The sequence below is a fragment of the Bos mutus genome, chromosome X (assembly GCF_027580195.1).
Source record: "Bos mutus isolate GX-2022 chromosome X, NWIPB_WYAK_1.1, whole genome shotgun sequence".
NCBI lineage: Eukaryota > Metazoa > Chordata > Mammalia > Artiodactyla > Bovidae > Bos > Bos mutus.
This window is the reverse complement of record NC_091646.1, coordinates 86,857,168-86,929,256: the sequence shown is the minus strand read 5'-3', so window position 1 is coordinate 86,929,256 and position 72,089 is coordinate 86,857,168. Positions and strand designations below refer to the sequence as shown.

Below are 72,089 nucleotides of genomic sequence, written 5' to 3'. Positions count from 1 at the left end.
ATATTAACCTTATGTCCTGCAACCTTACTTAGCTCATTTATTAGTTCTAGTAGCTTTTCTGTAGATTCTTGAGGGTTTTCTACATAAGGAATTATACCACCTGTGAATAAAGTTAGTTTAACTGCTTCCTTCCCAACCTGGGTACCTTTTATTTCTTTTTCTTGCTTTTTTGCACCGGCTTGAACCTCCAGTACAACGTTGAAGTGGTCAGAGCAGACATCCTTGCTTATTCCCAGTTCTGGTTAATTGAAGGTTTTTCATAGATTCCCCTTGAAGATTGAGGACATCCTCTTCTATTGCTGGTTTGCTGAGATTTTAAAAAATCAGAAATATATGTTGAATTTAAATAAAGTGATTTTTGTGCATTGATTGAGATGATTATATGTTTTTTCTTTTTTAGTTTGCTAATATGGTGAATTTCATTGATTTTTATTAATAAAAGTTAAACTAATATTAAACTCTTGGGATAAAGCCCACTTGTTCAGCTGTTTTATTTTATATATTGGTGGATTATATATTGCCAATTTTTTTGTTGAGATTTTTATATCTGTGTGCATGAGGGATATTGGTCAACATTTGTATTTTCTGATAATGTTTTTGTCTGGTTTTTTTTATCAGGGTAATTTGGCCTCAGAGAATGAGTGGGAAAGTATTTTCTCTCCTCAGTTTTCTTGAGTTTGTATAAAACTAGTGTTATTTCTTCCTAAAATGTCTGATAGAATATTGTAATTACCAGATTATTTTCTTTAACATATGTATTTCTTCTGGAGTGAGCTTTGGTAGTTTGTGGCTTTCAAGTAATTTATCATTTTAATATCTGTGGAATCTACAGTTTTTGTCATTCCTGATATTAGTGAAATTGTCTTTTTTCCTCCCCATCAGTCAGGCTAGAGGTTTACAAAATTTTCTTGATCTTCTCAAAAAATCAATTTTTTATTTCACTGTTTTTTCCCTATTGTATTTCTAGTTTTTTGTCCTCAATTTTCCCTCTCTTTATTATTTTCCTTCCTTCTGTTTACTTCAGGTTTCTTTAGCTGGTTTTATTTTAGTTTCTTTAGGTGGAAACTGAGATCATTGATTTGAGACATTTTTTAGTACAGTAAGTCCCCAACATATAAACAAGTTCTGTTCCAAGAGCACATTAGTAAGTCCAATTTGTTCACCAAGACCAACAAAGTTAGCCTAGGCACCCAACTAACACAATTGGCTCTATAATACTGTACTGTTATAGGTTTATAATACTTTTCACCAAATAAAACATAAAAACAAACACAAAAAATAGAACATTTTTTGATCTTATAGTACAGTACCTTGAAAAGTACTGTAGTATGTTATAACAGCTGGCATACAGGGGCTGGCATCAAGTGAACAGGCAAGAAGAGTTACTGACTGGAGGAGGAAGTGGAGGTGGGAGATGGTAGAGCTGAAGGATTGTCAGCAACAGAGATGGAGGGCAAGCTGCAATTTCACTCATAACTGACACTGATTGGACTGGTTCCTTGCTGGATTCAATTCTATCTACCCTCTTGAAAAAATGATCCAGTGGTGTCTGGGTAGTAGCTCTTTTTTTTCTCACTGTAGATTGCATTCTGAACAGCTGCTGCAACCTCTGTGTACCATTCTATGTTCTGTCTGGATCCTATGCCTCAAAAACGAACAGTGTCTCCTCACGTAAAGAAAATCCCCTTGCTATTTCCTATCTCCTAGAAGAAAACATAGGTAAAACATTCTCTGATATAACTTCCACCAATGTTTTCTTTGCTCAGTCTCCCAAGGAAATGGAAATAAAAATGAAAGTAAACAGTGAGATCTAATCAAACGTACAAGCTTTTGCACAGCAAAGGAAACCATAAACAGAAGACAACCTACAGAATAGGAGAAAATATTTGCAAATGATGTGACTGATGAGGGCTTAATTTTGAAAATATACAAATAGCTCATACAACTCGACAACAAAAAAGCAAACAACCCAATTTAAAAATGAGCAGAAGACCTAAAGAGACATTTCTCCAACATGAAAAGATGCTCAATATCACTAGTTATTCAGATCAGATCAGATCAGGTCAGTCGCTCAGTCGTGTCTGACTCTTTGCGACCCCATGAATCGCAGCACACCAGGCCTCCCTGTCCATCACCAACTCCCACAGAAATGCAAATCAAAGCTACAATGAGGTACTACCTCATGCTGGTCAAATGGCCATCATTAAAAAGTCTACAAAATCAAATTCTGGAGAAGGTGTAGAGAAAAGGGAACTGTCCTGCACTGTTGGTGGGAATGTAAGTTGGTGCAGCCACCGTGGAAAACAGTATGGGTTTCTCAGAAAAGTAAAAATAGAATTGATCCAGCAATCCCACTCCTGGGCACATATCAAGACAAAACCATAATTCAAAAAGATACATATACCCCTATGTTCATAGCAGCACTATTCACAATAGCCAAGACATGGAAACAATAAATGCCCATCGACATATGAATGGATAAAGATGTGGTATATATACACAATGGAATAGTACTCAGCCATAAAAAGGAATGAAATAATATTTACAATAACACAGATGCAACTAGAGATTATAATATTAAGTGGAGTCAGTCAGAAAGAAAAAGACAAATACCGTATGGTATCACATATATGGAATCTGAACTATGACACAAATGAACTTATCTATTGAAACAGAAGCAGAATCAGAGACATGGAGAATAGAAGGGTGGTTACCAAGGGGGAGGGCAGTGGGAGAGGCTTGAATTGGGAGTTTGAGATTAGCAGATGCAAACTGATATATATAGAATGGATAAAGAACAAGGTCCTACTAGGTAGCACAGGGAACTATATTCAATATCCTGTGATAAAACATAGTGGGAAAGAATATGAAAAAGAATGTATATGTGTGTGTGTGTGTGTGTAACTGAGTCACTTTGCTGTAGAGCAGTAATTAACATTGTAATTCAACTATACTTCAATAAAATATAAATCAATGAAAAGAATGAGGTGGCTACTGGAAAAAGCTCAGGTCACCAAGACATGGATCTCAAGGTGGGAGGAGGGGGACTGTCATTGGATTCCCTCAGGTGGGTTTGATTATATGGACTTCTAAGAGACCATGATAGGCCATGGTGTCCTTTCTATGAGTGTAAAGAGGTGTGAAGTGACCTTGTAGAAGGAACATTTTCTTCTAGGGCTTCAGCAGGGAACTGGAAGCCTACCTGTTTCTATGGGGAGCCCCTGAGAGATGAGACCACTTTGTCTTCTACCACTTTGGGGTCTACTGCCTCTGTATTTTAATAACTGGACTTCAGCCCCAAGTAAAACTAACTCAGAAGTCCCAGAAACTAGAGAAAAGATAATTCAGATAAGGATTGTCCAGCACAACTTGTTCAAGATAACCATTTGAATCAAAAAATATGAACATGGGAGGAGTCATTTTCAGTGCAAAATATTTTCTGAGTCAGAATTACTTCCCAAGTGCTCAATTCAGGAGCTGATTAGAAGAAAAGGATGGTTGTTGTTAAGACACAACATGGTGGCTTGCAAACTCAAGTTGAAGAAATACTTCAGTGCATAGCACAAAAACACAAAGATGGAAAATGAGGGACTTGTCATAAATTGACGTGAATGTATGCATGAATTTCTTTAGTATATACCTGAGTAGAACTGCTAGGTCATAGGATATGTGTATCTTCACCTTTGTCAGAATATGCTAAAGCATTTTCTAATGAGATGGTACCAATTTGCAGCTCATCAGCCATTTTGAGTTACTTTGCTGCACATCCTCCCCAACATTTGGGGTTATCAGACTTTTAAATGTTTGCCAATATGATATGTGTATAGTGTTATATCATCATGGTATTAATTTGTATTCCTTCTTTAACATGAAGTCAAATAGTTTTTCATATGCTTATTGGCTACTTATATTTACTTGTTCGAAATGGCTATTTCAGTGTTTTCCCCATTCTTATACTGAGTTGCCTTTTCCCCCTTCATTTGTATGTATGTATTCTTTATATATTCTGAATGAGTCCTTTTTTTCTTTAAAAAAAAAATTGTTTTTGGCAGCGACACTGGTCTTGTGGGATCTTAATTCCCTGAAAGTGAAAGTCATTCAATCATGTCTGACTCTTTGCGACAGTCCATGGAATTCTATACAGTCCATGGAATTCTCCAGGCCAGAATACTGGAGTGGGTAGCCTTTCCCTTCTCCAGGGGATCTTCCCAACCCAGGGATTGAACCCAGGTCTCCTGCATTGCAGGTAGATTCTTTACCAACTGAGCTATCAGCAAAGCCTTCCCCGACCAGGGATCAAACCTGGGCCTGGCAGTGAAAGCGACAAGTCCTAACCACTGGACTGCCAGGGAACTAACTCCCCATGAGTCCTTTGTTAATGACTGATTTGTAAACATCTTCTCTCATTTTGTGCCTTCTTTATGTAGTCGTCTAATGAATTAAAATTTTCAAAATTTTAGTGTAGTCAAATGTATCAATCTTTTACTTTGTGATTATTGCTTTTTGTATCTTGTTTAAGAAAATGTTCCTTCGTCTCATGTCATGAAGATATTCTTCCATATTCTATTCAGAAGTCTCAAAGTTTTGCCCATATTTAGTTTTATAATCCACCAGAATGCTTATGTGAGGTATAAGGTAGGGATGAAGGTTGTTAGCCTCTTCCAATCTGCCAAATATCCTCACATAAGTAGTAATCTTTTATTATCTCCCCCTTGTTCTAATCAAGGACCTCAACTGAACACTCTCTGGCACTTCTCTCCCCTCCTGAATTTTCATTAGACCAACATAGTTCAGACCTTCTCTTTCTCTCCTACAGAAAAATGTCTCATAGAGACAGTGAACAAGATAGTGAACATGAGGCTGATTGTATAATTGATCATGAAGACAAGAAGTGCTTGATAAGAGGGAGACTACTGAAGGGCAGTATCAACAGGAAAGACCCCTCCAGGAGCAGGTAAGCTTCAGCTGGGTTTTGAAGGATGGTTAGTCCTAAGAAATCCCAAGCAGAAAAAAGAGCAAATGCAGAGGTGGGCTTGGACTCGGAGTCTGGTGGTACATTTGGGTTGGTAGTCCTTGCCACTGTGCTCTGACCTTGTGGCCTGACACTCAGGATCTACCTGGCTGTATGCCATTCCAATGGTTGGTGGTAGAACATGAATGTGAGCAGAGGTCTTGATACCATCAAAGCATTGTATTATAGCATGGTGGTTAAGTACGTGGACTCTAGAGTCAGACCTAGGCTCAAACCCCAGGTCCACTGCTTACTAGTGTGTGCCATGGACAATTGACTGCTATGCACTGAATTGTGCCCTCCTCCCCAATTCATATGTTGAAGCCCTAACCCCCAGTGTGATGTATTTGGAGATGGGGCCTTTAGGAAACAAGTAGGTTTATATGAAGTCATAAGACTGGGGCCTTCCATGATGGAATTAGTATCCTTATAAGCAAAGGCACCAGAGAACTTGCTCCCCCTCCCTGCTGTGTGGGGACATGGCAAAAAGGCTCTGTCTACATGACTGAAGCAACTTAGCACACTACAAGCTAGGAAGAGAGTTCTCACCAGACCCTGACCATGCCAGCACTCTGATCTTGAGCTTCCAGCCCCTAGAACTGTGAGACCATAAATGTCTGTTGTTTAAGCCACCCAATCTGTAGTATTTTGTTAAAGCAGCCCTAACCTAAAATGTTTATTTTCTCTAAGCCATGGCTTCCTCACCTGTGAAAAGAGTAACATAATATTTACCTCTCAGGGTCTATAGAAGAAGTAAATGCATGCAAGAAGCGAACAAGCACACAACAAAATGAAATCATTTGCTTCTGGCACACAGTAAACACTCAGTAAATCTGTGAAGTTACCTTGAGGAGTGGAAATGGGAGGAGGGCATCATTGTGACTGTGGGAAACCTTCTTCAGCAACATGGATTCTGCAAAGGAGACTAGATCAGTTTCCTTGGTCTCCATGGCATGGGGTGGAATCCGTAGTCCTTTTTCTGGACCCATGGCTAATACCCTCTCTTGAGTGAAGGGATAGGGCAGGGTCATCTATGAAGAGGTGGGTTCAAACCCCATAGATGAAGTCATTTATGTTAGACTTGCCAGAGTCTGAAGAAATCAGCCAAGCACAAAATTTTAATCAAAAATAAAAACTTGAGCTCAATCACAACTCCCATTCATTGCCATCAGACACAGCTGCCTTTGAACTGTTAGGAGCATTGGACAGCCTCCTTGAGTGGGAATACCTGGGGCACTTCTTTGATGCTCTAAATCTATTTGTGAGCCGGGCCTCTGGCCATCCTGCCAATGTCCTGTTGCTCTCAATGAAGATTTTGGACCCAGACCTAACTGCCTTGGTCTTCACTAGGAGAAATGGATTCTTCTGTACAACAAGAGTGTACGTAAGTCACATGAAGACATGTACAAGAACATTGACAACAGCTTTATTTCTAATAACCCCAAACTGGCAGCAACTCAAATGTCCCTCAATGGATGAATGGATCAAGGATAGATGATATCTCCACTCAACAATAAAAAGGCACAAAGAACAGATACACACAACATGGGTACACCTCAAAAATATGTTTAGTGAAAGAAATCGGATACAAAAGAGTACACAGTGTGCAAATGAGGTGCACTTCAAGAACAGATGAAACAGATCTACGGTGGAACCGTTTGGAATTATGATGACCTTCAATGTAGGTGAGAGGGGAACAGTAGTGAATAGGAAGTTACATGGAGGACATTTCTTGGGAAATGATGGTGCTCACGTGGGTGTAGAAATCTGAAAATTCATCAAAGAGTACGCTGAAGATGTGTGCCTTTTAGGTGTCTAAGTTATACTTCAATTAAAGTAATAAGAAAGAAAGGATGGGAAGTGAGAAATGGAATCATCAATTAAACCAGTAGAGCACAAAAGAAGGCTAGATGGAAGAGTCACATCAGCATGTCCTCTGTGGAGGAGGGTAGCCAGCTGCAGTGTGGTCCCGTAAATGGAGCCAGTGTTCCCAGCCACTCTGGGGGGTAGGGGAGCTGTGCAGAGTCACCCCAAGAGGGGAGGCCTGCCTTTATCTGGGTGCAAGGATTGGGGCTACTCAGCCAGAGACTCCTCAGCCTCCGGGAACAAGTTACCACATAGTCTTTCTGAGAAGACAGACAATTTGCTAAAAATTACATAAGCTTTTGCCAGCCCTATTCAGTCTCTTAACCTCTTGGCAGCTGCTTCAGGCATGTCACAGAGCCAGTTGAGAGAGTTTCCAGAGTGGAACACATTGGGCGTTAATCCCACAGATTTGCTGCCAAATGGGAAGAAAAATGGCAACTTAAAAAAAAAAAAACGAAAACCAAAGTAATAGTATTTACAAGCCAAGACTGCTTTACTGAAGGGCCCAAGTGTCTCCCAGAGCTTCCGCCCAATTCTGGGTTGGATGGAGTTTCCTCCTGTTCTCAGGGGGCCACTCCCACCAACACTGTGGCCTCACTTGCTTGTTCCGTCAACACTGAGCCACTTTCTTCACGAGCAGAGGTCGCTTGTCCCCTTTCACTCAGCCTAGAGTGGCCCCTGCTTCCCTTTCTTTCCTCCCAGAGGTCCTGAGAGTGGCAGGGCAAATTGGATTTCTCTCTCTCTCTTCTTCCATCTCCAACATATAGTTTTCATGCATCTCTCCACAAAAACCTCTATTATGGACACTGCAATGGACGATTACTCTTTGATATGAGTAGCCCAAAATTATGTATGTGCAACCTTACCAAAACTTTTTTAATGTATAAATATTATCCCCCTTTTCTATGAGTATACCAAGGCAATATAAACTGACTCCCACATGACTCATGACTCTAAGGAGCAGCACAAAACTCAAATGGAAACTGAGAGACAGCAGGCTGGGGGTTTAGCACTGAACCACATAAAATAAAAGAAACGGTCAGTGTGAAAATTATTTGCTCCAACTTTCACAGTCAGTCACCCAGTTTCTGAAATTCTTCGGAAACTGCGTGGGTGACTTTTTAGTTTCTAGGACTTAACTGGAAACTCAACATTAAAACTGGTTCAGTTTTTTTTTTTCCAATAAGATTTTATCTCAATTTTTTTTTAAAGCAATCTTGGCACTGAAGATTAAGTCTGTCTCAAAGTCAAGGCCAAGTCTTGGAAGCCTTGGTCAAGTCCCAGTTGGCCAGACCATCTTGGACATGGCTGCTCCCAGGCCACTGAGCATACATGAGGGAGAAATCTCTGCTCTTTAATATGTCTGCATTTTTTCATAGTAAAAAAATAACTCTCCATGCTTTTTCTTTTATTCTAGGTTCATGTTAATGCTTTTTATTTTCAATAGGGACCACATATTTAATATTGTTATTAAAATAGTTTTAAAGCTCCAAAAGAATATTTATTAAATTAAAAATAGAACTGGTTTTGTAAAGAATCCAAAGCCCCATTATCTAAATCCAACCACTGTTAATATTTTGTTGTCTTTACTTCTAGTCTTATTTCTATGCAAAACTTTTTATTGAAAAAGAAGCAAGAGAAACAAAAACCAAAAACAGAAAAAGAAAAAGCTCAACACATATAGAGCAGTTTGGTGACCTGTTAGTTTCACTTAGCACTGAAGTCAGAGGCATTTTCTTAGGCATTTTCTTCAGCCATTATAACTTCTCTGTAAATGGTATTTTAATTTACTTACATATATAATTGTGTGGGTGCAACCCTAAATACAGGCTTCTCTGGTAGCTCAGCTGGTAAGGAATCTGCCTGCAATGCAGGAGACCCTGGTTTGATTCCTGGGTCGGGAAGATCTCCTGGAGAATGGATAGGCTACCCACTCCAGTATTCTTGGGCTTCCCTGGTGGCTCACATGGTAAAGAATCTGCCTGCAATGCAGGAGACCTGAGTTCAATCCCTGGGTTAGGAGGAAGGCATGGCAACCCACTCCAGTATTCTTGCCTTGAGAATCCCATGAACAGAGGTGCCTGGCAGGCTGCAGTCCATGGAGTCACAAAGAGTTCCTCACCACTGAGCAACTAAGCACAGGACAGCACAACCCTAAATACACAGGCATTTCTCTACTCTTGGGAATTTAAATTACATACAACTTTGCTATTTAAAATAATGGTGTGATTATATAATTTCAATGCATACATCTTCTCTTTCTTATCTTTAAAATCTTTTAGTGTTGCTTTAGAAAAAAATTTTGGCAAAGTTATAGATGTATATACTTTGGAGAGTCATATAGTGATGCAGGGACTGTTGAAAAAACAACAGCTGCCCCTCACCTCTTCCTTTCCATTTGCCTTGTCACATGGTGGCAAAAAAATATCTTTCAGCTAATTCTTTGGTCTACTTACTCAGTTCAGTTCAGTTCAGTCACTCAGTCATGTCCGACTCTTTGCGACCCCATGAATCACAGCACGCCAGGCCTCCCTGTCCATCACCAACTTCCGGAGTTCACTCAGACTCACGTCCATTGAGTCGGTGATGCCATCCAGCCATCTCATCACCTGTCATCCCCTTCTCCTCCCGCCCCCAATCCCTCCCAGCATCAGAGTCTTTTCCAATGAGTCAGCTCTTCGCATGAGGTGGCCAAAGTACTGGAGTTTCAGCTTTAGCATCATTCCTTCCAAAGAACACCCAGGACTGATCTCCTTTAGAACGGACTGGTTGGATCTCCTTGCAGTCCAAGGGACTCTCAAGACTCTTCTCCAACACCACAGTTCAAAAGCATCAATTCTTCAGCGCTCAGCTTTCTTCACAGTCCAACTCGCACATCCATACATGACTACTGGAAAAACCATAGCCTTGACTAGACGGATCTTTGTTGGCAAAGTAATGTCTCTGCTTTTGAATATGCCATCTAGGTTGGTCATAACTTTCCTTCCAAGGAGTAAGCGTCTTTTAATTTCATGGCTGCAGTCACCATCTGCAATGATTTTGGAGCCCAGAAAAATAAAGTCTGACACTGTTTCCACTGTTTCCCCATCTATTTCCCATGAAGTGATAGGACCAGATGCCATGATGGTCTACTTACTACCACTTCTCTAAATACCAGGTTTGAATGAAGACGTCTTATTTTTTCCTATTGTCTGCATTATCTATTGAATCTCCGTTATGGAAGATAAAGATGTTTTGCTTTATTTTTTTCTTCCTAGCCCTCCCTTCCTATACACACTCTTCCCATTCTCCAAAAATGAATATATCACCATTCTGGCTAAGTCAATATGTAGTGTTATGAAAAGAAAAATTTCCACAGACAATGTGCTGTTCCAGTAGGTTTTTATTCAGTGATTCATGAATTAGGCATCATCCAATCTAGCAGACAGAAAGGAGCTCTGCAGAGCTGTACAAGGTGAGAGTTCTTTTTTCTTTCTTTTTTAAAAAAATAATTATTTGGCTGCGCCGGGTGTTAGTTGCGGCATATGGGATCTAGTTCCCTGGCCAGGGATGGAACCCAGGCCCCCTGCATTGGGAGTGTGGAGTCTTAACCACTCACTGGACAACCAGGGCAGTCCCTAGGTGAGAGATTTTAGTGGAATAAAGGGAGCAGGGACAAGGAAGTCATACTAGGCATTTGACACAAAAAGAAGTGTTGGACCAGGTTGGGTACCTTGTGTGGAGCAGGCAAACTCTGATTGGTTGGTTGAGCTAGGCCTCCTTTTTGGGGAGAGCAGAGCATAGATACTTAGTTAAATTTTGATTTGCTGGCATGTGGCTTAGCATGAGTGACTCCATCTTGGGCCTAATCTGGTTGTTTTAACAGTGTTTCGATTATTGTGTCTACGTAAATGCCATTCAAAGCTGAGCCATGTAGTACACAATGCTCATTTTTTCCTTTCCTTCATAAATTTTTTTTTCCCCTCAGAAATTAATTGTGTGGTTTATTCCTTTGCTTGGTTTTCTATATATTTACTGTTAATTCAAATCCAAATACTTCGCCAATGGTCTAAATTATCTCTCAAAACATTCAGATGCATCAGGTTTTGTATTTGCATCTTCCCAAAGGTATAGCTCTTGAAGCCTTCCAACCTGCTCCCCTGTGGACTACATAGCCCCATGCCTAGTGCACAGCTATGTCCCGGGACCAACCTTTGCCATCATCCAGGGATCTTTTCTCCTTTCTCCTGTGCTGGATCCCTTGTTTTCTATATCTCTGGTCTCTTTTATCTTGGTCTGTGTATGTGAAGTTGCTTTAATCATATCCAACTCTTTGTGACCCCATGGACTGGAGCCTGCCAACCTCCTCTGTCCATGGGATTATCCTGGCAAGAATGCTGTAGTGGGTTGCCAGTTACTTCTCAGGGGATCTTCTCAAACCGGGGATTGAACCCAGGTTTCTTGCATCGCAGGCAGATTCTTTACCATCTGAGCCACCAGGGAAGCCCTTTTCTTGGTCTACTACCCGCTTTGGGTAGAACACCTCCTCCAATAGTTTCCTAAGACAGAGTGCTTAAAAATGAAAACTTTTGAGAACTTGAATGTCTGAGATTGGTAGTTTGAACAGATTTAGAACTGACTGATAATTTGGGTAGAGAACTGAAGGTGGGAAAAAGTTGCTTTCAGAAATTCGAAGTCGCTGGCTTCTGGCTTCTAGTGCTGTTGAGAAATATGAGGCTTTTCTGGCTCTTGACCCTTTGTATGTGGTCATCTGCCCTACTCCCCAGCCTCTAGAATCTTATAGGGTCTTTCCTTTGTCCCTAGAGCTCTGACCAGTCATGCATTGTAATGGGCTTTCCAAAAGTTCTTCCAATGTAAACACTTTCATTTTGGGAACTTTAAGTTTCTTGTTGATGATTTCTTCCAGTGTGTGTCCATGTTTGTGTCTGTATCTGAGTTTGGGTATATGGGTCTGTGTCTCTGTATATGTGTTTGTGTGTGTCCCTATGTCACCGTGTGGTGTCTGTGTCTGTGTGTGTGTCCTCTTTGGAAGTCCTATTATTGGATGATGGACCTCTTGGACTAATTTAATTAGTTTTTAATTTAAAATTTTTAATTTTTTCTCTCATTTTTAGTCTGATGTTTTGCCCTAGTTCCTGGGAATTTTTCCACTGGTCAAACCTGGAAAAGTTTGGATCACCAAAATCAGTTCAGTCACTCAGTTGTGTCCAACTCTTTGTGAACTGCAGCACGCCAGGCTTCCCTGTCCTTTAGCATGTCCCGGAGCTTACTCAAACTCATGTCCATCAAGTCGGTGATGCCATCCAACCATCTTATCCTCTGTCATCCCATTTCTCCTCCTGCCTTCAATCTTTCCCAGCATCAGGGTCTTTGCCAATGACTCAGTTCTTCGCATCAGGTGGCCAAAGATTGGAGATTGAGCTTCAGCTTTAGCATCAGTCCTTCCAATGAATATTCAGGACTGATTTCCTTTAGGATGGACTGGTCGGATCTCCTTGCAGTCCAAGGGACTCTTAGACTGTTAGAGTCTTCTCTAACACCACAGTTCAAAAGCATCAATTTTTTGGCACTCAGCTTTCTTTATAGTCCAACTCTTACATCCATACATGACTACTGGAAAAAACCATAGCTTTGACTAGACGGACCTTTGTTGGCAAAGTAATGTCTCTGCTTTTTAATATGCTGTATAGGTTCATTATAGCTTTTCTTCCAAGGAGGAAGCATTTTTTAATTTCATGGCTACAGTCACCATCTGCAGGGATTTTAGAGCTCCAAAAATAGTCTGTCACTGTTTTCATTGTTTCCCCACCTATTTGCCATGAAGTGATGGGACCGGATGCCATAATCTTAGTTTTCTGAATGTTGAGTTTTATGCCAACTTTTTCACTCTCCTCTTTCACTTGCATCAAGAGGCTCTTTAGTTCTTCACTTTCTATAATAAGGGTGGTGTCATCTGTGTATCTGAGATTATTGATATTTCTCCCAGAAATCTAGATTCCAGCTTGTGCTTCATCCAGAGTTTAGTGTGATATACTCTGCATATAAGTTAAATAAGCACATTGACAATATACAGCCTTGACGTACTCCTTTCCCAATTTGGAACCAGTCTGTTGTTCCATGTCCAGTTTTAACTGTTGCTTCCTGACCTGCATACAGATTTCTCAGGAGGCAGATTAGGTGGTCTGGTATTCCCATCTCTTTAAGAATTTTCCACAGTTTGTTGTGATCCACACAGTCAAAGGCTTTGGTGTAGTCAATAAACCAGAAGTAGACGTTTTCCTGAAACTTTCTTGCTTTTTTGATAATCCAGTGGATGTTAGCAATTTGATCTCTGGTTTCTCTGCCTTTTCTAAATCCAGCTTGAACATCTGGAAGTTCACGGTTCACATACCGTTGAAGCCTGGCTTGGAGAATTTTGAGTATGACTTTGCTAGTGTGTGAGATGAGTGCAATTGTGTGGTAGTTTGAGCATTCTTTGGCATTGCCTTTCTTCGGGATTGGAATGAAAACTGACCTTTTCCAGTCCTGTGGCCACTGCTGAGTTTTCCTGATTTTCTGGAATATTGAGTGTAGCACTTTCACAGCATCATCTTTCAGGGTTTGAAATAGCTCAACTGGAATTCCATCACCTCCACTAGCTTTGTTCATAGTGATGCTTCCTAAGGCCCACTTGACTTCGCATTCCAGGGTGTCTGGCTCTAGGTGAGTGATCACACCATCGTGGTTATCTGGGTCATGAAGATCTTTTTTGTATAGTTCTTCTGTGTATTCTTGCCACCTCTTCTTAATATCTTTACCAAAATAATATCACCAAAATAAATGATAATAATATACTATAACCATTGAATAAAATAAGAATCTCCAAGTCCATATGTATATAAATGTATTAATAAGTAAGTAGGAGGGAAGAAAAGTTTTTTTAAAAAAACAATAGAATGCCAGCTAATAAATGTGAAAGGAATAATAGAATTTAAAATATCACCATTTGAGAACTTCCCTGGTGGTCCAGTGGTTGAGTCTGCCTTCCAATGTTAATGACGCTGGTTTGATCCCTGGTTGGGGAGCTAGGATCCCACATGCTGCAGGATCACTGAGCACGAACACCACAAGTAGAGAAGCCCACGTGGCAATGAAGAGCTAGCACAGCAAAAAAAAAAAAAAAAAAAAAATCACCACGTGGCAACAATCACAGTAATAATTGATTCAGGCAAGAATCATAATGGATGTTAAAATGAGTGTGTGTGAGTTTGACGAATACAGGACATTTACATAGTCTCGAAATTTCCTCTCCATTTACAGAGTAAATGTACAGTGGAGAAACCAAGTGAACATCACCCAAAATAGGACAAATTGACCTTTTGTATCTTTTGATAGGCTTCAATGAAGAGAGCACAGCATCACTTTTGAGGCATTTCTGCCCAATATGGAGAAAAAAAAAAACAAACTAAACTGAATCATGAGGGAACAATAGACAAATCCAAATTGATGGAAATTCTACAAAATAAACAGCCTTTTCTCTTCAAAGATGTCAAAGTGATGAAACACATAGGCACACAGATGCTGAGAAACTGTTCTAGATTAAAGGAGAGTAGAGAGATGTGCCAATTAAATGCAATATATAAGCCTGGGCCAGAAAATTTGTTTTCTGTGAAGGACATTATTGGAGAAGTTGACCAAATTTAAATAAGGCCTGTAGGTAGATAATAGTATTGTATCAATGTTAATCCCCTGATTTTCAGAATTGTACTGTGGTTATATAAGCATTTACTTTATTTTTAGGATAAAAACTCTGAAGCATTTAGGGGCATATCTGCAATTTACCTTAAAAGTGTTCAGGAAAAAACTGGAGAAAAGGGGTGGTGGGGGAGAGAGATAGGGGAAGACAGAGACAGAGAGAGGGAGAGAGGGATGATGGAGAGGGAGAGAATGATAAAGCAAACATAGGGAAAAATTTAACAGTTGGGAATATGAACACAGGGTGTATGGAGGTTATTTGTACTCTTCTTTCAACTTTTCTGAAAGTCTTAAATGATTTAAAAATAATATTAGAAAAAAAGAGAAAGAAATGAGGAACTAAAAAGATGACTGGATGCCCTGAACAGCCAATGAAGTCCGCCAACTGTGACCTCATGGGCTGGGTGAGGTGGTTGAGGGGCTTCCGATGTTGGGATCTTTTAGCCTTTTCCCATGAGGCTCACTCTTCAGTTCTCCTGCCTTGGGGGAAGTGCACAGCCACTGTCACACATGCCCTTGAGCCCCCAGTTTTCAGGGTGACCTGCTGTGCTAGTCTTTCTGCAGTCCCTGAAAACCCTTGGATTGACTCTCTTCAGGGAAGAAGCTTCTAATCTGTTGGAGCTTGGAGCTTGGCCATCACCTGGCCATTATCTGGCCATGAAATGTCGGGGTGAGGGTAGAAAACTGGGATCCAATTGCTTCTTAACATGGCCTTTAAGACTCATCCATATTTCAGCCTTCTCCTTCACTTTCTGAGAGATCTAGAGCCATCAATTCCTCAACCTTTTGAGAGATTTTGTGATATAAATTGAAGGGCTTCTCAAGTGGCACTAGTGGTAAAGAACCCACCTGCTAACGTAGGAAACCTAAGAGTCATGGGTTCAATCCCTGGGTTGAGAAGCTCTCCTGGAGAGGGAAATGGCAACCCACTCTAGCACTGTTCTCTGGAGAATCTCATGGACAAAGGAGCCTGGGTGGCAAAGGAGCCTGGGTGGCAAAGAGTCGGACATGACTGAGCGACTGAGCACACATACACATGATGAAAATTGGGATGGTCATCAGCATCCTTTGCTGCCAGCTTAGGATTCTGTTCTTTTGGTCCTGCCAAGTTATTTGCTTTCCAGCTTTCAAAATTTTGTTTCTATTTTTCTCCTCTCTCATTTCCCCCTGTGTGGTAGTTTATACCTATTAAAAGCTCCAGTTACTCTCATTTTAGTAGGGGTTGCTTCTGCCTGTGATGCAGGAGACCCAGGCTTGATCCCCGAGTCAGGAAGATCCCCTGGAGAAGAAAATGGCAACCCACTCCAGTATTCTTGCCTGGGAAATCCCATGGACAGAGGAGCCTGGTGGGAAGTCCATAGCTTTACGAAGAGTCGGACATGACGGAGCAACTAACACACACTTACACAAGTGTTTCATCCATGGTTTTTAACAATCTGTGCAAAAATCACTCTGCATTCTTGATGACTTCCTTTGGATATTGTCCCAGAAGTGAAATTATTGGGTAGAATGTGCGGTCCTTTTGAGGCTCTTGATGAACATTGCCAAATTGCTTTTTGATAGGATTATATTTTCACCAAGTTCCTACAACCTGCCTCTTTTCCCGAAATTTTGCCTGCCTTGGGTAGCATTATTTTAAAAGCACAAGAAATGTGTGATTTTGACATGGGGAATATTAACTCACTTTTGGCACAGTTCCTCCTAAAGAATGATTTTTTTCAGAGAGAAGATCCAGGTAGGGGCATGAAATGGAAAGGTGGATTCAGGTAAAGGGCCGGAGGCTCAGGGTACTGTGTGTGGAGTGGGGGGAGGGAGATTTCAGCTCTCTTCATGAGGCACCAGGGTTTGCTTGTAGAAGGAAAGGAATCAGAAGTGAACGTGTGAGCCCCAGGTCTCTACTGCCTTCCAGTGTGGTAGGGGCAGCCCTACTTCTAGTACATGTATATTCATTCAGCTGGGCAAACTGAACAGTGGAAATGGTGCTTCTACTCAATGTGCATCACCCTGGAGTAGGCCCTAAATGGGAGACTTGAATCTTCTTTTTATTGATTTATTTATTTCTTCTGTTGAAGAATAATTGATTTACAATATTGTGCCAATCTCTGCTGTGCAACAAAGTGACTCAATTATATACACATAGGTAATCTGAATCTTCCTTTTAATCCAACTCAGTTTCCCTTCTTAGGACCATCTTGTCACACATATAATGCTTTTGTGTTTTGTCTTTTGTGTTATATTACACAGCCCCAGTATGCAAGGCAGTTTCTTCACCTGGTGCTGAACAATTTCTGCTTCACACACTGAGTTGCTTTTTTGGTTTTTTATTTTGGAATAATTTTAGACTTACAAAAATATTCCTAAATCATATACAGAGTTCCCCCATCTGACATCCCTTAATGTTGACACCTTACATAGCCATAGTACTATTGCTGCAACTAGGAAAAGAACACTGATAAAATACTATGTACTAGTATAATTCAGTTCAGTTCAGTTCAGTCTCTCAGTCGTGTCCGACTCTTTGCAACCCCATGAACTGCAGCACTTCAGGCCTCCCTGTCCACCACCAACTCCTGCAGTCTACCCAAACCCATGTCCATCGAGTTGGTGATGCCATCCAGCCATCTCATCCTCCGTTGTCCCCTTATCCTCCTGCCCTCAATCTTTCCCAGTATCAGGGTCTTTTCAAATGAATCAGCTCTTTGCATCAGGTGGCCAAAGTACTGGAGTTTCAGCTTCAACATCAGTCCTTCCAATGAAAACCCAGGACTGATCTCTTTTACGATGGACTGTTTGGATATCCTTGCAGCCCATGGGACTCTCGACAGTCTTCTCCAACACCACAGTTCAAAAGCATCAGTTCTTCTGTGCTCAGCTTTCTTTATAGTCCAACTCTCACATCCATACATGACCACTGGAAAAAACATAGCCTTGACTAGACGGACCTTTGTTGGCAAAGTAATGTCTCTGCTTTTTAATATGCTGTCTAGGTTGGTCATAACTTTCCTTCCAAGGAGTAAGCATCTTTTAATTTCATGGCTGCAATCACCATCTGCAGTGATTTTGGAGCCCAGAAAAATAAAGTCAGCCATTGTTTCCACTGTTTCCCCATCTATTTGCCATGAAGTGATGAGACCAGATGCCATGATCTTCGTTTTCTGAATGTTGAGCTTTAAGCCAAATTTTTCACTCTTCTCTTTCACTTTCATCAAGAGGTTCTTTAGTTCTTCTTCACTTTCTGCCATAAGGGTGGTGTCATCTGCATATCTGAGGTTATTGATATTTCTCCCAGCAATCTTGATTCCAGCTTGTGCTTCCTCCAGCCCAGTGTTTCTCATGATGTACTCTGCATATAAGTTAAATAAGCAGGGTGACAGTATACAGCCTTGATGTACTCCTTTTCCTATTTGGAACCAGTCTGTTGTTCCATGTCCAGTTCTAACTGTTGCTTCCTGACCTGCATACAGGTTTCTCAAGAGGCAGGTCAGGTGGTCTGGTATTCCCATCTCTTTCAGAATTTTCCACAGTTTATAATTAGATCTTAGAATTTCAACAGTTGTCCCACTGAGAAAGAGAAACGTGGCCCACAGTAGCATGAACATTGTTTAAATAAAAATGACCAAATACACCCCATCCTGGCTACTGTGAGTGACTGCTGCTTCCCTAACTACAGAGTTACCCTGCGCCATTCCTCCCACTTTAAAGATAAGATTTACTGAGGCATGCAATCATGGATTTACTCCCTGTTCCTGACAGCATTCCATCTAAAGCAAAGCTCTGCTTTCTTGAACTCTCCCCCAAATCACTTAATAAGCCCAAATCTCTAAGTCCTTTCTAACCCCCTCTTACTAAGACACTTCATGTTGCTCCATGGTGCCCGTTCTCCCTTGTTTTGATGAGCAGTAAATTCAACTGGTTCAACTACAGCTCTGTTGCTGCTGAGTTTGGGCTGGTGAGTGTTGTCACTGCTGATGTCCTTTTTCTGCTCCAGGATCCAGCCTAGGCCCCCACGTTGTATGTAGTTCTCCTGTCTCCTTAGGCACCGGCAATCCATGATAATTCCTCACTCTTTTCTTGTCTCTCATGGCTAGTTGTAGGTTGTCCCTCAATTTGTTTGATGTTATCTCATGAGTCAATTGAGGTTTTGCATGTGGAGCAAAAATACCCTTCTCAGTGCATCATATCAGAACGTACCTGATGTCTATGTGACTTATGACAAGTGACATTGACCTTGATCACTTGGTTACAGTAGTGTCTGCCAGGTTTCTTCAAGCATAAATTTACAATTTTTTTTTCCTCTTTGTAATTAATGGGATGTTGTGGCAAGGTAACTTTGAGATCATGCAAGCATCCTGTTTCTTCCTACTTTGATCAACCAGTTTCAGCCCCTACTGAGGATTCTTGCCTGCAATCATTATTAATCTGGTGTTTGCCAAGTGGTGATTTTCCACTTGCATCATTTCTTCTGCACTTATTGGAATTCTACTGTAAAGAAGAGCTCTTGCCTTTCCCATTTATTTACTTATCTGGTTATTTATTTGTATCAGTATGGTCTCATAAGAATTGATTTTATTCTATGGATTATTTCTATCATTACTTATTTAATATTCAAATTGTCCCAAATTTGGCTATGGGAGCCCCTTCAAGTTGGTTCCTGTGTCCTTTTAACATGCCCCCAATTTTTTTAGCACGTCCTCCCTTTCTGGCAGCACAAGAGTATTACAGGCTCATCTTGTACTTTCCCTATGTAATCTCAGAATCAGCCATTTCCCGAAAGAGCTCTGGTTTCTCTTACTAGGTCTTAGAAACCAAGACCTAGGCACTGTGTACTGGAGTGTCACTGCTTATAGGCCATCTCAGAGAATAAAGCTTGGAAATATATTTCTACACACTTCTCTACACTCACATCTCTAGCCCTATATCTATCCATCTGTGTATATATATACCTAAAAAATCCCGAGTTCAGGGACTTCCCTGGTGGTTCAGGGATTAAAACTCCACACTTGCACTGCAAGGGGCTTGACTTTGATCCTTGGTTGGGGAACTAAGATTCTACCTGCCTTGAGTCGTGGCCAGAAAAAAAAAATTCGTGAGTTCATAGTGATACTTCCAATTCCAGTCTAACATCACAACATTCAAAATTGGAAGGAGCACAAAGTTCTGTATTTCCTGACTTGTAACTTTTTTCTCCAAGCAATACTTGCTCAAGACTTAAAGTAGTTTCAGAACTGCTAACCCAGATTCTCATAGGAAAAATAATCATTAACCAGAGCACAGTTTTTGTGAATGGATTTTCCCCCCTCTTTTTAAATTGAGGTAGAATTCACATACTATAAAATTAACCATTTTAAAGTGTGTGTAGACTTCTTGTTGTTTGTTGTCTTATACTATGTAGTCAAAACGCTTACTTTCCAAGTTACCTAGGTTAGAGAAACCTAGGTTAAACTAGGTTAGTTTCTCTGTGTAGTTATTTTATTCTTTATTTTTTTCAATACAGTTGTGTCCATTTGTTATTCTTTGTATTTCATTTTAGTTCAACCCACATCCTGGCTGATCTTGATTCTTTATTTGTGGATTGTGTGAGGTAGTCTCATGATTCTAAAAAAAAAGGTACACTCAGAGAAGTTTCACTCCCTCTTCATCCCTTCGGCTCACTCCCATTCCTCTCTTCTTTCCACTCCATTGACATCCATTCCCTGTAGGGAACCAATTTCATTAGCTTCTGGTTTATTCTTTATATAGCTACACACCCACAGACACACACACACGATATCATTTTTTGCATCACAGATGAGCAGATGCATAAATGTTTTCTTGTATCTTTTTTCTTACATGAAAAGTAGCATTCTGTAAACACACCTCTGTGCTTTTTTTTCTCGCTTCATAGTATAGCTTGCAAATCACTCCATATCAGTTCCTAGAGATCTTCCTTATTCATTTGTAGAGCTGCATAGCACTCCTTTGTGTGGATGTGTGCTGCAGCGTCTTCAATCACTCTCCCGTGGCATTGAAATTGTTTTCGATATTTGCAATTATGAACAATGCTACAATCAATAACTTTGAGGCACTGAGTTTTGTGAGAGGGGCTGGTACAAGATCTGAAGGCAGATGACTCAGCTTCCAGAACTGCCACTCTGTCTGCAGGGCCACACTGCTTCCACAGGCAGCTCAGGCCTGAGATGATGCCCTGATCGCCCTAGTGGGCTGGGGCTTCTCCCTCTCCTTGTCTGCTTCTACGATGAGCTCCAATAGGCAGGCCCCTGGTTGTTCAGTTCCCCTTTGCTGGCCTATTCCTCTAAGTTGCCTTCTTGGAGGGTCATTATATCTGCACATTTGGGGCCCCCTGCCTGGGTGTTAACCATCCCTCACAACCCACAGTCACAACCATTTTTAAACAATGACACAAAGTTGTTGTGGACAGACCAGAGTATACTTGTGTGCATGTGAGCTCAGCTGTGCCAATATTTGTGGACAACAGGCCCTAAGTGGGCAGAAAAGCCATATCACCATGCATAGACAGTGAGCCAAGAGCTTTCAATGGGCCAAGAGGGCACTAGAATTTCCTGAGCATGGATGGACTTCCCAAGGCCCCCCAAATTACCTGCTTGAGGAGGATTCCCTCCTGAGCCTGGTGGAGGGCCAGTCTGGGGATGCGAGCGTATTGGCTTCCCAGCTGCCTTTCAAGATCAACCCAGAGTCTGGAGAGTGAGAGGGAAGAAAAATGGCCCCTGTCACACTGTCTGGCAGCCTGCAGCACCCTCATGATTCCTCTAGTCTGGAGCAGAGCCTTGGGACAGAGGTCAAGATCCCTCCCAAGAGGCTACAGCACTCACTTCGGCTGTGTGAGGAGCCCTTTCTGCCAGGAAACCCTCTGCCCTTTCCTAAGGAAAGGCCATCAGATACAGAATGCCCACATGTGCCAGGCCCTTGAGAAATGATCAGTTATTTAAATGGGATAATAACCCTATGAAGGTAAATCTTTTCCTCACCATTTTATGGATGAGGAAAGTGAGACTTGGAGAGACTAAGCAACTTGCCCAAGGTTACCGAGTAACCAGCAGAGTCGTGATTTGAAACCAGGTCTGTCTGATTCCAGGGCTCTACTTTTTTCCGAAATGAACACAAATCCCACAAAGTATTTATTTAAACTCTAGAGGAAACATTCAGGCTCTTGCAATTGCTTATCAGCAGAAGTCAGATGCTACACGGGAGGACTAGGAAAGCGGGAGACCTGAAAATTGTTGCCTTGAGCAAATCGCTGAACCAGTTTCCTTGTTTGAAAAGTAGGACTTGCCCACAGGGCTGTGGGGATGCAGACCTGACAACTGCAGCCAATGGAGTCTGTTCTCCTAGGTCAGTTCCTTTGCCATGATAAGGCTTCCCTGGTGGCTCAGACAGTAAAGAATCTGCCTGCAGTGCAGGAGACCCAGGTTCAATCCCTGGGTCCGGAAGATCCCCTGGAGGAGGAAATGGCAACTCACTTCAGGATTCTTGCCTGGAGAATCCCATGCACAGAGGAGCCTGGTGGGCTATAGGCCATGGGTACTCGACTGAGCGACTAACACTCTCACTTTGCCATGATGGTTACTAAATATTTTATATCACCTCTGGTTCCACAGATACTCCTTTTGGTTGTGGAGGTCAAGTGAGACCCCAGTAAATCCCAAGAACCCACTACACAGAGGTTAATCAGCATTCTCAGGCACTCAGAGCTGGCTGCGTGGGCAGGCAACATAGAGTTACACAAGACCTGCACTTAGTTTAATGCTCTGCTGGTGCCATCTTGCATTTCTCAATGACAGGAGGCCCCATGTTTCCGTTTTGCACTGGGCCCCACAAATTATGTAGCTTCAGGCAAAAAGACAGTGGCTGATGAAACCCAGAAAAATACTCTATTGTCTCCAATCACATTCCAGTACAATGATTTTATTCTGACTGAAGTCTCTAGAGTGTTTACTCACTTGTCTCCTGGCTGTTGAGGGGAAAGAACTGTCTTGAGGAAGTGGCTATATCCTGTATATGTCCAGCATGCTGTCTTTGTCTGTTCTGGCTGCTATAACAATACCACAGACTGGGTGGTTTATAACCAATAATTGTTTCTCACAGTTCCGGTGGCTGGGAAGTCCAAGATCATGGCACTAGCAGATTTGATGTCTGCTGAGAACAAGCTTCTTGGTTCACAGCCAGGACCGGATCTTCCTGCTGTGTCCCCACAAGGCAGGAGTGATGGAGCTCTCTAGGGTCTCATTTATAAGGGCACTCACCCCATTCATGAAGGCTCCACTCTCATGACCCATTAATAGTTAACTCCCCAAAACTCTACTCCCAAATACCATCACATTGGGAGTTAAGATCTCAACCTATGAATTTTGGAGGGGGACACAAATAATCAGTTTAGAGCATATGGTATATGAAAAACACCAAACAAAAAGGGTTGAAAAACATAGTCATTATTCTTAGCAAGAACATTTTCTGAGCACTTGCTCTGTGCTCAGCCTGGTGCTGGCTGTGACAGGGAACACAAAGAGCTCTGTGCCACTGCCACCTTCAAGGAGTGCCCAGCTGGATGGGAAGGAGGGGCATATATCTCTCTGGAATACCCTTGGGATTAGCCTCATATGGGCACAGACTTGGGGTTCAGGGGTACAGAGGAGGGATTCAGAAAGGGCTTGATGGGGACTGGGCTGTCAGGAAAAGCTTAGGGTCCAGGTAGGACTCAGGTCTAGTTAAGATGCCTGGGGCTTAGTAAGTGGAGGAACAGAACGGTCCAAGCCTCAGACCTGGATATGGACACATAATAACTCCCTCCTGGTGGGTCTGGCTTTTGAATCCATCAGAACAGACTGGAATTAGGGAGTATTGCAAGTTCAGTTCTCTGTAAGCAGACATTAAGATGAGTTCAAGATATGTGTTTGTCTCCTGTGGCTGCTATAACAATTATTCCAAAGTGGGTGGCTTAAAACAATAGAAATGTATCCTCTGAGAGTTCTGAAAACCAGAAGTTTAAGATCAGTTTCACTGGGCTAAAAAAAGCAAGGTGTTGGGAAAGGTGATCAGTCACCCTTCAGACCAAGCCAGGAAGTAACTGGCTCAGAAATTCTCAGGCAGCCCAAACCTGCCCTTCCAAAAGCTTGTCTTGGCATCCTCATTGTCATGGTTGCCCCAGAGGTAGTCAAAAGGGAGACCCCCCAACTGCATTGCAGTGTACAACAAAATATGACTTTCCTTGGCTCATCTTTAAATGTCAACAAAGGGACCAAAGTTGGGCAGGACAGAGGCTGAAGGGGACTTCCCAGGTGGCGCTAGTGGTAAAGGACCTGCCTGCCAATGCAGAAGACTAAGAGACTTGGGTTCGATCCCTGGGTTAGGAAGATCCCCTGGAGAAGGAAATGGCAACCCACTCCAGCATTCTTGCCTGGAGAATCCCATGGACGGAGGAGTCTGGCGGGATACAGCCCATAGGCTTGCAAAGAGTCAGACACGACAGAAGCAACTTAACATCCACACACAAGGCTGAAAGGGAAGGCAAGAGGAGCCTGGACTGGTTGCTGGAGTTCTGAAACTATCCTGGCAAGTCACTCTGCCTCCCTGGGCCTCAGTTTCCACATCTGCTGCATGAAGCCTATTACGCCAGGCATTTTATCTTAAAGGTGGTGACTCAGAGGTAGAAAAGTGAAAGTGAAGTCACTCAGTCATGTCCAACTCTTTGTGACCCCATGGACTGTAGCCTATCAGGGTCCTCTGTCCATGGGATTCTCCAGGCAAGAATACTGGAGTGGGTTGCCATTTCCTTCTCCAGGGGATCTTCCCAACCCAGGGATCGAACCCGGGTCTCCCACATTGCGGGCGGGTGCTTTATCATCTGAGCCACCAGGGAAGCCCAAAAGAGGAGGCCAACTGAGAGGTCTCTGAGGGTAGAGGGCAGGCAGGGAGACTGGGCAAAAGTCCAAGGAACTCCCATTAGTGTTTGCAGCCTGGGCAAGAGGGTACATGGAAACTGACATACCACATGGCTAATCATTTGAAAGGTATAAAAACACGCAAGCTGCTGAATAAAATATATTCTGTTGGCTGACCTTGAAAAAGTTTTTTTTAGAATGACCCATAAGGCCAAGTTTTAACGAAAATTCTCAGACTCCTTAGAGTCCTGCCCTGGAGGAAGTTATATAGAGAGACCTGGCCCTGGTCCCCGGCTATGGCTATGAAGAATGTTCTACTCACAGACCTCCTGCTCCAGGGAGCTCAACTGGCTAAGTGCCCTGCGCTGTGCTTTGAAATCCATCTTTGCAGTTGGGCTAAGGCCACGCTTCCCATGGGCTGTTCCCTGCAGCGGGAATATAAGGGCCGTCCATCCTTGGGAAGTTCCTCTGATGACTGGCTTTACCTCAAGGACACCCTGACAGCCCTGCTGAATCTTATTTTGGTTGAGCAGAGGGGATTCTGGGATGCTCTCATCTGATCTTATTGCCTTCACTCAGGGGAGGGGGCGTCAGCCTTCCAGCCTGGCCTTATGGTTCTCCCCATGGTCTTTGGCTGCCCCCTCCTTTCCTCCCACACAGCCATCTTCCTCAATACAATCCTTGCCCACTTAATCCTGTCTTGACATCTGGTTCTCAGAGGATGTGGACAAACATGTTGGCCCCCAGCCCAGCACTCTTCTCTTCTTACCCCTGCCTCCTTCCCACGCCATTAAGTGCCTCCTGTCCCCATGTCCCCTCGGCCTTCAGTCTCCTCACCCCATGGCAGTATGGGGAGTGTGGCAGGAGGGCTAGCACCAGGGCCAAGTCTTTCCTCCATGTCACTCTTTTGACTCCATGGCTCTGTCTCATTTACCCTGCCTGTGCATGCGTGCTTCTGGAACATTCTTTGTAACCAACTGGGTTGGGAGGAGGAAGTGTGTGTCCTGGGCCCTTCACATCTCTGGCATTTTTCACTAACTCAAGAGTCTTGTGGAGAAGAGAGAAAATTGAGGCTCAAAGAGGCTGAGTGAGTGTCCACATCCAGGTCTTCCAATGCCCAACCCTGGGCTCTTCCATGATGTCCCAGCTAGGGGTAGAGGGGACAGGTAGCAGTCACGCCGCCCTCTGGCCCAACTGTCCTCTGGTGGTTGGCATGTTCCTCTGTCTCTGGGACACCAAAGTTCCTTTCTCCCAATGGCTAAAAGGGAGCAGCTTCTTTCAATCATGCAGTGAGCCAAGTGGGCAGTGGAAGTTCCGAGGATGTGGGTAGGCAAGGCTCCAGCCCCTCAGAACTTATCATCATACTTGCAGTCTGGGTAGCGGTAGGCGAATCTGGGGTCACAGGTTCTCAGGGGTCTCAAGATGTCCTTCAGCCGGCTGGCGGCCCCGAGGACCTCCGGGTCTGGCCGGGTTCCGTCTGCGCAGCGAGTGAGCTCGGCGTCAATCTCCTCCTGCACTGGGGACGGGAACTTGGCCTGGAGAAGCAGGGGCAACACCTGGCTGCACACCAGCACCAGGTTCTGCTTCTCAGGGATGGTGTCACAGGAGGGCAGCTTGGTCTGGCAGCCAGAGACCAGGCAGCTGAAGATGTCTTTATTGTCTCCTGCGCCGGAGGCTGCTTGGCTGCCTACACAAGAGATGGAAGATGTTATACACCCTATAGGCCCTGTTCCCTGGGGAGAGGCGCCCCTAATGAGAATTGCTGGGCAAAGTGGTTCAGGCTCCTAGCATCTCCAGTCCCCAGGAAATTTAGGGTTCAGGGACATGACAGGCCCTGTTGAGAACCCTGGAGGGGAGCTCCTTCTGCTAAAATAAGATGAGCTGGCCAGGGAAATGCACTTCTCTGTACCAGAACTTGGCCTTCTAATTATGAGACTCTTGGAAGATTCTTGAGAGTTCCTTGGACTGCAAGAAAATCCAACCAGTCCATCCTAAAGGAAATCAGTCCTGAGCATTCATTGGAAGGACTGATGCTGAAGCTGAAACTCCAATACTTTGGCCACCTGATGTGAAGAGCTGACTCTTTTGAAAAGACCTTGATACTGGGCAAGATTGAAGGCAGGAGGAGAAGGGGGGATGACAGAGGATGAGATGGTTGGATGGCATCATGGACTCAGTGGACATGAGTTTGGGCAAGCTCTGGGAGATGGTGAAGGACAGGGAAGCCTGGTGTGCTGCAGTCCCTGGGGTTGCAAAGAGTTGGATATGACTGAGTGACTGAACAACGATTGTAAGGCAGACATACCTGCTGTGATTCTCCCATGATTACTACTGAATTGGGGAACACTGAGGAAATTCCTCAGACCGGTTCCATTTGCTCTTTTTAAACACAAAGTCGGGAGAAAGAACAGGTAATCCAGAATATGTCTTCAACCAATTGGAGTGGGACTGCCATTCAGTGAGTCACATCTCTGAATATTCTGGAATCACCCTCATTTCTTCTCTTCTTAATAAAGGCAAATCAGGAAAGGAGTAAGTGTGGCTTAATTGGTCTATCTTTGTAGGCCTTCTCATATAAATAAAATCAGAAATTTGAGATTAAAATCCTCTGTCCTACTACAGGGCTCAGAATATCTGGTCACCATTAAGGACTGGGGTGTTCAAAAGGTTCTAGAACCCCGGCTGAACCTGTGTACATCATGAGAAACACAGTTCACTCATACACCTCAGTTGGTGCCATGCTTTTCAATCTGCAGCCCACCAGGCTCCTCTGTCCATGGGATTCTCCAGGCAAGAATACTGGAGTGGGTTGCCATGCACTTCTCCAGGGGATCCAGGGATCAAACCCAGGTCTCCTGCATGGCAGGCAGATTCTTTACCATATGAGCCAACATGGAAGCCCTTACACAAACAAAGCATCCCAAATGGATTGTGAAATGTATCAGTGAATCTGCCAGATTGTTCAGACAAAGGCTGAAAGCATTGATGGGAAAGGCTCTGAAGGGGAGCTGGATGTGGTGTGGGGGGTTCTCCGTGTGTGAGGAGGGGCTGAGCAGGTCCCTGCACCATACAGACACATCGGGCAATGGCAGTGCCCACAGAGGGTGCCGCTGGGGCCATACCTCCATGACCACCATGCCAATCTTCCTCTCCTGCATTAACAAGGTCAAGTCCAACTCTGCTTTGGCACTGGAGCAGAGACTTAAAAGGGGGAAAGGGACCCTTCCTCTTCCCAAACCTGGGCTTCTCTCAATATGACACACTGGTCAAGCCCAGTAATGTGATACCCCTCCTCCACCGCCCATCACCGTCCCCCCCCCCAACTCCTGTCACCCCGACTTTCCCTCTGACAGCTGCTCAGCCAGACCCATGCTGGGTACCTTCCTGCCTGTCGATCACGCCCAGCGCACTGGCATCCCGGATGAACAGATGCCCGTTGTTGAAGATGCCAAACATGTCTGCATCCACGTGGGTGAAGTAGAAGAAGTAGTTCAAATCATTGCTCCTCAGAGATTCCAGGACACCCAGGAGCTGGTAGGCCAGGTCGGCCGCCTGGTCTGGCGGCGCACCATAGAATTCCTGCAGCGGACTGGTGCTGGTACTGACCAGAAATCTACCACAGGAGCCCAGGTACTTGGGAAGAGGCCAACCCTCAGCGCCCGGGAAGATCTGCCAAGCCAAGAGGAGGAAAGATGAGAGGATTAGACAGAAAAAACTCCTGGAGGCAGCTCTCTCCCTTTCTCTCTCCCTCCCTTCTCCTCCCTCCTCTCTCTCATTCTCTCTCACGAAGAGCACACAGAAAAATCAGCCTTACATAGGTACCTACTGTCTCAAGACATCAGCAAAGCATCTCTTAACCTTGTTTATACCTCTTGGAACATGGCAATTCCTTGCTCCCCCACCACCCATCACCAGTTATTATTCTATTATTGATGGAAAGATTCGTAAAAGGAAGTTCTTCTTTCCGTACGGTGGATTATATTTCAACATAGTTGCCCCAAGCGAGGTAAGAGAGTGCCGATGCACTTGCCATGATTTTAGAGGGTATTCAGGCATCAGGGGAGCTTCCCCAATGGCTCAGTGGTAAAGAACCCGTCTCCAATGTAGGAGACACAGGATATGTGGGTTCGATCCCTGGGTCAGGAAGATCCCCTGGAGAAGTGCATGGCAACCTACTCCAGTATTCTTGCCTGGAGAATCCCATGGACAGAGGAGCCTGGTGGGCTACAGTCCATGGGGTCACAAAAGAGCCAGACACGACTGAGTTCGCATGCATGCACTCAGGCATCAGGGGAATGTGTTTATTTTCAGAGTTGTATATTTGAAAAAATATGACTAGCATTTCAGATTTCACAGATATGTCTGCTTAGGAAGAGGCTATGGAGGGGAAAAGGGTCAACTTAAGACTGATTTAAAGAAAAATATTTTAAAAAATAACAGTGCAGTTAGTAAGTTCTGGGATAGGGCAAAAATTATGAAGATGACCCTTGAGTAAAAAGTTTTCGGAACCACTGCACTGGCCCTGAGCGAATCTGCCTGACTAGGATAATTACATATTCACAAAGACTCCACAACTGACTGGAATGTTCTGACAGCCTAACACTGGTCCAGGGAAGCACAAAGCTCCAGCCAATTCCATCTCCTTGTAAGGGCTCCAGGAGTATGAGATTAACATACACACTAGTACATACATATAAAACAGATATCCAGCAAGGACTTGCTGTATAGCACAGGGAACACTACTCAATATGTTGTAACAACATATAAAGGAAAAGGATCTGAAAAAGAAATATGTGTGTGTGTGTTCAGTCGTGCGTGTGTGTGCTCAGTCGTGCATATGCGCGCGCGTGTGTGTGCACTCAGTCATGTCTGACTCTTTGCAACGCCATAGTACTTCAGGCTCCTCTGTCTATGGAATTCTCCAGGCAAGAATACTGGAGTGGGTTGCCATTTCCTACTCCAGGGCATCTTCCCGATCCAGGGATGGAACCTGCATGATTTGCATCTCCTGTATTGGCAGGTGGATTCTTTACCACTGCGCTACCTGCCCATATATATATATATGTAACTGAATCACTGTGCCGTATATTTGAAACTAACACAACATTATAAATTAACTATATCTCAATAAGGAAAAAAAAGGAGGAGAGAATCCTGGCTTGTCTTTTTTCTTTCTGACTATTTATTGAGGCAGCTATATCTAGGATGGTGTTTCTTTATGGGAGAAATGACAGAAACTATAAATACTTGGCACTTTTCCTCTTATTTTCCTTCTTAAAAAAAACAGTCATCCCCCTTCCTGATGACGTTCTGTGGCCTCCTGCCATTTTAGTCCACTTGCCACGTTGTGAAACCTTTTCTTGTTTTCTCTGTCCACTGGGACCTCTCCCACTGTGTGCCACAGAGGAAGGTCCCCGGTCCCCTGGCAATGTCTAAATGTGTGGCCACGGAGTCACCCCTGTGTTGCAGGCTTGTCAGGAGCTAGGGCTGGAAGTAGTCAGATCATCTGCCTCAGCCACCAACAGTAGGACAACGAGAGAAGAAGACCTCTGAGGGTGCAGGAACCAGCAATTCCTTCTTCTCCTCTAGGATTTGAAATGCTAATATTCAGTTCAGTTCAGTTCAGTCGCTCAGTCGTGTCCGACTCTTTGCAACCCCATGAATCGCAGCACACCAGGCCTCTCTATCCATCACCAACTCCCGGAGTTCACTCAGACTCACGTCCATCGAGTCAGTGATGCCATCCAGCCATCTCATCCTCTGTCGTCCCCTTCTCCTCCTGCCCCCAATCCCTCCCAGCATCAGAGTCTTTTCCAATAAGTCAACACTTCACATGAGGTGGCCAAAGTACTGGAGTTTCAGCTTTAGCATCAGTCCTTCCAAAGAAATCCCAGGGCTGATCTCCTTTAGAATGGACTGGTTGGATCTCCTTGCAGTCCAAGGGACTCTCAAGAGTCTTCTCCAACACCACAGTTCAAAAGCATCAATTCTTCAGCGCTCAGCCTTCTTCACAGTCCAACTCTCACATCCATACATGACCCCTGGAAAAACCATAGCCTTGACTAGACGGACCTTTGTTGGCAAAGTAATGTCTCTGCCAACATTACCAGGTGGCTTTTAGCAGATCAGGCACGGACTCTGACAGCAGACAGCTCTGGGTTTGGGTTTCATTGCTGACACTGGCTAAGGTACTGTGAGCAAGTCACTTCACTTGTCTGAGATCCACTTACCTCATCTGAAAGAGGGGACAATAACAATATCCCTGTGGGGTTTGTCCTGAGCATTAAATGAGATCATGATGTACAACATTCAACACAATGCTGAGAAATGAGTTGTTATTATGTACTTAGCCATCATCCTTTGGCCAATAATATATAATTACTATATCATATATAAAAAGAATATATAATTATCATATATAATATCTCATAGTTATAATAACATATATATTATATATAATAGTATATTTAATATATACTATATAATAATTTATATAGAATAAATAATTATATATTAGTATATTATATACTAATGTATACTATATAATTATACTATATTAGTATTATATAGTAATATTATACTATATTAGTATAACCAGGATAAAATATAATTATAACACAAATCATTATAATATAATATAATAATTAATTATAAGTATTAATATTAGTGCAATACTATAAATAATTAAAATATAATAGTAATATAATATCAATCATAATATTGATGTAATATATAATTATAATCATCAATATGACTGTATTATATAATAAATAATTATAATATACTTAATAACAATACTAATCATTATTAATTGTTATGGTTCTTCTTCTTCCTCCATGCCCTCTTCTCCCTGCCCCTTCTCCCTCTCCTCTTCCTTCTCTTCTCTTTCCCCTCCCTCTCCTCCTCTCCCACTGCCTCTTCTTCTTCTTTTTTTTCTTTTCCTCATCTCCTCTCTCTTCCTCCCTCCTTAATCTGCTACTCCCTCCCATTTCCTAGTTTCCTTTGTGCCCATTAAGTAAGTGTCCTGACTCTTGGGATCGGGGAGAAATGGGTGTCCTATAGATGTTGACTTGTTAAGAACTGTCTCTATCCTTGGACTGAAAGCTGCATGAAGGCAGGGACCAGCACACCTGCCTTGTTGACCAGTGTTCTAGAGCATCCTCACCTATTTGACCCTTCCCTTTTTGATGGAGGTTTAGGTTACTTCCATCCTTTCATCTTTTCCAAGCACAGCTGCATAGCACACCTCTGAGTGGGTCATCCTTTGGTTTTTCCCCACCTCCCGAGCTTGTTCATACCTTTCTAATCTTTAAGACACCTAGTCAAAATTGCCCTCCTCCACAAAGCCCTTCAGGGCTTTCTCTGGCCATGAAATGTCCACTCCTAGCTGTGCCCCCTCCCCCCCAGCTCCCACACTTCTTTCCTCTGAAACAACAACACATTTTTACTGAGTGCCACAGAAGTTCTATTATAACATGGACTGGTGGCCCCAAGGTGTCCAGTGATGGGAGAGAAAGCTCAACCCAGGACCTACCCCCTCAGAGCCTGATGTGAATCCCCTCCCTGGACAGGCTTTCCAGGGCAGGGTCACTGCATACCTGTAGAAGGACAGGATGCGTGTTGACAGCTAGTGTGTAGAGGAGACGCAGCTTGTCCCGGTCCGTGAAGTGGTCCATGAAGATGCTGCCAGCGTCAGCCACCTCTGCATAGCGCCGGACCACGCGATCCAGGAGTCGCTGTGAGGGGCAGCGCAACAGAGGGCTGGACAGGCCCTGCAGTGGGGCAGGAGAGATCCAGGGGGGAGATAAAGGTGCTGAGTGCTTGTGGGGGGCTGGCAGGAGTGGGTATGGGCAGGCTTTGCTATGGGGGAGATCCCTGGGTTGCGGGGGTCAAGTGGGCCTTGGGGTGGGAAAAGACCCCCAGCGGGTATGGAGCAGAGTACCCCTAGGAGATGGAGTGAGAGGGGCCTGAGTGGGGTACATGGGTGAGAGCTGGCATTGAGGAGAAGGGACTGAGAGATCCTGGGGTCACGTAGGAGGGTGCTAGGCAGGCAGTGCATCCCTAGCAAGCTCCTAGTAAGAGTTTCGGAGCCTCTGTGTCTCCACACACATTTTACAACTCAGAAATTGGAAGTTTGTAGGTTAGTGTTGGAAGGGTTGGATTCAGGATTTGAACCCGTTATGAACTGCATGTTTGCTCCTCTCTTGCACCTCATTCATATGTTGAAACCCTAATCCATAATGTGATGGTATTAGGAGGTGAGGCCTTTGAGAGGCAACCAGGTCATGAGGGTGGAGCCCTCATGAATGGGATTAGTGACCTTATAAGAAGAGGCCTGAGAGAACTTGCTCCCTCTCTCTGTTCTCCATCACCCCGAGGAGACCATGAGGAGATGGCTGTCTGCAAACCAGGAGGAGAGACTTCACCAGCAATCAATTGGCTAGCACCTTGAGTTTGGATTTCCCAGCCTCCAGAACTGTGAGAAATACAATTTTGTTTTTCGCTCACCTAGTCTATGGTCTTCTGTTACAACACCCCAAGCTAGGACAGAACCCAATCTGATAGACGCTAACATCCAGGCCTTTTCCCCTGTGGTAGGCCTTGCCCCTCCCTCAACCTGATAAGCTACCCAGGTGGAGACCATAGAAGATAATTTGAAGCTATGAGACAATCTCTGCTTCTGATAATCTTTTCTTGCACGGCCTGAAATTCTGCCATTAAAGATAGTCATTGTTGGGGCAGGGTTGTGTGCGTGCGTGCGTGCTAAGTCACTTTCAGTCGTGTCTGACTCTGCGTGACCCTATGGACTGTAACCCACCAGGCTCCTCTGTCCATGGAATTCTCCAGGCAAGAATACTGGAGTGGGTTGCCATGACTTCCTCCAGGGACTCTTTCCAATCCAGGGATCAAACCCGTGTCTCTTATGTGTCCTGCATTGGTAGGCAGGTTCTTTACCACTGAGCCACCTGAGAAGCCTGATGGTTAGGGTTGGAGGTAAGTAATTTCTTCTTCTCTTTTCCAAGAGCTGATTTGTAAATAAAAAATACCTCTGGGAGAGGTATTGGCCATAAAACAATGATAATAGTAGGTAATAATTATTGAGTGCCTACTATACAACAGGTGCTGTTCTAAGACCCTCACAGGTAGTGTGTTCTTTCATTTCCTTCTTCCAAGAACCTAATAAGGTAGATACTACTATTGCCCATTTTGTGGATGGCAATACTGAGATTTAGAGAGATTAAGTGAGTTTCCTCAGGTCACACATACCTAGTATTTGTACTAAGACACAGTACACCAGGTGAGAGGTAGGTAGGTGGAGCCAGGTAGGACCTGCATCCTTATCTTTACTGGGGTTGTAACTCTGTATTTGAGTAAGCTCAGAGCACTCATTCATTCATTCACCTACCAATGTTTGCAGAGAATCCACCAAAGACCAGGCTGTATTCTAGGCACTGCAGATGTAAGGGGGGGCCACAGCAGACACTGCCCTTCCAGGCCTGTCAACTGGGCAGTTGACAGTTGTTAGTGGCTCAGTCATGTCCTACTCTCTGTGACCCCCATGGACTGTAGCCCACCAGGCTCCTCTGTCCATGGAATTCTCCAGGCAACAATACTGGAGTGGGTTGTCATTTCCTTCTCCAGGGGATCTTCTTGACTCAGGGATCAAACCCGGGTCTCCTGCATTGCAGGCAGATTCTTTACCATCTGAGCCACCAAGTAGGAGAGATCGTCAAATGCCCAGCAGTTACTATATGGTGTAGGGAGTGCTAATGACCGGCCTGAGGTCAGGGAGCTGTGGGAGCCCATGGGTGCAGGGCCACATTAAAGCTTTTGGAAGCATTGGTACAAAATCCTTTGTTTTCATGGGCCCCTTTCTCCATAAAAAATGCTTAAAATGATATTTTACAACTGCATGGGTATAAAGATAAATACATTAATATTATACATTCAAACATGTTCTTAGACCTAAAAGATTATTTTTCTTCTGATTTTGAAGGAAATCAAAACATTTTTGTGGGCCCCTCAAAGGCTTCTTGGAAGACAGTGAAGTCTGAGTGGAGGCCTGAAGCAAGAATAGAGTGAGCCTGCAAAGAGGTGGGGAGGGTATCTGTGCAGAAGGAACAAGATGTGCAAAAACCTTAGTGATGCTATGACAGCATGGAATAAAGAGCCCATTCTTGGAATTTCCAAGAAATTTTTTTTTTCACACTTTAAAAACTTTATTTAAAGAAATTCTTTTTTTTAATTTATTTTTTTAATTGAAAGATAATTGCTGTATAATATTGGGTTAATTTCTGCCATACAGCAACACGAATTAGCTATAGGTATATGGAGAGAATAGCATGGAAGTATATACACTAACATATGTAAAATAGATAGCCAGTGGAAATTTGCTGTATGACTCAGGGAACCCAAACTGGGGCTCTGTAACAACCTAGAGGGGTGGGAAAGGGTGGGAGGTTGGAGGAAAGAAATTCATTAGTTTTTAAAAGCATTACCAAGAGAGAAAAACAGAAAAGGTTTGGAGCAGAAGACATGCCTCCCATCCAGGTGGAGTCTAGTTCTCCCCTGGAGTACAGACTGGCTTTGGTGACTCACTTCCAGTGACTGGAAAGTTTATGGGAGTGATGCTATATGGTTTCTGAGCCTTGGCCATAAAAGGAGATACAACTTCTACTTGGCTCTCTCTTGTACCCAACCACCATGCTGTACAGAAACCCAGGCTACTTGGAGAAAAAGCAAGATCCTTAGCCCTCATTCAGCTGAGTACCTAGTTGACAGCCAGCCCAACTTGCCAGACAAGTGACTGAGCCATGTTGGGAATGGCTCCTCCAATGCTGTATTGAGCATCCTAGTTGATGCTGTGTGGGGCCTCGGGAGTTTTCCTACCAAGCCCTACCGAAATTGAATATTCATGAGGAAAATTGATGATTGCTGTTGTTTTAAGCCCCTAGTTATGAAGTGAGTCATTATTCAGCAATAAATAATTGATATATTTGCTGAAAAGGTTCAGGGCCACTTCTAGAATTATCACCAAAAGAGGCTTTAAAACCATCTGGTACCCCAGTCTCCCTTAAAGATGGAGGCAACTGCTTCCCAAGGCCCCACTCACAGACTGGGGCTCTGTAAACTTCTGTTTGTTGTGTGATGGCCACGTGCAAGCCCACAGTGACATTGGCCAATGGCAAACAGAAGTAGGACACTAAACATTTCCAATAAAATAATGACTCATTCTGGATTTCCCATTACTTTGGAGGTTCCAAGTCACTACTCCATTCTCTATACATGGGCAACAGGGCTAACACATCACCTTCCAGTGAAAGACAAAAAGAAAACCAAACCCTGAGCTTCCGTCGCCCCTCCCTCCTCATGCCCAGTTTCCTCATCCTTGTATTTCCTGGCGGTGCCATTGGTAGGTCAGGGTCTTCATGGTGCAGTGATAGGGACCGGGCTTTTGCTCTGCTGCATTGTCACTTTACAGGGACCTTCAGTGCAAGGCGGTACTGAGTGATTGTCAAGCTTCTCTACCACAGTCCCTAACAGTCTATAAAACAGTCAATGAAATAGAATGGGTATATCATTGTGATGGTCAGTTTTATGTGTCAACTTGGCTAGGCTGTGGTGTCCAGTTATTCAATCAAACACTAATCTAGGTGTTGCTGTGAAGAAACTTTGTACAGGAGGTTAACATCTACAGTCAGTTGACTTAAAGGAGGTGAGATTGTATTTGATAATGTGAATGGGCCTGATCCAAGAAGTTGAAAGGCCTTAAGGGCAAAACTAAGGTTTCCTTGAAAAGGAAGAAATTCCACTTGTGGACTATAATATCAGGTCCTGCACAAGGGTCTCCAGCCTGCTGGCCCGTCCTATGGATTTTGGACTTGCCAGTCTCCTCAATCTCATAAGCCAATTTCTTAAAATAAATCTGTTTACATATATGTGTGTGTGTGTGTACAAATATATCATATATGTCATATATAATTACATTACATATAATTATTTTGTATAAAATTTATTATATTAATAATTTATACTGTATTAATATTGGTTAACAAATTATTAATATTGTATATTTGTATAATATACTATCATTATACAATACATGCATTACATATATATATTATATACACACATATTATACACTGGTGCCAAGGGAAAAGCACTTGCTCTCTGCGGAAACAATAGCAACTGAGAAGGAAATCTAGATTTGCTTTCACTTTTGAAGCTTCTAGTGAAATCTGAGTACACCAGAAATAACTTCCCCAATGAGCTGTTTGACCCTCAGTTGGCTTAAATCCACATCCTTGCCTGTGTTTGCTCAACAAAATCACCAGCAATCAGCAGTGTCCTCATGTAAAGGGTTCTTACCAGAACAAAAGCATGAAAGCAAAATTGTTAGACAAATGACTTTGTGACTCTGATGGAGGTCCTTAAAAACTTAAAAGAGTTCTGCTTGTTGTTCTCCCCAGGAGCCAGAGATAAGAGAGTCAAGGGAGCAGGAAGGGGGTTTCCTCAAAGCAGACCACAACTTAGAAGTTCTGTGGACCTTCAGTAACCTTGCCAGAATTGCCCTAGGACTTAAGTTCCAAGCCATGGTTGATGGGACACAGTTCGGGAAAGGAGGGTAACACTTTCTGGAAGTTCCAAATGTCAGGCCATATGGCAAGCCTTTACACAGACATTATCCCGGCATACAAGAACTCTTAGCCTTTAGTTCTCTCTTGCTCTGTGATGCTCCTGGAAATTTAAAGTGATTGATTTTGAAAAGAGCTTAAAGGATTTGTTGGAAATGCAGTAACATTAATTTTTGCACCTTGTGCTGGCCAGTGCAAATGGTAGACTGCGTTATCAAGAGATCTGGTAAAATATTCCCATTTTTCAGATGAGAATACTAAGGTAAGGAACAAGAAAGGGAAGTAGCTTGTTAAAGACCATGTTGCTTATGGGTGCATATTATCCTCAAGTTCATTTCCCATATTAATGATCTCACTTGGTTCTGGATGGTTTTTAGCTGTTTCTCCAAAGCAAATGCTACTTAAAAAGCAAAGATTTACAAAGCAAACTAAATGTCCATCAACAGATGAATGGATAAAGTGATGTATATATATATATATATACACACACACACAATGTAATACTACTCAGCCATAAAAGAATGACATTTTACCATTTGCAGCCACATGGAGGAACTTGGAGGGCATTGTGTGCTAAGTCCCTTCAGTCGTGTCCGACTCTGTGTGACCCTATGGACTGCAGCCCCCCAGGCTCCTCTGTCCATGGGAATCTTCAGGCAAGAATACTGGAGTGGGTTGCCATGCCCTCCTCCAGGGGATCTTCCCGACCCAGGGATACAACCTGTGTCTCTTATGTCTCCTGCATTGGCAGGTGGATTCTTTACCACTAGTGCCTCCTGGGAAGCCCTTATACTAAGGGCTTATACTTCCCACCTGGGAAGGCATTATATTAAGTGAAATAAGTTGGTCAGAGAAAGACAGATACTATATGATTTGTTACTTACATGTGGAATCTAAAAAAAAAAAAAAAGACAAAATAGTGAATATGAAAAAAGACACAGATAGAGAGAGCAAACTAGTGGTTACCAGTGGGGAGAGGGAAGTAGGGAGTGGCAATGCAGGGGTTGGGGATTAAGAGGGTACAAACTATTATGCATAAAATAAGCTACAAGGGTACATTGTATACACCACAGGGAATATAGCCAATATTATTTTTTTGAAAAAGGCAAAAATTTACCACCACTGAATACACTTGTTCTGATGGAAATAAATGTGTAGAAGAAAGAACACTAGCTGCTTTTAGAAAGAAAAATCTAAGACAAGAAGTTGGCTTCCTTTTAAGATTGGAAGTCAGCAAGTTATGGTCACAGTGCTAACTAAAGGCACAGTTTAATTCAGGAATCTGAGCTTCTTTCCAAGGACACATACAACTGACTAATGGAGAGTTTCATGTTAAAATGAGAGTTGATTTTCACTTCTCAGATAGGATCTGTTCTTCGGTCCTAAGGCTTTAAAGAACGTAAAAATAAGACAAATAAAAATTATGTTTGCAAATTATGACACACATCTGAAGATGATATCAGATGTGCTGACTCCAATCACTTTATTCCCCTCCTTACTCTTTCCAAGGGTAAGGGCTACCACCATCTTCCCCATTGGTGGATCAGAACACAGGCGGTGCCCACGCTGTCTGTAGAGAATGGTCAGCCTGTGTACTTTTTTCCATGCACCAAGAGGATAGACATTTCTAAAGTTTGCCATCTCGAGCATGTTCATTGTGAGATACTCAAACACTATGGAAGTATACAGTGTGAAAGTAAAAAAAAAATCACAGAGGCCACCACTGTTCTGTGTGGGTATGTATGAATACACACATGTAGTGATGCCAGGAAAAAAAAAAAGATCTGAAGTTAGCTTTTCCAGTAAGGTTTCTCTGGCCAGCTCAGTTTGGAAAGCTGAGGGAAATCTTGAACAAATGAGTTTTTACATTTAGTGAATTTATTTTTGTCAAGCTCCTAGCACCCAGGGAGAAGAGAAAGTTCTAGGGCTAATAAACGTGTGAGTTGTCTTTCTGGCTGCACGACTCAACACTTTTCACATGATTTAGTTGTTAAATATGCTTGTGAAGCAGGGTTAGGTTAATTATGTATCAGAGTTAATCAGTTGTCTTGATTAGAACAATGACAATTCAATAACTGTATTGGTTGTGGATAATTAAGCCAAAAGTTGCTTGAACATTTCTTCAAGCTGCATTGTATTCAAAACCATGAAAATCCCTGTTTGGTTTATGATACTGAGAGAAACAGCTCATGGTTCTTTTCCTACTCCAGTAGATGGATTTTTTTCTCCCACCTTTTATTAAAGTGCTTCCTGTTTGTTTTTTTTTTTTTTTTTTAATCTGAAATACAGACTTGATGTGAGGTTTCTTAGTTTGCTAACTTTTCATTCTACAAATGCTGGCCACCACAGTGATTATCTTGGAGAAACCATACGGATGATTAAAGCATCCAAAAATGTCCTCATAAAACAACGTTTTATGTTACTTTATGACACAGCTTGTCTCAGCCGCTGTTATTGGTACTAGAGGAGGGAGGGAATTTTGTACAATAGATGGTCCCCAAATCGTTTCAGTTTTGCTTTGAAATCCATAAGCTATGGTAGCTTTACAATAGGCCCCTTCCCCCCGGCCCCCGCCCAGGAAGCTTCTCTCTGTTACGGATCAATTTAGGTTCCCTGCAGTTTAGTCCCTGAAGGAAAGCTAGTCACAAAGGGTAGAAGCAAGGACAGGAGTCAGCCAAGAATGAATCCAGAATCTGGAGTTTACCTTGGATCACCTCAGAGTGGATAACATACCTCGGAGGGGTGACTAGATGTTAAAACAACATTAAATTAAAAACTAAACAGACTTGGTTGGGCGGGGCGAGGGCTATTAAACATTTCCCTTGCACAGGAACGCCTGTCTCTGACAGAGCTCTCATTTCCACATAAAACAGAGCCTCTAGCTCTGCAACATCCTTTCTTTGGGTGGGGTTTCTGTTTGTTTAGATTCTTGATACTCCGCAGAGTTTCTGGGTTGAGCCCTGATGGAATGTTTGATAAGTTCTGTTTAAGTCGATGGAGAGGATTCCCAGGAGAGGAGTAATGGAGATTCCCCGCTGGGATCCCCCTTGGGTGGTTATGTGGCTTTATCCTGTCTCCTGCTTCTAGCAGTGCCTCCTGGTGGATCTTCTGCATATCTAACCTCTCCAGGCCACTGCCTGCTCCCCTCTTATTTCATCCTGGAATCCATTGGCCTGGGTAGGTGGCAACCCAACTGCAAAGGTGACAAACTGGATTCAGTAGCAACTTTGAGAGGCAGTGGGGCTCCCCAGGTGGTGCTAGTGGTAAAGAACCTGCCTGCCAATTCAGGAGCCATAAGAGACGTGGGTTCAATCCCTGGTTTGGGAAGATCCCCTGGAGAAGGGAATGGCAACACACTCCAGTATTCTTGTTGCCTGGAGAATCCCATGGACAGAGGAGCCTGGAGGGCTACAGTCCATGGGGTTGCAAAGAGTAGGACACGACTGAAGCGACTTAGCGTGTGCACTTGACAAAATAGTTACAAGCATGTCTTTTAGAGGCAAGTTACCTCTAATACCAGCTGTCATTTAACAACCACATGACCTGGAAAAATTTCTTCAAATGATCTATGCCTTAGTTTCCTCATGTGTAACTGAGGGATAATAATTAAGGGGACTCTTATCTTCTAAACCTGGATATTTTTGAGATTGAATGGGATGATACTTGTTATTCGATCAGGACAGATGGCATATGCTGGGACTATCTCTGGCAAACCTGAATGTATGGTTGCTCTAATAATTATGGTACCTACCTCATCAGGGTGTTGGGAAGGTCAAATCTTTGGAAAAAGTGTCTGACACATGGGAAGGGCTCTATGACCATTTGCTATTATTTACCCCAAAGATAGGACCTTTCCCAGTTTTCTCACTTCTGTTAGTGACCCTTCTCCCAGTCTTCCAAGTTAGAATATCTGGAGCTATTTTTGACTTTCTTATCTTAATGGCTGATCTCTTCCATATTTGATTCACCATGTCAAGTTGTACAATTGTCAGTGTGATCTCCAACATGTATTATGTTGTGTCTATTTGTGACCTCAGTCACCTCTTCTGTCGGGAGCCACGTTAGGCATTACTGACACTCTCCCCCAGCTTGTGCTCCCCCTGGGCTTAGCTGGCCCAAGGGTTTGCCTTTAGGCAAATTTCTTTCCCTCTCTGAGGCTGTTTCCTCATCTCTCATGAGGGTATGATTGTTGTTGTTGTTCAGTCACTAAGTCGTGTCCAATTCTTTGCCACCCCATGAACTGCAACACACCAGGATTCCCTGTTCTTCACCATCTCCCGAAGTTTGCCCAAACTCATGTCCCTTGAGTTGGTGATGCCATCCAACCATCTTGTCCCTGGTCACCCACTTCTCCTCCTGCCCTCAATCTTTTCCAGCATCAGGGTCTTTTCTAATGAGTCGGTTCTGCTTATCAGGTGGCCAAAGTATTGGAGCTTCAGCTTTAGCATCAGTCCTTCCAATGAATATTCAGGGTTGATTTCCTTTAGGATTTACTGGTTTGATCTCCTTACAATCCAAGGGACTCTCAAGACTCTTCTCCAACACCACAGTTCAAAAGCATCAATTTTTTGGCACTCAGCTTTCTTTATGGTCCAGATACATGACTCCATTGCCTGGCTCTAACTGGCTGTCTGGACATTGTAGATACCTGATATGACTTTCCCGAAAGTATGATAAACATCTCATTTTGTTTTACACGCTGTGGAGTGCTTTGTAAACATAAGGTAGTGTTATCAGTTCCAGAGATCAACAGGGTCAAAGGGAATATCCCCCTTCCCTAAATTTCACAATAAGTTGGATCTCTGAGTAGGAAACAAGGTAGCCTTTGGAGGGTCAAACAAATGAACTCTGTGCTGTGACTTTGGTTGACCCAGGACTGTCTTTAAATTTGGAAAAAACAGTTGGGAACCCCAAGAAACCCTGGTGAGGGAGCTATGGAAGGAACTTTAGAGAGAAGGGTTGGGGAATGAGTGTTATCATCTTGTCCCCTTTTTGGAGTTGCCAAGCAGACATAGGGATTGGTTACACTGGGAACTCAGACAGGAAATCCAAGGGTTGGGAGTTGGCTTTGTGGTTGGGGGAAGAGGGTGCACAGCCCGTGGCCTCCTGCAACCCATGGGTAGGTGGCCAGGCCACTAAAGATCACTTGGCCGATTTTCCTCTCAGATCAGCACCCACCTAGCAGGCTTCTGACTAGGAGCTGTCTTCCACTGAGGAACCCTACTTAGTGGTGGAGTCAGGATTTGAACTCAGGCCTAAGTTCCAGGTCAGATGGTACTGCTTTCTTGCATTGAAACTCAGCCTCTCCTCCCTATTTTCTTCACAAGCAGCTGTGTTTTGGGGGCCCTGTCCTATTTCTGCCACACAGCCTCACTGACCTAACTCCCTTGCCCATCCACCCCACATACCACTTTTAGGTCCCATTCGTGGAAAGAGCCACTGTCTTTAAATCACTTTTCTTTAGAAATGCCAGTTTTCAAACCCTGTACCAGACCTGCTGAGTCAGCAGCTCTGGGGCTAGGACCCAGCAATGCCAGTGTTAACCAATCCTCCAGGGGATTCTGATGCTTGCTCAAGTGTGAGAACCACTGTCTTACAGAATAAAATGTAGCCTCCCACACCCCTGCCCCAGACCTACCATTACATCCACCCACTGCTCTTGACACATACTATAATCATGGGTTGTGACATTTGCCACTTTCCACAGTTACATCTTATTCTCACTTTCATGGCTTTGCCCAGACACTCTTCATTTATTCTCTGGCAGATCTGCCCTGGTCAGGGCTACCTCCTCTTGCTTACTGTCCCTTACTGTGTCTCTTACTGTCAAACCTTTGGCAGCCAGAGGCTCCCTTGGTGGCGATCATGGCCTCTTCGTCTATGAGGTAGTCAACACCTTGAGTGACCCTGCTGGTGGAAGCGGTAACTAGCTTTTTCCTCTTATAAGAGTCTATCTCTTTCTTCCCACCTCATCCTCCATCTTCCTGCATTCCAGGGTCCCAGAGGCTTTGCCACTGAAGTCTTTGTGGCCTGCTCCAAGATTTTCACTGTGGCAGATGAAATAATCATTGTGGCAGGCAATTCAGCTGATAGTTGGGACAGGCAGGGCAGCTGACACAGAGTAAAACACATTATTTCATGGTTTGTCATTTTGATTCAGGTACACCAAGGTTGGTCATAATTCTCCCCTGGGCCATTTCATTTTATAGGTTGCTATTTTTTTGTTTGTTTGTTTCTCTCTTTCTTTTTAAATCAAAATATAGGAAGCCAAGTGCTTCTGACAACTCATTTGTGCATGCAAACTTGCAGAAATTTCCACTGAAGTTCAGTGGCTTCTGCTGTGCAAAGGTCTGGTGGTTCAGGAAGCCCAGATAGAATTCTGATTATCAGGAAAACCTTCAAACCAGCCTCAAGCTTGCCTGGGGGGAGGGATTACCAGGCTAGTTTTTAGCCCCAGCTGCTCTTCCCAGTAGGGAGAGGTTAATAGAAACTCAATGAAATGGAAGTCCTGGTGTGTGTATGTGTGTGTGTGTGCTTAGTCACTCAGTTGTGTAAGGCTGAAAAGGTGACTTTTCTTCAACCTGACTGAAGTATTTCACTGGACCCCAACCATCCTAAATGTATTTGGTATATTACCTTTTCTTTGAGGTGCTGTCCTCAGAAGTGCTTGGGCCAGCCTATCAGACAAGCCTCTGGAGGGATCACTCCTCCTCCTCTGCAAGAGGCCAACTATCTATTTCTCCCTTGTATGCTTTGGGTCAAAATGCCTCAGCTGTCTCTCTTCCAAGATAACTATGGAGAGATCAAACCCTAGGGAAGCTAATAGATAACTGTGTCACCATCCCTCCTCACCCAAATTAGGTAGACATTTTTGGTATCAAGAGTCATTTTCCAAGGAGTAGGAACCACGGGACTTTCAGGCTTGTTAACACCTGAGTCATGCCAGGAAAGATGCTCTCTTGGGGAAAGACTTGGCTTTCCAAGACTCTGAAATCTGATTGCCTCCAGAGTTGATCGACTGGGGAGTTAGCACAGGTGTGGATTGAGAGTCACCCTGAAGCCATGAATAATGATTGGTGAATGAGGTCTTGTTCATTCACTCATTTGATCACTCCTTCATTTCCCAAAGATTTATGAAGTGTCTACTCCATGTCAGACATGTGTGAGGGAAGACATTGATGAATAAGATGCAGTCCCTACCCTCAAGTGGCCCTCTGTCTGGTTGAAGAGGCAAAAACAGAATGAAAGAGAGAAAGAAGGGGTGGGGGAGTAAAGGAGGAAATAAGGAAGGAAAGAAAACGAAAGAAAAGAGAAAAAACCCAATGCCATGTACTCTATAGAAAGTGCTTTTCTGGTCTGCTGCTGCTAAGTCGCTTCAGTCGTGTCCGACTCTGTGCGACCCCATAGATGGCAGCCTATCAGGCTCCCCCGTCCCTGAGATTCTCCAGGCAAGAAAACTGGAGTGGGTTGCCATTTCCTTCTCCAATGCATGAAAGTGAAAAGTGAAAGTGAAGTCGCTCAGTCGTGTCTGACTCTTAGCGACCCCATGGACTGCAGCCTACCAGGCTCCTCTGTCCATGGGATTTTCCAGGCAAGAGTACTGGAGTGGGGTGCCATTGCCTTCTCCATCTGGTCTGCTATAACTGTGTTATTAAGTCAGATTCTCCACTGGCTCCCATGACAGGCTTGATTCCTTTCACATGTGCTGGGCTGAAAGCCATAGGTATTCCCCAGGCTTTCTTCAGCCTTGAAATAGCATCCAAAATGCCAAAGGTTTTTAGAATAAGGTGAGATTTTCAAAAGAAAGGAAGATGGTTTTCATAGTTATATTTGGATTTGGATATATGAATGCAACAGCACTAGCTTTTTCCTCTCCTGGAAATCATTTTGAGATTTCTAGTTCTGGTCATGACAGAGTAAGTGGTATCAGGCTTACCCTTGTGATGGAAATAGCTCTAACACCTGGACAAAATATGTAAGACAACTATGGGCATTGGACCATGACCAACATAAGGCAGTGATCCTTGAGAGAAAGGATGCATATGAGCTGAGCCCCATATCTCTCTGTGTTTTCCCCTGAGGACACTTTCCAAGCTGCACTGCAGAGTCCTGCTAGGTAGAAGAACCAGCGAGCAGGATTTGAGGCTACTTGATTAGCTAGAATCTGGGGGGCAAGGTCCCATACAGGAAAAGTCACAGAGAAGGAGCACCTAAAAAGTATGTGAAAGTTTTCCTTCAGATCTTTGGCCAACTCCTAAACTGTGTAGGAGCAGGGTGGGACTCTAGGGCCACATTAGATGGCTGTATCACTGAGCAGAGTTTAGAGGCCACATTGTGCTGGAGAGGTGGGGGTTTGGGCTAGACTTCTCAGTGGGCACCCTGGGCTTTTGACTGGACCTCAAAAAGTCCACATTCTAGTAGTAAGGCTCGTGTTCTATCAGCAAGGACTATGTCCTAGGAGTAAGGACAAAACTGAAAGAGAACTGCAGTAACAAAGTCCCAAACCCAATCTCAACAGAATTAAGGCAGCAGTTCTTGACTCAGATCAGATCAGATCAGATCAGTCGCACAGTCGTGTCCGACTTTTTGGGACCCCATGAATCACAGCACGCCAGGCCTCCCTGTCCATCACCAACTCCTGGAGTTCACTCAGACTCACGCCCATTGAATCAGTGATGCCATCCAGCCATCTCATCCTCTGTCATCCCCTTCTCCTCTTGCCCCCAGTCCCTCCCAGCGTCAGAGTCTTTTCCAATGAGTCAACTCTTCACGTGAGGTGGCCAAAGTACTGGAGTTTCAGCTTTAGCATCATTCCTTCCAAAGAAATCCCAGGGCTGATCTCCTTCAGAATGGACTGGTTGGATCTCCTTGCAGTCCAAGGGACTCTCAAGAGTCTTCTCCAACACCACAGTTCAAAAGCATCAATTCTTCGGCACTCAGCCTTCTTCACAGTCCAACTCTCACATCCATACACGACCACAGGAAAAACCATAGCTTTGACGAGACGAACCTTTGTTGGCAAAGTAATGTCTCTGCTTTTTAATATGCTATCTAGGTTGGTCATAACTTTCCTTCCAAGGAGTAAGTGTCTTTTAATTTCATGGCTGCAGTCACCATCTGTAGTGATTTTGGAGCCCAGAAAAATAAAGTCAGCCACTGTTTCCACTGTTTCCCCATCTATTTCCCATGAAGTGATGGGACCAGATGCCACGCTCTTCATTTTCTGAATGTTGAGCTTTAAGCCAACTTTTTCACTCTCCTCTTTCACTTTCATCAAGAGGCTTTTGAGTTCCTCTTCACTTTCTGCCATAAGGGTGGTGTCATCTGCATATCTGAGGTTATTGATATTTCTCCCAGCAATCTTGATTCCAGCTTGTGCTTCTTCCAGTCCAGCGTTTCTCATGATGCACTCTGCATATGAGTTAAATAAACAGGGTGACAATATACAGCCTTGACGAACTCCTTTTCCTATTTGGAACCAGTCTGTTGTTCCATGTCCAGTTCTAACTGTTGCTTCCTGACCGGCATACAAATTTCTCAAGAGGCAGATCAGGTGTTCTGGTATTCCCATCTCTTTCAGAATTGTCCACAGTTGATTGTGATCCACATAGTCAAAGGCTTTGGCATAGTCAATAAAGCAGAAATAGATGCTTTTCTGGAACTCTCTTGCCTTTTCCATGATCCAGCGGATGTTGGCAATTTGATCTCTGGTTCCTCTGCCTTTTCTAAAACCAGCTTGAACATCAGGAAGTTCACGGTTCATGTATTGCTGAAGCCTGGCTTGGAGAATTTTGAGCATGACTTTACTAGCATGTGAGATGAGTGCAATTGTGCGGTAGTTTGAGCATTCTTTGGCATTGGCTTTCTTTGGGATTGGAATGAAAACCGACCTTTTCCAGTCCTGTGGCCACTGCTGAGTTTTCCAAATTTGCTGACATATTGAGTGCAGCACTTTCATATCATCATCTTTCAGGACTTGGGATAGCGCAACTGGAATTCCATCACCTCCACTAGCTTTATTCATAGTGATGCTTTCTAAGGCCCACTTGACTTCACATTCCAGGATGTCTGGCTCTAGGTGAGTGATCACACCATCATGATTATCTGGGTCGTGAAGATCTTTTTTGTACAGTTCTTCTGTGTATTCTTGCCATCTCTTCTTAATATCTTATGATTCTGTTAGGTCCATAGGGGCAGTTTTGTTCCCCAGGGGACGTTTGACTACATCTGGAAACAATTTGGATTGTCACCACTGGGAGTTGTGATCCTACTGGTACCATGCAGGTGAGGGCTGTGGATGTTGCTAAACATCTTACAATGTACGGAAGCGCCCCCACCCTATCCTCCCAACAAAGAATGATCCAGCCTCAAGAGTTAATAGGGACAAGATTGGGAAACCCTGGATTTAGGTGATCAATTTCATTGGCTGCTAGAACAAAGCTCAGTAATCTTTAGGAGAAGATAACATAATTTAGAGTCTCTTTCATGTGTTATCCTTAAAATCCAGCATATAATGAAAAATTACCCCAAAAGAACACTTACTTCACTGTATTACAGTTATTATATACTTCACTTCTATTAGATTTAAGAGTAATAAACACACCAGTACCCTGTTCTCCTCCATCCCATTCCAATGGTGAAAATATAAGTCATTCAGTCGTGTCCAACTCTTTGTGACCCCATGGATTATACAGTCCATGGAATTCGCTAGGCCAGAATACTGGAGTGGGTAGCCTTTCCCCGATAATCAAGAAAAAAAAGGGGCTTCCCTGGTGGTCTAGTGGTTAAGAATCTGCCTTGCAATGCAAGCGACATGAGTTCAATCCCTGGTCTGAGACGACTCCACATGCCACAGACTGCCGGGAACTGGTGAGGCATTCCACTCGTGACAAAAGTCATGAGGAAGGAGGCTCGGCATACGCAAAGGCGGGATCGAGCCTCAGGAGTCCGCCCGGATATTCTCGAGCATCTACCCCCCAAAAAACCAGAGTCTGCCTACTTTATTGCTTTGTGCTCTCACCTCTGACTTTACTGGGGGCTGTCCCCCACCACCATCTCGCTCTCTCTGTCAAAGAGCTAACTTACAGCTCCAATTAATAAAGTTCCTGGGCAATTAGGAGTGTTTAAATCCAAACCCCTCAGATGGCTCTCTAACTCGCCTGACAAGTTTACCCGGACTCCTACAGCTATACATACGATTGTTTACAGTCTCCCAGCCTCAAGAGGCACAGGAAGCTTAAGATATTCAAATAGCTTAGAGCCTCTCAGAGAGTTAGAAACTGTCAGAATAAACTAGTAAAGGATTTCATTGATGAGCCAATGCTGTTTGCCAAGTTTTCACATCCCCTGAATTGTATCCTTGAATATGTATTAATTAATAGTTGGTATGTAGAAAAAATAAGTAGTGGCCTTGGTGTTAGTAACTTTAGACCCTTAAGGTAATAAATTCTTTCCTTTGTTGTAAACCCATTACACATCCTCCCTATAGGAATGCAATTTTATCTTCGGAAGATGGCGCCAAACCTTAAAATAATTACTCTTAGAGAAAATAAGTCTTTGTTGATAAGTCCTTGTCAAGAGTCATAAAATGTTAGTAGGCCTTCTGGCCAGAAGATGATGTAAACCACCTAAACCATTTGTATATGATAAATTTGCAGGAAAGAAACCCTAGTTTTTGATAAGGATCAAAAACTGCTGACTTTGCATCCCCTATTATCCTCTATGTGTAACTTAGGGTATAAAAACCCCTGTTGAAAATAAAGCTATGGGCCTTGCTCACCAACGCTTGGTCTCCCCATGTCATTCTTCCCTTTAACTTCCAGCTGAGTCTCCATCTGGAGCGTGGAACCCACCATGCTTACTAATTATGCCTGGGCTTCTAAGACCCACTGGAGAAGGTGTCTAGGGTGGGGCACCTTCCGCTATTCGAGAGGGCACCTGCGGCCTACGTAAGTGGTGCAAACTTCTTGTCCTGAAGTTTTATTGATGTCCCGCGTAAACCAAGCTACTCAGCCTCTTTTCTCCACTGAATTTTCCTACTGAGCTATCCTCATTCTATTACTCTTTATATCTCTAATTAGCATATAAATAGTCGCCTAGGCCGTCTCTCCTTCGAATACCCTGGATCAGCTGGGGCTGGACCCCAGCAACAGACCAACTCTCAAGCCCTTGAGCTACAACTACTGAGCCCACACACTGCAACTACTGAAGCCCGAATGCCTAGAGCCTGTGCTCTGCAACAAGAGAATCCACCGCAAGGAGAAGCCCGTGCACTTCAAAAAGAGGAGCTCCCACTTGCCGCAACTAGAAAAAAGCCCATGCAGCCATGAAGACCCATCGCAGTTAAAAATAAAACAAAATAAAGAAAAAAGAAAACAACCAATAAAAGCAGAAGTAGAACTAGAGATAATCCAGATATTAAAGTTAGCAAGTATAGAAGTCAAAGTAACTATGATTAAGATTTCAAGAAAATAGAGGAAAAGACAAACAAAAATAATGAAAGGGAGAGAATTTCAATAGAGAATTGGAATCTATGAAAAAAAGTTAAATTGGTGTTTAGAAATACAGGGTACAGTATCTGAAATTACAAAGTTACTGACTGGATTTAACCCCAAACTGGGCAGAGCAGAACATAAAATTAGTGAGCTATGTATGAGAGATAATATATGAAAACTTCAGAAGTAAATGGGGGAATACCTTTGTAGCCATAGGATAATTAGGACATTTAAAATAATTAATAAACTGGACTTCATTTAAATTAAGAATGTCAATTTATCAAAAGGTACCATTAGGACAGTGAAAAGGCAAGCCATAGGCTGGGAGAAGATATTTGTAATACATATATCCAACAAAAAGTATTGTATCCAGAATATAAATGTAACTTTCACAATGAGACAGACAACTCAATAAAAAATGGACAAACAACATATGCCAACACTTTACAAAAGATGAAACCAGAATAGCTGATAAGTATATGAAAAGGATCTTTATATTTTAAGTTATGAGAAAAATACAAATTCAGCTCACACAATGAGATATTGGTAGACACTCACCAAGATGACTAAAATGAAAAACTAACAATATCAAGTGTGATGAAGATGTGGAACCATGGAACTCTGTCTTCCATTGCTTATAGGAAGAAATCAGTACAACTACTTTGGGAAACTGTTGGGCAGTATTGACTAAATCTATCCATAGGTACACAATAAAACCCCAAAATATCCTTTCTGTATGCTTGTGTTCACCAACTGACATAGATAAGAATGTTTGCAGAAGTTTTAATGTACAATAACCCAAACTAAATACAACACAGATGTTCATCAACATTAGAATGAATAAACTGACTTCATCATACAATGGACTAGTCTACTGCAATGAAAAACAAGCTACTGATTCATGCAACACTATGGTTAAATAGCTTGACAACATGTTGAAGATGTACTGTGTGATTCCATTTAAATGAAGTTCAAAACCAGGTAAAACTGATTTATGGTGATTTAGTTCAGAATGGTTACTGTTGGGAAGGGATGGGTGGGGTGACTGACTGTTCCATTTTTCCTGGAACTGAGGGGTTTCACAGAATGTGAGACTTTCAGGGCTGAAGCAAGTCTAGTGTCAAGAAAATCAGATGGTTGGTCACCCTAGAGGCAGTCTTTTTAGGGAAGGGACATGAAAGAGCCTTCTGAGGGGCTGGAAATATTCAGTATCTTGATGTGGACAGTGGTTACAGGAATGAACACATGTGTAAAAATTTATCTAGCTCTACATGTTATATATGCACATTTAAGTGCATAGGTTATACTTTGATTGAAAAACTTAGGAGAGAACTCTATTTTTCAAAGTATTAAGTGAAAATAAACTACAGACCAAGGCCATGGGGAGAATTTTGGTGGATAACAAAATGAAGCCCCAATGTTCATAATGTTTGTCTGTCTTCTTTGATCTGGTGGAGCAAAACAGTGGTGAACAAGAATGGGGTGCCAGTATGTGTAAAGGAAGCTTTCATTGTTTGGAACGAGTCTTCCCACCTGGAAGATTCACAGAGACCTTGCAAACAATATTGCTGAATCTCGGGCAGTGAAAGGGGAAAATAGAAAAGGCATGAAAATTCATTTCTGATATTCAAAGGAGCAAGAGGATAGATTTTTCAAAGTACTGCATGATAGGAAATATTCTTAAGACAAGATATTAATAGAATGATTTGTGCACCTCTAAACTGTGGGAAATTCTGAAAGAGATGGGAATACCAGACCACCTGACCTGCATCTTGAGAAACCTATATGTAGGTCAGGAAGCAACAGTTAGAACTGGACATGGAACAACAGACTGGTTCCAAATAGGAAAAGGAGTACATCAAGGCTGTATACTGTCACCCTGCTTATTTAACTTATATGCAGAGTACATCATGAGAAACGCTGGGCTGGAGGAAGCACAAGCTGGAATCAAGATTGCCAGGAGAAATATCAATAACCTCAGATATGCAGATGACACCACCCTTATGGCAGAAAGTGAAGAGGAACTCAAAAGCCCCTTGATGAAAGTGAAAGAGGAGAGTGAAAAAGTTGGCTTAAAGCTCAACATTCAGAAAACGAAGATCATGGCGTCTGGTCCCATCACTTCATGGGAAATAGATGGGGAAACAGTGGAAATAGTGTCAGACTTTATTTTTTGGGCTCCAAAATCACTGCAGATGGTGACTGTAGCCATGAAATTAAAAGACACTTACTCCTTGGAAGGAAAGTTATGACCAACCTAGATAGCATATTAAAAAGCAGAGACATTACTTTGCCAACAAAGGTCTGTCTAGTCAAGGCTATGGTTTTTCCAGTGGTCATGTATGGATGTGAGAGTTGGACTGTGAAGAAAGCTGAGTGCCGAAGAATTGATGCTTTTGAACTGTGGTGTTGGAGAAGACTCTTGAGAGTCCCTTGGACTACAAGGAGGTCCAACCAGTCCATCCTAAAGGAGACCAGTCCTGGGTGTTCTTTGGAAGGACTGATGTTGAGGCTGAAACTCCAATATTTTGGCCACCTCATGCGAAGAGCTGACTCACTGGAAAAGACCCTGATGCTGGGAGGAATTGGGGGCAGGAAGAGAAGGGAACGACAGAGGATGAGATGGCTGGATGGCATCACTAACTCGATGGACGTGAGTTTGAGTAGATTCCGGGAGCTGGTGATGGACAGGGAGGCTTGGTGTGCTGTGATTCACGGGGTCGCAAAGAGTTGTATACGACTGAGCGACTGAACTGAACTGAGAAGAGGAAGAGATGATCTTAAGTCATTACCGGGAAATCATTTAACAGAATTATTCTAGAATAACTCTTTTTCTTTGATCTGGTCTTTGGCATTTCTACTTTTTAAAATGTATTGAATGTTTCTGTGGCTTAATAAATGGTTTTTAGAATGTAACACATGTATCAATTACTTCTACCAATTTTTTCAAGCAAATATCTTTATAGATTATATATTATATACTATGTAGATAGCCAGTCCCCAGGACTCTGAGACAAGCTACACTCTATCAAAAGCGTTTGCTCCAGAGTAGGTTGTGATAGTGATAGGGATAGCTAGATAGCCAGGAAAGACATCATAGAAAGAACAAAGGATGGCTTGATTGATTTAAGAAGGGGCGTGCTTGGCTAACGTCTAAGTTCAGGAAAAGCTGGGGGCCCAGGGAAGATGAAGTCTGCTCTGATGGTCTGTCTTGGTGACTGTCCAGGCTTCAGTAATGCTTTGTCTGGGGACTGCCTCTATTCTGCATTTGAGACTCATAGGGAAGGAGCCACTGGCAACTCATGTCTACCTTTCCTGAGTCTTCTCTTGCCTCCATTTTCTTCTCCGAACCTGTCTGTGTCAAGGGAAACCTTTCACTGTCTCCTTTTCACTCATGAGATCAATAATAATTTAGGAGTCATTTTCGAGGATGGGTTGGATAATGTATGAGTGCTGTTTCTTTTTTAAAAAAATTATCTATTTTTGACGTGTACACACTGCTATATTTATTTATTTATGGCTCACCAGGTCTTCCCTGGTGGCTCAGATGGTAAAGAATCTGCCTGCAGTATGGGAGACCCAGGTTCGATCCATGGGTCGGGAAGATCCCCTGGAGAAGGGAATGGCAATCCACTCCAGTATTGTTGCCTGGAGAATGCCATGGACAGAGGAGGCTGGTGGGCTACAGTCCACGGGGTCGAAAAGAGTCAGACACAACTGAGCAATAACGCATACACACACTGCTAAGTTATCAGACTTCATCACATATGCTTTGTCTCCCCCACTGGGGTGTTATCTCTCAGAGTGCAGGGGCCTTGTCTGGACAGCCTTATACCCTCCTAGGGTCTAGGATATGTCCTGCACATACCCCTTCAATATTTTTTTTTCTATAAAATTTAAACAAAAAGAAATTTTATCATTCATTTAGCAGTTACCTGTAAAACTATATTCTGATTAAATGGTTAATACACACTTTGATTACTTCATTTCTCTTAATGTATGTGTATGGTGGTTTCATACTGTTCATGGGGTTCTCAAGGCAAGAGTACTGAAGTGGTTTGCCATTCCCTTCTCCAGTGGACCACATTCTGTCAGACCTCTCCACCATGACCCGCCCGTCTTGGGTGGCCCCACGGGCATGGTTTAGTTTCATTGAGTTAGACAAGGCTGTGGTCCTAGTGTGATTAGATTGACTAGTTTCCTGTGAGTATGGACCTAACAGAAGCAGAAGATATTAAGAAGAGATGGCAAGAATACACAGAAGAACTATACAAAAAGGATCTTCATGACCCAGATAATCACGAAGGTGTGATCACTCACCTAGAGCCAGACATCCTGGAATGTGAAATCAAGTGGGCCTTAGAAAGCATCACTATGAACAAAGCTAGTGGAGGTGATGGAATTCCAGTTGAGCTATTTCAAATCCTGAAAGATGATGCTGTGAAAGTGCTGCACTCAATATTCCAGAAAATCAGGAAAACTCAGCAGTGGCCACAGGGCTGGAAAAGGTCAGTTTTCATTCCAATCCCAAAGAAAGGCAATGCCAAAGAATGCTCAAACTATCACACCATTGCACTCATCTCACACGCTAGTAAAGTAATGCTGAAAATTCTCCAAGCCAGGCTTCAGCAATACATGAACTGTGAACTTCCAGATGTTCAAGCTGGTTTTAGAAAAGGCAAAGGAATCAGCGACCAAATTGCCAACATCTGCTGGATCATCGAAAAAGCAAGAGAGTTCCAGAAAAACATCTATTTCTGCTTTATTGACTATGCCAAAGCCTTTGGCTGTGTGGATCACAATAAACTGTGGACAATTCTGAAAGAGATGGGAATACCAGACCACCTGACCTGCCTCTTGAGAAATTTGTATGCAGGTCAGGAAGCAACAGTTAGAACTGGACATGGAACAAAAGACTGGTTCCAAATAGGAAAAGGAATACCTTTTCCTATTTGTTACCCTGCTTATTTAACTTATATGCAGAGTACATCATGAGAAACACTGGGCTGGAGGAAGCACAAGCTGGAATCAAGATTGCCGGGAGAAATATCAATAACCTCAGATATGCAGATGACACCACCCTTATAGCAGAAAGTGAAGAGGAACTCAAAAGCCTCTTGATGAAAGTGAAAGAGGAGAGTGAAAAAGTTGGCTTAAAACTCAACATTCAGAAAATGAAGATCATGGCATCTGGTCCCATCACTTCATGGGAAATAATAGATGGAGAAACAGTGGAAACAGTGTCAGACTTTATTTTTTTGGGCTCCAAAATCACTGCAGATGGTGACTGCAGCAATGAAATTAAAAGACGCTTACTTATTGGAAGAAAAGTTATGACCAACCTAGATAGCATATTGAAAAGCAGAGACATTACTTTGCCAACAAAGGTCCGTCTAGTCAAGGCTATGGTTTTTCCTGTGGTCATGTATGGATGTGAGAGTTGGACTGTGAAGAAAGCTGAGTGTCAAAGAATTGATGCTTTTGAACTGTGGTGTTGGAGAAGACTCTTGAGAGTCCCTTGGACTGCAAGGAGATCCAACCTGTCCATTCTGAAGCAGATCAGCCCTGGGATTTCTTTGGAAGGAATGATGCTAAAGCTGAAACTCCAGTACGTTGGCCACCTCATGTGAAGATTTGACTCATTGGAAAAGACTCTGATGCTGGGAGGGATTGGGGGCAGGAGGAGAAGGGGACAACAGAGGATGAGATGGCTGGATGACATCACTAACTCTATGGACGTGAGTCTGAGTGAACTCCGGGAGTTGGTGATGGACAGGGAGGCCTGGCATGCTGCGATTCATGGGGTCTCAAAGAGTCGGACACGACTGAGCGACTAAACTGAACTGAACTGATGGTGGTTTAGTCGCTAAGTCGTGTCCAACTTTTGCGACTCCATGGACTGTAGCCCACCAGGCTCTTCCTCTGTCCATGGAATTTTCCAGATAAAAATACTGCCGTTTCTTTCTCTAGGGGATCTTCCCAACCCAGAGATTGAACTTGGGTCTCCTTCACTGCAGGCAGAGTCTTTACTGACTGAACCCCCTGTGCCTCTTGTGTCTCCTACATTGGCAGGCAGTTTGTTTACCACTAGCGCCACCTGGGAAACCCATCTCTTATTGTATTTATGTAAAAAAAGGAATTGAGACAAGGGAAGTAAAATTGCCAGGCATCTTGCTTTAAACAAAGCTTCCTGAACACTCTATACCACCATCTAGTGAGAGAAAAAACTCCACTTCCCATCTGACAAGAAACAGGGTTAGCATATAGAGCAATGTCGAGTGGATGACAGTTGAGGGGATGGGAGGAGGACCCAATGGAGGAACTGTTTTTCCTCTGATTAGCCACGTGCTGCTGAGGATGGTTGCTTCTTGGCACTTGGCGTAACAGCAGAGGAAGCCTTCTTTGTGGTTTTGTGAACAAGCACATCATGATAAACTCTGGGTGCTGTCCTTGGCCACGGCTCTGTTTGTGGGCTCATAATTTAGGCTGTGGGATATTCCCGTCAGAACAATGCAGGTTTTGGAAGAGAAAAGTCATGGTTTTATTAGCGTAAGTGCCACAGACACACACCCACATACGTTGCCTTGTTTCACCCTTTTGCTGATTCCTGGTCCAGTCCAGCCTCCTTGGCAGCCCTTAGCTGCAGTGTATTGCCTATGTCTCAAGAGAGGGTCCTTGGTATTAATACAAAATTGCACTTGGCATCTGATGATGAGCACTGGATCTTTTCATCCAAGTCGACTTTTCTAAGCAACGTCATCAGTCCAGGTTCTGAGGGCCCTGCACCAGTCAGATCCCTCCTGCCTTCAATTTTCTTTTATTTCTTCATTTCTCCTTCCTTCCCTGCCTTGCCAGTTTTCTGAGCCAACTCATCAGTTTCTTGTGGCTCCTTTTGTCTCCTCCAAACACACATTAGCACATCCTCACTCAAATACTCACACTTGAGGGTCCTGGCCTAGATCCCTGGTGGAAAGTGGCTCTTGAGGAATTCAGAGAAAGCACACTGAAGCCATGTGCCGAATGGCCTTGCCGATAGGCAGAGTTGGCATTGGGCCATTTAATACAGAGCTGAAGGATGAGGCAAGTCTCCCTACCACCCATTCTATAATCCCTCTCCACTTGACTCCTGAAACTTCCATGTGAAAAGAGAAATACTATAATTTCTAAATTAGAAATCAGGACTTCATGTCTGACCGACTATCAGAAAAATAGGGTAGAGCTATTTGGCCAAATCTAGGATGAATTGGCAGTTACATAGATGTCACCTCATAGTCCAGCTGAAATCATGACAAAGGCTGCTTGCATGGAACACTACCAAGGAGAATTCCAGGGCCACATCTGGGTTTTGTGGGGAAAATAATGCAGGGAGGTATTAGGAAGGTCTGAGATAGACATGGGATGGGCTAGTGGGAGCATCATAATATTGACTTTACACACAAATGGTTTCTCAGAGGGCTACAGTGAAATGCTATTAGCTGTTAACATCCTGGCATGAATTAAATTATTAATGTCACCTGTCACTCCTCAGGGCTCTAAGTGAATGGAGTCAGAGGATTGGTGAAGTTTTGTAAATGGCTTATTTTTCCTTTTTTTTATTAAGGTAAAATTTATACCACGTAAAATTCATCATTTGGACCATTTTAAGGTCATGTATGGATGCGAGAGTTGGACTGTGAAGAAAGCTGAGAGCCGAAGAATTGATGCTTTTGAACTGTGGTGTTGGAGAAGACTCTTGAGAGTCCCTTGGACTGCAAGGAGATCCAACCAGTCCATTCTAAAGGAGATCAGCCCTGGGATTTCTTTGGAAGGACTGATGCTGAGGTTGAAACTCCAATACTTTGGCCACTTCATGCGAAGAGTTGACTCATTGGAAAAGACTCTGATGCTGGGAGGGATTGGGGGCAGGAGGAGAAGGGGACAACAGAGGATGAGATGGCTGGATGGCATCACTAACTCGATGGACATGAGTTTGAGTAAACTCTGGGAGTTGGTGATGGACAGGGAGGTCTGGCGTGCTGCGATTCATGGGGTCGCAAAGAGTCGGACACAACTGAGTGACTGAACTGAACTGAACTAAACTGAAGGTGAACAATTCAGTGGCTTTTAGTTGTACGACTATCACCACTATCTAACTCCGGAAATTTTCATCACCCCAAGAGATTCTGTGTATCTATTAAAGAGTCACTCTTAATTCTCTTCTCCTCTCAGCCCGTGGCAACGACTACAATATGGATGGGCTGCCCAGGTGGAGATAATGGTAAAGAACCCACCTGCCAATGCATGAGATGTAAGAGACGCGGGTTTGACCCCTGGGTGGGGAAGATTCCCTAGAGAAGAAAATGGCAACCCATTCCAGTATTCTTGCCTGAAGAATTCCATGGACAGAGGAGCCTAGTGGGCTACAGTCTGTGGAGTTGCAAAGAGTTGGACCCAACTGAACAACTAACACTTTTACTTTCAGGACTCAGCCACAGTTTCTAGTTCCCAGGGATCTTCTGCTTTTACCACAGCATCTATACTCATCAAGGTAGGTGACACTAGATGTACATGGCAGGTTGCTTTGGACTTTCTAGCACCCCCAGGATAATCTCCACTGCATTCTGAAGTGTCTAGAAGTGAGGAAAAGAGGGAGTCTTCCTTAGTTCAAAGCCCAAGACCAGTTTGGTCACTTTCTGTGGAATCCCAAATGTATCTTATGTGCCAGGAAGTTCTGTCCTTTGGTACATGGTCCAGGTCCCAGGTGGAAATAGTCTGGGGCCAGTGACTTGGGAGAACTGTGCCTGTCAGCAAGGAAGCAGACAACAATGAGAGCAGGAAGAAGTGATGGGATTTTCAAGGGGTTCTGAAACAATTCCTTGTGTATCTTGTTTTACTCTTCCTGGGGACTCCTATTTGTGCCTGAGCAAATAATTGAGGCAAAGCCCAGGAGGTCTCATATTAGTCCTTCCCATGTGGCCAGCCTGAGAATGACAGATGGTGGGTACCCCAGGCCAGTGCAGGGAGGGTGTGTCTGCAGGCAGAGGATGTGTCTGCAGGCGCAGAAAGAGGCACAAGGCCATTACACCTAGGGTGTGTATCATGGTGTGGGCTTTGATATCTGTCCTCTGTTTTCTGTTTCTGCCCAGTGTTGAGCAGCTCCCATAAGGTTCTTCCCACCTGAGTCTCCAATTCCTATCTCCCACACCAACTCCAAGATCCTTAGGCTGGGTCCTGCCACCACCTCCCCAGCCTGGGAATAGCTTGACTTCCTCTGGCTTATTCTCTCCCCATTCCAGGCTAGTGAGATTTGTAAAGTACAGAGTACAAAAGGATTACATGTAAAGTTCAGTGTCAGATGATAGCCATGTTACCAGCAGCTTGATTCCTCTTGATTTCTAAGCAGTTTCCACACAACCATAAGGCAAAGTCACATGGCCTTGCCACGTGGTTGAGGTATCTAGGGACCAGTGATTCTGCTTTATTCTGGGTGACTCATCTTGAACACACCAAAGGGAAGGTCTATTAGTGTTCAGAAATTACCTGGGCAGCCTTATGTGCCCATTTGAAGGGGCTAGTGGTCTGGGGACTTCAAGAAACAATCTTGGCATGCCCCCGAGGAATGCCAAATCCTCCAGCCTCATCATGGCAGGAAGACTGAGGTGAGTTCTTCTTCCTCATCTTTGCTAAAGGTGAGTGGCTCCTCAATCTTTTGAGGTGGCATTGTCTGCCCTAAGGGGCTGGGCTGGATGGGCATGGAGGTGCATGACTATGTTGGTTTGGATAAAAATCAGATGATACCAGCAATGACAGCACAGGAGGGGACAAACACAGGGTAAGATGTCACCAGCATGTGCCAAAGCTCTGAAGGCAGCCTACTCATGGGAGTGGGTGGGAACTCTCAAATGGGAGGAGGGAGCTGCGTTACTGGAGTCTACTTTCACAGTGACTTACGTTTGGTTCTTCTTTATGGTGGGAGTTGAAAAAGGAAGCTGATTTTCAAAGTAGGGTCTCTGGATCATGAAAGAGGATGTATATGGAAGCGTCTAAGACAGTCACATGGAGTATAGAGAACAGACTTATGGACATGGGCAGGGGAAGGAAGGAGAAGGTAAGATGAATGGAAAGAGTATCATGGAAGGATATACACTACCATATGTAAGATAAACAGACAATGGAAATTTGCTGTATGACTCCGGGAACTCAAATCAGGGCTCTGTAACAACCTAGAGGAGTGGGAAAGGATGGGAGGTGGGAGGGAGGTTCAAGAGGGAGGGGACATAGGTATATCTGTGGCTAATTCATGTTGATGTATGGCAGAAACCAATGCAATATTGTAAAGCAATTATCCTTCAATTAAAAATAAAATCGTTATGAATATTCCCAAAAAAAAGAACAGTGACAGTTCAGGGGTTAGCAAACATTGTAGGCGAGCTAAGCCCTTTTGGGGGAGGGGGCAAGGTTGGTGATGGTCATCCCGTCAGATGTTCAGACCAGAGATGGCAGCTAGGAACTCTTTCCCAAAGAGTCCCTCAGGGTCACATTGGAGAGAATGGAGCATGACAATGGGAGCAGTCCCTACAACTAAACCACTTTGTGAAGTTGCTCAGTCGTGTCCGACTCTTTGTGACCCTATGGACTGTAGTCTGCCAGCCTCCTCTGTCCATGGGATTTTCCAGGCAAGAATACTGGAGTGGTTACCATTTCCTTCTCCAGGGGATCTTCCCGACCCAGGGATCAATCCTGGGTCTCCTGCACTGTAGTCAGACTCTTTGTTGTCTGAGCCATCAGGAAACCTCTTTAGTTCCTGTCTTGTCAAAAGCCATGTTGTTTCATGACACTGTTTTGTCCCACTTTAGACAAACTACAATTCCTTTTGCCCAGACAGACTGAGATGTGGGCTGGCAATGGTACCCTCCGTTCTCCTGCCCCCCACAGCCAGGACACTCACCCGCACCAGGTCTGGTGTGAGTCGCTTGGCCTGCAGCCATTTCTGGAACCTCCCTGTTTTCCGCAGGACACGCTCAATACTGCAGGTTTTGGGGGCAGCTGCGGAGGCACAGATCCTCCCGTCTGAGATCTTGTTTTGCTGTTTGCTGACCAGCCTTGAGATCTCCACTGGGCGCCAGGTTTTGAAATCATCTGAGTAATTTGCAGAGTAAGAAGGCAAGTCGTCAGGAGGTGGTCCGAGGTGTAAGGCCAGCCCGTTGTCAAACCTGAAAAAGCATCAGCCATTTTCAGATCAGCCTGGGAGCTGGAGAGAAGGAACTAGGCAGGGACCAGTCACACTGCCAGAGCCAGCAGAGCCCGGGGACAGGGACATAGGGGCCCACGTCTGCTTGAATCCATTTCTTCTCCTTAGACTGGGGTGCTCCAGGCTCTTTCTGTCAAAGGACTATTTTTGTTTTCTCAGGCTTAAGGAAGTTTATATGTGATGTCAGAAACGGTGAGGGATCTGCATACCAGACACAAACTTTATCTTCTTCCCTTAACTGGCTTTCTGTGAAGGCAGCAGTTTTACACATGCTGGTACCTTTGATTCTCCTCATGTCCCATCCTCACTTTACAGATGTGGAAGCAGACTTACAGAGCTTAAGTGCCTTGCCCAAGGTCAGATAATATGTGGCTAAGCAGGGGTGCAAACCCAGGGCTCTCTGTCAGCAAAACCCATGATCTTTCTCCTTCGCTACCCTGGTTCTAGTTGCAGCATGCGGAATCTAGTTCTCTGGCCCCTTGCGTTGGGAGTGTGGGGTCTTAACCACTGGACCACCAGAGAAGACCTGAAACCAAAGTTTTTGAAGAAGCTTATTGCCCTGCGCTGGGGAGAGCACTACCCCCTTCATATCCAACCCCAAATGGCCCCGTCAATTTTTCTTTCAGTCCAAAGATTTAAGTTAGCAGTCCCAGCCAAGTGTCAGGGAACAGTGGCTGTTAAAGGGTCAGCAGACTCAAAACTATCTGGGATCCAGGAGGTGTGTGATTCCACACAATGGCCTGGGCGGTGCTACATGCTCCCCAGGGGAGAGGAACTGGCCTATTACCATTTGCTGATTTTCTACACCCACCCACAGTGACCCTTTTCTCCAGTCATCACTCTAGCTGTGTGTCAACATTTCCATCAGGAAAGAATGCTAAATCTTCTTCTCATTCATGTATGAAAAATTACTAAGAAAATTGTGTATCTTCATTGTTATTGAGGGTACACAGCAAATGAAAATTAGGTGTATATGTTATATATTTTCTTTTTTTAAAAAATAAATAATTATTTTATTGACGTATAGTTGAATTACAATGTTGTGCTAATTTCTACTGTATAGCAAAGTGATTCAGTTACATGTGTATATACATTGTTTTCCATATTCTTTTCCAGTATGATTTATCACAAGATATTGAATATAGTTCCCTGTGCTACACAGAAGGACCTCACTTTTAATTTAATTTCAATAAGAATCTTTAAATTCTTATTATTGGGCATTACTGGGCAACCTCACGATAATGAGTTTTCGAGGAACTAGCTCCACACCCTACATTGTATTTTTTTCTCACTTACATGACACAGTTACCCTAAGAGACTGCAAGCTTTTCTAAGAAGATGCTCTAAGAAACTGTCAGTCAATACCTTCTGTGATACTGGACTGTTCAAACTTCAATGGAAATAGGCACAAAGAATTCTGTTCCAGGACATTGCCACAAATCTGTTTAAAAAGACCAAATGCCAAAAACTTGCAAGGAATCAATTTTACTGGCATTTTTAGGACAATCATGGGAATTGATCCTCCCCACTGGGAGGATAAGGAAGGGCCTAGGGCCCTGAGGCAGGCCTGTCTGTTTCCTGTAGCTGTTCTTGTTCAGGTGGGTTCAAACCACTTCTCCCCAAGGGCCTGTAACTAAGGGTCTACAACCAGGTGGCTCTTTTAGATAACAATAACAGCAACGCACATTTATGAATCACTTTAGCAATCACTTTGCTAAACACTTTATGTGCCATAATTCAGTTATACCTTTCAACAAACCTATGAGGTCAGCGCTGCTGTTATCATGCAGATAAGGAAACTGAGGCACAGAAATGTTAAGTGCTTTACTCCAAATCACACAGCCAGGAACTGGAGGAAGTAGCCTTCAGGGCTCCAGAGCTTGTCCTCTCAACCACTTTGCTGCTACTTAGTCCTTTATCATCCATTTTATGAATTAGCTCTTGGGAACAGACTGGTAACATTATTAGGGGTTATAGCTGTATGCTAAGTCTCTTCAGTCATGTCTGACTCTTAGTGACCCCACGGACTGTAGCCCACCAGGCTCCTCTGTCCACGGGATTCTCCAGGCAAGAATACTGAAGTGGATAGCCATGCCCTCCTCCAGGGGATCTTCCTTACCCAGGGATTGAACCCAGATCTCCTGCACTGCAGACAGATTCTTTACTGTCTGAGCCACCACGAAAGCCCATGAATACTGGAGTGGGTAGTTTATCCCTTCTCCAGGGGCTCTTCCTGACCCAGGAATCAACAGGGAACAGATAGGGAAAGAAGGAAAGGTGACATCATCCACCAATCATGTGTCTTCAGCCTACCCAGTCAGCCTCAGGAGCTCACTCTCTGTTGTTGAACAACAAGCATTGTCCAATTCTTAATGAGGACAGGTCTTGGAGTGCTAATGCTTGTCTGGCAACAGCATTTCAGTTTACCATCTGAAAGTCTGGGGTGGGTTTTCTCATAAGGCAGCATCATGATCATTTTTCAAAGTGGAGAAATGTTTGGAGCTGAACAAGAACAAGATGAACAAACACACCTTTGGAAAGAGAGGCGAAGGATGTGAATTTGCAGACCATTTATCAAAGAAGAAATACAAAAGGCCAAGAAGTCTGAAAAAAGGGCTCAACTCAGAAGAATATACAAAGCAAAAATAATAGTAATAGTAAACATTTCTGAGTGTGCAAGAAGTAAACTCTATAGGAAGAAGTCTCCATTTGGCTATATATACATATATGTCTCAAAATTCTAAAAATTCACTAGATTTTTTTGACCCAGAAATTTTACCTTTTAGAATTTGTTATAGGAATTAATTACTGATATGCATAAAAGTCTAACCACAAGGAGGTTCAACATAGCACTGTTTTTAATAACATAAAGTGCAAAAAGCCCTAGTTGTCCCACCACAGTGATTTAGTTAAATACATTAGGATTGACTGATGCAATTGTATACCATGAAACCGCTAAAAATCAAATTGTGGGGAATAGTTAATGTGGAAAAATCTTCCCGATATATTGTTAAATAAAAGTTTCCAAAAGAGTGCATAATATGCTCACATTTTTGTTGAAAAGAATTTAATCCACACTTAGCAAAAAGGTAGTAAGGGTCATACACCAAAATGTTAATGAAGCGGTGATCCTTGGTGAGGGATTGTCTGAGATCTTTATTTTGTGTTTTCTTTAATTGATATTTCCTGAAGATTCTAAAATAAAAATATATCACTTTTAAAATAAGGAAATAACTATTTACGATGTAGAGAAAAGGACTATAAACAAGGCTACATTTCCAGACCCATTCACTGGCCTCAGTTTCCTTGCATTGAGAATGTGATTTCTCAACGTGAAGCGTTCCAGACCCCAAACTGCCCTGCCTAGTGATTTCCTGCTTGGATCTGCACACTTCCCTTTCAGGCAGGCACATGTGGAAAATGAATTCTGAGGCAGCTGAAGTAATATCCTGAACTCGAACTGGAACACAAACCTATTTGGGGAAATGTTTCCTGAATTTGGCCGTTACTTGCCTGCTGAGAAAAGCCTCATTTCTTTCCACTTGGTGAAGAGTCGACTGTAACATTCATATATTCTTGTTTACTTATCTGGAGGAGGAGGTGAGTCTGGAGCTCTTCCTCAGGTGAATCCCTTAATTTCCCTCCCTCCTATCTTAAAATATGTCCATATTTTCACTGCCTTCTTTCTCTAAGGAATCAGTTCCACCCACTTCCCCTGTGTTACTGATTTTATTCATCCCATTTCTTAGGTGGGAATTCTTGAGTTCATTTTCCACATCTCCATCTTTCTTTCCTCTTGCATTGAGTTGATCAACAAAATAAGTCTCCAGCTAAATTGATTTGCATCCTTCCTGCTCAGCTTTGTTCTCAATGATCTTTCTCTTGGATGAGGAGAACTGGTCTGCATCACCTGGCCATTCTGCACACTGCTTTCCAGAAGATCTTTGCAAAATACTGGCCTCATCTTGTCCCCACCCTACGTAACACTCTCACCATTGCCTGCTACAGAACTCCTGTAGGTGGAAGTCTTTCAATTTTTCAACATTCAAAATGCTTTAAAAATGATAATAGAATATATACACACACACACACGTGTGTGTGTGTGTGTGTGTGTATTTGCACTCAGTCGTGTCTGACTCTTGGCAACCCCATGGACTATAGCCCGCCAGGCTCCTCTGTCCATGGGATTTTTCCAAGCAAGAATGCTGGAGTGGGTTGCCATTTCCTCCTCCAGTGAATCTTTCCAATGCAGGGCTCAAACCTGCATCTCCTGTGTCTCCTGCTTGGCAGGCATTTTCTTTACCCCTGAGCCACTGGGAAACCCTTATATATGTCTCCACATATATATATGCACTACCATACATAAAATAGATCACTAATAAGGATCTGCTGTGTAGCACAAGGAACTCTACTCAGTATTCTGTAATAACCTATATGGGAAAAAAATCTAAAAAAGAATTAATATATGTGTATAGATACTGATTCACTTTTCTATATACCTGAAACTAACATTACATTGTAAATCAGCTACACTCCAATACAAATTTTAAAAAAACAGTCTACTAGGAAAAGTTCATTTCAACTCCCTGTGATATCTACCATCTCACAAAAGAAATTCAACATTTTTATTGGTATTTTCTGTTTGTTATTTCTGTTTAGTAACTTAGTGGAATACTCAAGTTTTGGTTAATGTAGACTGAAAATAAAATTATTGTCAGTTAATGCCTTCTGCCTGGTCACCAAATCTTACAAGTCAAGGGCATAAGAGAAGAGGTCTATTACAAAGTGTCTTTGATATTGAGAAGGTTGGAGACCACTGGCTCACAGGTTAGGGTCCCAATTCCTTGGTATGGCATTCAAGGCCCCCTGCCCCTTGCAATCTCCTCCTTGTGCCATGCCTCCACATGGGCCCCATGCTCCAGCCACGAAGGCACACCTCTGGGCCTTTGCTTAAGCTGATCCTTCTACTTTAAGCTGCTCTCCTCCCACTTAATTTCAGCTCATCATCCTTCATGGCTGTGCTCAGAAGCCCTTCTCTAGTCCCCATTTGGAACTAAAATTCTCTCCCTGGAATTCCCCAAGGTCCTTTACACTTCACTTCTGGCCTGCATCAGATCAGGCCTTATTGCTATTTGTAACACTGTTCCCTACCTCCTGAACCCCTGGAGTGCAAGGACCAGAGTTATAGCAATGTCATTATAGCACATACTGGGCCTTGGCCATAGTAAAGATTCATTGAACATGAGTTGACAGGGTTGAATTCCAGAGCATGGTACCATTCTCTGGAGAGAGCCATGTGCATGAGATTTATTAAACTTAGGTTTTCCTCTGATCAAGGTAACAGTTCACAACAGAAAACTCATTCAGAAACTTTGGAGCGAACTGCTTTGGTTTGAGTCCCAGATATGCCACTTATTAGGTGGTGACCTTGAGCCAGTCACTGAACCTTGCTAGGTTTCCGTTCACTATCTGAATCATGGGTGCGAATCTCTAACTCCCAGGATTGTTGTGAGGCGAAAATAACAATAGTTTAAAAACGTTCATCACATAGTAAGCTTTATATAAATTTTATTTCCCTGCTACTATGAGAAATGAACTTGGTAAACTCAATAGTCCCGGGCTACTTCATTCATGAAAAAGAAAACTTTATGCTCCCACTTCCAAAGGAAATGTTGGATATAGCATTTAGAGCTGAAATTAGACTTCACACCTTCCCTCCTCTCCATCCCAACCTTAACCCATTACCACTATAATTAAATGGCTTTGCTTCAGCTTGCACCCAAAAACTACACCCTGACTTGTTTTCAAGAAATTCCTGGACCTCATCACATGAAGGGAACAACATTTTGCCCCTCAGAGTTATCCAACTGAGATTCTGACCTTATTTCTTCTTTAAAGAACTTCTTGCAAATAGATGTCCCGATGCAGGCGTTACATTTATCAAGACCAAGGAAAGTCTTTCCCAAATTGTAGCTCGTTCGGACTCGGGATACCGGAGAAGGAGAGGGAGAAGCCGGTGAGGAGACAGAGTAGCTCAGGCTGGAGACCCACAGCAGCAAGAACGGCCAGCCCAGGTGGAGGGCGGCAGCTTTGGGCCCCAGCCGAGGCTCCATCGCAGGCTCAGGATTCCAGCTGCACCCACTTAGGGCTGCGCAGAGGCAGGTCTTGGCAAAAGAGAAGGGGCTGGCTTTAGGGCGCTGACCCCATCCCAGCGTCACAGGTTTTTGCTGGAGGATGCTAAGGACCTTGGGGCTAACGAGGCTGGGGAGGAGGTGAGGAAGTCCGTGGAGGATGCTGATAAAACCGTTTCCAGAGTTACTCTTCCTCTGCCCCGGGGCGGCTGCTGCAGGCTGGGGAGGGGCTGAAGGGCAGATTTCGGGATGGACAATGGCCAGGGCCTCCCTATGCAGTCCTTTTGACAAACACAGGATATCCTGGCTGTGCAGGAAAGGTCCAGGCAGGATGTATGTCCGACCTGGTTTCCACCTGGGAGTTTTAAAGGATCCTGAAGGCCTCCACCCTCCACTGTTTTAATTCTGGGTATATCTGTCCCTATGGATCACACACACACACACACCAACCCCTCCCCAGCCCCCTGCTGTGGATAATTCGTCCTGCCCCTTCACCAGCCAGATTTGGCTATGAAAGAACTAGAAGTCAGTTCACCAGCCATTAAGCAGCACATTTTGATTTGAAAGGTGAAGCCTTTTTACCACTTAGGGCAGGGGTCCCCAACCTTTTTGGCACCAGGGACTGTTTCATGGAAGACAAATTTCCCATGGACAACGGGGATGGGGGGATGGTTTGGGTATGATTCAAGCACATCACATTTATTGTGCAGTTTATTTCTATTAGTATTTCATTGTGCTAAATAATGAAATAATTATACAGCTCACTGTAATGGGAGCCCTGAACTTGTTTTCCGAGCTTAGGTGCTGACAAGAGTGATGGGGAGTAGCTGCAAATATGGGCGAAGCTTTGCTTGCTCACCTGCTGCTCACCTCCTGCTGTGCAGCCCAGGTCCTAACAGGCCATGGACCAATTCTGGTCAATGGCTAAGGGTTGGGGACCCCTGGCTTAGGAAACAGAAAAACTCAATAGAGTTTATGCTTCAGCTTTTCTTGCCTATCTGAGAAGAAAGGAGGGGAAAGGACCCGATGGCCTCTGGTGTGATGGGGAAAGCACCAGAAAAATCCTTGTGCCTGCACCCAGCTGTGTCTACCCTTATCCCCACTTACCTGAAAATCCCTCTTCCTTTAGCTCAGTTGGTAAAGAATCCGCCTGCAATGCAGGAGACCCTGGTTCAATTCCTGGGTAAGGAAGATCCACTGGAGAAGGGATAAGCTACCCACTCCAGTATTCTTGGGCTTCCCTGGTGGCTCAGCTGGTAAAGAATCCACCTGCAGTGCAGGAGACCTAGGTTCGATCCCTGGGTTGGGAAGATTCCCTGGCAAAGAGTATATGTCAACCCACTCCAGTATCCTGGCCTGGAGAATTCCATGGACTGTATAGTCCATGGGGTCGCAAAGAATCAGACATAATTGAGCAACTTTCACTCCCTTCTTAGTGGCCAGGCTGACTTGGTGGGACTGGATGCCCCAGGATGGCCTTCCTCCTGACACCAAGATAAGGTCCAGAGCATGAGGTAGATGACCGTGCTAATTAAGGCAGGCTTGGGTTGAGAGAGGGGAAAAGGGAGTCAAGAGGAGGCTGGGGGTGGCCTCTGAAGAACTGGGGAGTTTTGCTAAAGATTGGTGGGAAGAGCAGGATAAGAGCAGTTCTCTGATGGTTAAGCATGTGCTTATTAGCTAAGTGTATATCCTCCTCAATGAAATGTCATTTTTTGTTGTTGTTGTTGTGAAGTTGTGAGAATTCTTTATATATTCTAGACACTAGTTCTGTGTTGGTTAGGTGGCTTGCAAATATTTTGTCCCAGGTGGTAACTTGTCTTTCATCTTCTTAACAGGGTCTTTTGCATTTGTAAAAAGTACAGAAATACCAAAAATGGTACAGGGCTAAGTACAGATCCCTGGAGAAAGTGCTAGAAATGATGTTCTAGATTCAGTGTGATTTAACAAAATATATATTACACCAGGTTTCTCTGGTGGCTCAGTGGTAAAGAATCCACCTGCAATGCAGGAGACATGGGTTTGATCCCTGGGTGGGGAAGACCCTCTGGAGAAGGGAATGGCTACCCACTCCAGTATTCTTGCTGGGATCCCATGGACAGAGGAGCCTGACGGGCTACAGTCCATGGGGTCGCAAAGACATGAGCAACTGAGTGCACATTCATATTGTACTTACTGTTACCTCGAGGCTTTAGTTTAGGTCCTGCAGATGGTATCAGCAGCAGGGGGACCAAGAGCTCAGGAAAGTTGGTCATGGATAGTACAGCAGCAGCTTGCTACACTAGGGGCTTGATTCAGCTCCTGATATCAGGTACTGATTAGAGTTACCAGCTGTTCCAGTGTGCCCAGGGCTGTCCTGATATTAGTCCTGAAATCTCAGGTTGGTGAAGTCACTCAGTCATGTCCGACTCTTTGCGACCCCGTGGACTTTAGCCTACCAAGCTCCTCTGTCCATTGGATTCTTCAGGCAAGAATGCTGGAGTGGGTTGCCATTTCCTTCTCCAGGGGATCTTCCCAACCCAGGGATCGAACCCGGGTTTCCCTCACTGGAGGCAGACACTTTAACTTCTGAGCCACCAGGGAAGTTGGGAAAACTCAAATGATTGATCACCCTAGTACTGGTAGATGTCCCATATGAGGTATATGAGATGACATTTCAGGTGTGCCATTTGGCTATTAGACTAAAAGATAACATTAAAGCTTGGAGGTCTTGAGAGACACTTTGAAGCAGACCTATAGATATCACACAAACACACACACACAGGTTTTTAAAAATTTAGTTAACTTTAACATTTTCTCATTCATTAAATATTCTTCTATGAGACCATTTATAAATACTCTATTCTACTATATAGGTATAGCACAATTATTTAACAAATCCCTTGTTTTTGACACTTTGGTTGCTGATGGGTAGGATTTTGACAGCAGAAATTCCTCAGAATGATGAAAAACAGATTTTTTTCCTCACTTTGAAAATGCCGTGAATTGTAATATCCAGCATCAATTGAAGTAGCAGCTTTTTAGAGGAAAAATATAAGAAACAAGTAACCATTTCAAGTAACCATTTAAAAATGATCAAGATTATCCTTATAACTTTAAGTATCTGCTACTTCCCTTTTTCGAATCCTGACCAGATTTTGAAAGTGTTTTTCACATTTGGAGTCTGAACATTTTCCTGAGTTGCTGTTTCCATGGACTTACTGCTGTTCATAATGTTCACATGATTCTCAGTCTCTTTGGTACATTTAATTCAGTGACATGGCAAGTATAGCAGGTAAGATTTTCAGTCTATATGTTCAGATGTGAAGACATACAGCTTTACACTTTATAATTCAACCTGATTTCTACTTTGAGCTTTCCATTCTGGATTGCTGGAAAAACTTAGCATGGTTATTTCTTGAGTTTTTCCCTTCTCTTCTGGAATTTCTTTGTGGCTCTGTGGGATTTACTCAACATTCAGGCACTGGATGGAGATATTTGGTACCACTCTCTCTTCTTAATCCTTTCAAACTCTACTTGGGACACATGCTTTAGCCTGCAAGACTGCCCATCATGCCTTTAGATGTACCTTGAGTGTCACATTCTTTCTGGAATTTTGCCACTCCCTTACTCGGGTTCAATCCCTGGGTCAGGAAGATCCCTTAGAGAAGGGAATGGCTACCCACTCCAGTATTCTTGCCTGGAGAATTCCACGGACAGAAGAGTCTGGCAGGCTACAGTCCATGTGGACACAAAAAGTCAAATACAACTGAGCGACTGACAGTTTCACTTTTTCATTTTACCCTTTTGTTCCTAGTACCACCAGGAAGTAAAGCCAAGATTCCCTCTCTTTTAGGCCATATTTTCTTTCTTCCCTGCCATATTCTCCCTCCGAGTAAATGAGAAAGGGACTACCTCTCTGCTTGAACTGGTGGGAGGGGAGGAAAGAGGAAAGGACAAGGGTAACAAAACACAGGTTACTGTCTTCAAATGATTTTCTGTCACACAAAGTATAACAGATTGTGCTTTCATGGCTTATTTGGTGGAACCGTAGTTTCACTTTTTCCCCTAATTGAGTTATTTGTCACTAGAAGTTAAAGATCTTCTCTTAAAATCCACCAGATCCTGTGACAGAGTCTTCAGAACCTGGCAATAGTTCTTCATGACATATGCTCCACCAGGGCAGAGATATTCCCCTCTTTTGCCTCAAGCATCCAGAGCAGTTTATAGCATATGCTGCCTCATTTTAAGTAAAAATTAGGTATCCAAAGTTAATATACAGCTGCAATGACAATTAGATGAACCTATCCCTTTTACACATTGTGAAATTCTCAGTCACAGGCAGCAAGGAGCCTATCATCACTTCTGCCTTAATTCTGAGGCTGACAGTTTTGTATGATCTTGAATATAAGGTGCTTCCTAATTTCAGAAACGTTGAAGATTTTTTCTTTTTTTTAAATGTGTGACTCAGAATTGAAGAAATCTGCAAGGCAGCCGACAGCCAGCAGGAGGCACAGTAAGAGCAGTACTTTGATTTGTTTAATCCCAGGGGTGGGAGTGAGTGAGTGAAAGTCACTCAGTCATGTCCGTCTCTTTGCGACCCCATGGACTATACAGTCCATGAAATTCTCCAGGCCAGAATACTGGAGTGGGTAGCTGTTCCCTTCTCTAGGGGATCTTCCCAACCCAGGGATGGAAACCAGGTCTCCCGTATTGCAGGCAGATTCTTTACCAGCTGAGCCATTAGCGGGTGGACACATGGGCAAATGGTAAGATGAGAAGCATAAATGAAGGGCCCCACTGAAGGGGCCCTGGCTAGCAAGCCAATGATTTGGAGTGGTGTGGAAGGTCAGTGTGAATGGTGTCGGATGGATTAATGTGTGAAGAACACTGGGCAGGCCATGACATGGAGTTGATTTGAAGAAATGGTGCTCAAGGCCAAGGAATGCAAAGGGATGAATGTGAGAGGTCATAAGAGACATAGTCAATGAAGAGAACAAGGGAGAAGGAAGAAGTCATGGAATTTCAGAGTTTTCATACTTGGATGTCTGGGAAAATATAATATTCTTGACAGATGTCACAAATGAGGAAGAAGAGTTGGTGTTGGAAGCCAAAA

General features: G+C 43.5%; 1 protein-coding gene across 1 annotated transcript; it reads right to left on the bottom strand.

Moving 5' to 3' along the window:
* Positions 1–16,916: 16,916 nt before the first annotated feature.
* On the bottom strand, positions 16,917–67,167 carry DIPK2B (divergent protein kinase domain 2B). The gene is made up of 5 exons (XM_005891347.3): positions 66,747–67,167; positions 60,564–60,828; positions 32,106–32,279; positions 27,888–28,176; positions 16,917–26,194 (listed from the first exon to the last, which is right to left on the bottom strand). Exons 1-5 carry the CDS (start codon positions 66,977–66,979, stop codon positions 25,854–25,856), a joined length of 1,302 nt encoding a protein of 433 aa, XP_005891409.1. The 5' UTR covers positions 66,980–67,167; the 3' UTR covers positions 16,917–25,853.
* Positions 67,168–72,089: the final 4,922 nt, after the last annotated feature.

Excerpts from the sequence above, each read along its gene's own strand:
- DIPK2B (XM_005891347.3), bottom strand. The coding sequence starts at position 66,979 with ATGGAGCCTCGGCTGGGGCCCAAAGCTGCCGCCCTCCACCTGGGCTGG. Across the intron at positions 32,280-60,563 it reads TCACACCAGACCTGGTGCGG|GGCCTGTCCAGCCCTCTGTT; the intron begins GTGAGTGTCCTG and ends GCCCCACTGCAG. Across the intron at positions 26,195-27,887 it reads CGTGATCGACAGGCAGGAAG|GCAGCCAAGCAGCCTCCGGC; the intron begins GTACCCAGCATG and ends TCTCTTGTGTAG.